The following is a 60,948-nucleotide window of genomic DNA, read 5'->3' as shown; positions in this document are numbered from 1 at the left end:
ACATGGAATGGAGCCCAAGTTGCAGCACAATCTTGATATTGATCTCTCAGAGAGAGAGTTAATTTGTCAATGACTGTAATTTGCCAAGCTTTATGAATCCATTCTTCTTCCTTTAGAGGAATATTTCTCTTCCAGATCTGTGCTATTACTTTTTTTTTTTTTTTTTTTTTAATGCAGTAAAGATAAAAAATGACATAAATCTCTGAAGTCTTTCATATACATATGAACAAGTACGGGACTAGTAAAAGAACATGGGACTGGAAGGCATACTGCAGTCCTCTGTCCATCTTGTTGCTTTTAAGGGCTCTGTGCAATGTAATATTAGCTGTTAACCTACCATACTCCCCTTGGAAACCAGTAAAAAGTTTTGCCCTTACTCCTTCTATAAGAAGGCAACTCCAAAAGCTCAAGACTCAGAAGGAGAGATCTTTCAACTTCCCTCCTGAATTAAGTCATGTACAGTTTACATCTGTGTTAGTCTTCCTCACCCTGTTCTTTTCCCTGGATGAATTCCTAAGGAGCAAAGTTGGCAGGTCTGGGGGTTCAAGTCCCCTGACAGGGGTGGGCAGTGCTACACAGTCAGGAACAGCATGTGGCTGAGCTGCTCCTGGCCCAAATGATGTGTGGATGTGCGATCACAGCTTTAGTCTCCTTTCTGCTCTCTTCTAATTCCCCTGACTATTTTGTTAGCCTTTCTCTAGATGTTTTTCCATCTGAATTCATCTTTCCTAAATAAACAGAGCTGCACATGGTATTCCAGGTGAAATGTGAATTGCGTGTAATGACATTAATATTTTCCTTGCTCTGCTGGATATATCTTCCCTGATAAGCTCTAGGAACTGGCTTTTTGCAGCTAAGCCACACGGGCACACATAAGTATTCCATGATTGACTGACACAGCCTGTTCTTTCTCCTCTGTCATTTCCAATTTATAAGCTCCCAGCTCATAATCCAAATTCTTGTTACTAGTTCTCAGTTGTGTGACCTTCCATTTTTTACAGTAATCCATTTCAGCCCATTTCTTATATTCCAGCACTGAATGTCACCCAGTGCCTCCTGTAAGTTCTTTTTCAGTTCTTCTCCGTCCTGATTTTATCTTATGGCAAGGGCAGAGACGTTAGGCCAGGTGGAAAATCTGAGCTCCAGTGGTGCCCAGACATCCTTGCTCAGAAACATGTGGCTGGGATGGGCTCTGCAGCTCAGAGGGGACAAGAGTGACTGCAACGCACCCATTTATCCAAGCCACCAAAACGTACTACTAGGTTCCTAAAGAATCTCATAAAGGTGCTATAGTCACTACAGTCTGGACAACTAGGTATGCTGAATTTACAGAAATATCTTCACCTTTTGTTTCGGCTAATAAATGAATAATTTTTCAGTTACTAAAATCAGTGAGTAGACACTTGCAGAGAAAATGTTCCCCTAAACCAACACCAAGAAAGACTTTGAAGTGTCATTTGAAGTTATATTGGGAATATAATTTCTGGTAACTGAATCATTAAAAAGAATAGATTTCTCCTGTATTGGGCTAAATCCAGATAGGGATTAATCCCTCTGGTTTTAAGACCAAATAGATTCCAGCCATGTAATCTGGTCACAAATTCATAACTGGTAGGTACCTGAGTGGCTTTTTTGTAGATGGCATTGTCAGGGAACACCCAGGCACGCAAGAAGTAGATATTAATTGACTTGTCTAAGCAAATGAATCTTTCCACACTAATTTTTTAGCTATATCTGAGTATGATCAGATAGGTAAGTATTACTGAATTTTTGTTGTTATATTTGCTGACCGGGTTGGTCCCTTTTGATATCGTTACAAGATCATAGATTTAATTTGATATCTCTAGCTCTGACAACTGCTTGTTACAGTTTTACTCCAAGCACTTACTTTTATTTTCAAAGGTCCTTGGAAATACTGATCTTTAAAAGCAGCTACAAATCACAAATCTATTGTCATGTCTGTAAAAATGGAGATAAACTTCAACCCCAATAAGATGGTCTACATTTCTTTGTTTTCAAAGGTAGATATTTGCAGAGAAAAGGTCCAGAAATCTACATTGCTAAAACCTGACACTAGCTATAATATTTTTCAGACCTTTGAATGAAGATGAAGGGTTTTGATAGCTGTACTTTTTTTATTTATGTTACGAGAAGCAACTACTCTAATCACATCTCACAGCTTCTGTAACAAAACAGGGTGATGAACTGTAGAGTGGTCAAAGGGCAAAAGTGACTGACTTTGACCACTGAGTCAGCTCTTGTCTTGATGTAAACTGTCAGTGTGGAAAGAACAGGGATACTTAGCCACCGCAATTATTAGACATAACCTTCAGAGTCACACAGCAACATTGGCTCTCATTTCCTGAAGCCCACATATTACTGGGTTTAGAATGAAGAAATTGTAGATGACTTGTGATCTCATAAAATACCAGTTTATTTTTGAGAGCTGTCTTGATACATTGTTCAAAGAAAGGTGTGGAACTTTTTTTACTAGTCTAATGCAGCACCACAATTAGAAATACTGTTTTGTGACATGGTATTGATGTTTAGCTGACAAGTAACTCTATCCCTTGCTTGAAAGTGTGCATTGGTAAGGACAATAAACAGTCATGAGACTAGGTGCCTTCCTCCAAGTAATGATTTAGCAGTTACACAGTGTTTGATACAACATACTTCCACAAAACAGAAATGAATGCAAAGGTGATCAGATGGTAGTACTTGAATCTGCCAGTTCGAACATTGTAAGATGAACTGGAGTAATGTAATTATGTACAGATACATAATTTGGTAACCATACTGTGACTGTAATGTTGCCAACACCCAGGAAATTGAGGGTCAATATGGAAAGAATGCCAGTTTTAGGGGCAGAGCTGGTTGTACTACTGTATCCAAATGCACATGCTTTGGTTTATACCTTTAAGGGCTTGGATGTGTGGTGCAGGTTTTCACTGAGGTAGACAATGCTTTGTCTGAACTACAGCAAAATTTGAGTTAGTCTGTCATCCAAATTAAATTTGCAGTGTTTTTTGCAGTTGCCACAGCTGAATTTGACGATATATTCCATGTGAATACCAGTTGCTGCCTACGATGCACACAAAAAATAAAGCACACATTTGAGGTTGAAGTTTTAAAATGGGTAGATGCACTTACAGTAATTTTCAACTTCACTGAAAGCACTGTGGTTAGTACCTTTTCACCTCCACATCTGAGAGGCAGAGATTTTCCTGAACTCCTATTACATAGCCTCCCTACCATATCATCAGTATTCAGGGTGATTCTTGTCTCTAAGATTCAGTTCCCTTACTCTAACCTTGCCTTTATTCTTGCAGGCATTTTAAAAAAAAAAGAAAGAAAGAAAAAAAAAACCCAGTTTTTTTTTAACAGTGTGCAGATATTTAGGACCAGCTTAGCTGCCCACAGACAGGTGTGCATTTACCTGAGATAACCCAGCATTTACCTGAGAATTTGGACTCTGGCAGCTATGCCAGAAGGATCTGAGTTTCCCGTATGTTCTGTCTCATTTCTATCAGCCCCATGTTGCTGTTCGTCATACATAGGACACCTCAGAACGGACTGGGTGTCTATGAGTGAGCGGCTGAGCCATGCCTATGGTGTCCACAGGGTGTAGTGTCTAGGCTACCACTGTACTCAGAGAAGGTTTATGGTGAGATTCATGCCTGAAAATAGGTTTATAGTGCCATTTTAGATACTATAAGTGATTTCATCTGATTCCAGTTGCCCAGGATAGTACAGGTCTCCCAATTCTGTGTCATATCTACCAGCCCTGGGAGGCTGTCTCAGATTCAAGACCTCTGAAATGGCCACAGGTGCCTTTCTTCAGGCAACTGAATTTCACCTAGCATGTCCATTTTAAAGTAAGCCAAATAACTTTCTAGTTTCTATAGACTACACCTGTACTGACTGTAAAAAGAGCTCAGACACCTAGGACAGGAGTCAATTGTCTGAAAAGATGTGTCTCCTGCCATGACACATTTGGCATGCACACAGGGCTGACAGAAGTGACATAGGACCCATGGGAGACCTGAGCACCTCTGGAACAGCAGCTGGTTCTTCTAGCCCAGAGACAGTTCAAATGGCACTGGTCATTGACATTTAGACTGAGCTGAATCAAGCTTTTAGCTTAGGTGGAGATACCTATACATAGACATTGACACATAGAAGATCTGATCTCAAATGGAATCCTACCCTACAAGCAAAATTTAGCTGCCTGAGTGCGAGAGTGCTGCCACTTGAGGTAACCTGGGGTTTCTGCTTAGTTTGCAGCTGCCAATCCAGCCCGGTTTGATTTTGTTCTTTTTTTTCCTCATAAATTGTGTGTCATACCTGTCAGCTCTGTAAGTTTTCCTAGATGCCTGGGGGCATCTCAAGTGACTTGGTGCCTAACTTGAGTGACTGAATGGTGTTGAACCCTTGGTGTTTAACATTTTTCCTTCAGTCTGTAAAAATCACTAGCTTTTTCCTTAATCTTACATTTGCCCTTTTCAAGTTCCCAACCCTTGCTATATGCCAGCAACAGGTTGAAATGAAATTTTACAGATAAATTTTACAGATATTTTCACCTTTTAGGTACTAGTCTTAGTGATCTGCAGCTGGACCACTATGATGCATCTAGGAAGGAAAAAATACAGAAAACATCCCCCAAACCCTTTACAATATCAGTGAATCTTCACAGAAACAAACAATTCCTTATTCCTCAAATTGCTAACCTGCTCAGCAAAGTGGAGAGATCTTTTCCTCCTGTGATTTTGGCGTGCAATCTTGATAAAGGAGAAAGCTTTTAAGGAAATGAGCCAGGGTATCCTTTTCCTCTTTTCACTGAAGATCTCAGGCAAAATATTCTGCTTCTCTGTGCAAAAATTTCTTTCATGCACCAAGATAAGATATAAGCATTTATTCCTACCAACTAACTCCATGCAAGTAACCAATCTGCAAAGCTATCTGAAAAATATCCCTTGATATCAAAAAGAAGTAAATGATAAAGATGGAAACATTTAAGGCAGTGTATTAAGGACATGTCTGCATTTTAGAGGTTCATAACTTAATCATAAAAATTTGCTCTAGGCTGAAACTTGGCGTGGAAGGCTGCCATATTTGTAAGTAGGTTATTTAATTTTAGGTTACATTACTAATACACTAATGCAATGTGAGCTGTTATATTTATTAACCTGCATTGATTTTTTTTTCTTAAAAAGGATAAAAATATTCTTGCCCTGACCATGTGGAACACGGACAGATAAGCTAGAACTTGTCTTCCTGTGTGTCAGCCTAGGAGGAGGAAACAGGAGGTAAAGATTTATTTCTTTCATACAGAAATAAAAGAAAAGCCAACAAGTATTTGTTTTCCAGTCTGGTTCTGGGACACTGTAAATGCATGATGGTCCTTTCTTATTTGTATAATTAATAAATTTAGAGTTCTGTAGGCAGAATTGTCTGAATAAAAAAGCTCAAACCTTGTTTTCAAATGATGTGGGATATCAGGATCTACTATTAATTTTTGCAAGACTTTTTATCTTGGGAAAAATAAAAAGTTTTTTTAGAAGATACCAAAACAAGCATGAGGGGATAGGGGCTTCTAATGATACCAAAGTGATCTTTAAATCCTTAGAAACCTCAGTTTTATATGACTTGCTGGGCAATATTGAAATACAACATCTACAGCAGATTTCCAAGGAAGAAAAAGAGAATACAGAAATAGATTTTTCTGGGACTTGTGTAGAGTTCTCTAAATATTCAATCCTCTTCCAAAACACAGGCCAACTGCCTCTCCTGAAGATTTGTCTGGTTCAGAAGCCCTGCCAGAGTGTAATTTTGGTGAAATTTCTGTCACCGCTCCCTGTCATGAATATTTATTTACTTCCCAGTGGAAATCATTGCTCATCTGAAAGGGAGTTAACAGTTCTTAATAGCCCTTTCTGATTTGATTGATGTTTTTGTCACTTCCTCCAGTAAATAGGTTTCTATTAGCATACCGAACATGCTATCTGTCCTTATGCTTCTTCAGGCTCTTAACTGACCACTTACTTAAGATTTAAATATCCTTCCTAGGGGTTTTGTCAGTTCAGGGTCCAGTTTTCCACAGTAGAGGGTGTAGCAGGTGGAGGAGCTTTTGAAGTGAGCTTGGCTATCTTACACAGCCATGGCTTCGGGATTGTTCAGACTGGCTGTTTGGAGGAATTTCTGTAAAAACACCAGAAATTTGTCCATGCCTTACACTACAGACTTGTGAGGAGGATAAAATTAGTAGGTGAACAATATTCAGGGAGGTGTGATCATATATTTGTATTTCAGTTTTCGAAGCATATAATGGGATGATCTTTCATAGGCAGAACAGAGTCTGGAATAGGTTTTTCATGGAAATACACCCCGAATATCATTTATATGCCACATGCTAACTTTGAAAAAGAAGTGTTCAGAGCTACCAGTGTAGCATTGCTGTTAATGAATAAACTCTTCCATTGTTACCCACTGTTTTCAGGGCTCCAGGTTCCTGGTTCCAAAACAAATGCCTCAGTGTTCCTCAAGTGTTTTTAATATTGCAATTAATGTAACTTTTGTGTGTCACAGTTGGCATGATGGAATTGACATTTGGGTCTTTTCCCTATAAAACACTCATTTGTGTGTGGCCCAAACGTGTAAGTTGTTGCTATGTGTTAAACAGAGGGATATTCTGAATGCTCTGGACAAACCAACCTGGAAGACTTTCTTTTTTTATTAGTGTGAGTAGTTTGAGAGGGAGGAAGAACTTACATCACCAAGTGGTTTAAAGTGCAGTTGCCTACTAGTTCATGTAAATATTACTATTAAGATAAAAGAACAGAGGAAAATGATTTATGGAAACATAAAATAGGATATAAGATTGTTGGAGACACTAATTTTTTTTATTGTCCTTATTACTTAGTAATTTTCTGCCTCAGATATGCATTTCTTGATTGTGAGCAGAGGCCTGGTTCTTCCCTGCAAGGTCCATACAGGGCAAGATGCGAAAAAATAAAAAAAATAAAATGCTTTTGAAGGGCTGTAGTGAAAAGTCTCTACATCCAAGAAAAAGAGGCATAATACCACTATATAGTGCTTGAAAGTCTGTATTTCCCTAGCACATCCGATAAAGTCATAAAGTCATCTAGGCACCCTTGCTTCATACGGGGCCAAAGGTACTACCACCTTGCCTGAACTGAGAGCCTGGTTCATAACTGGTGGGTTCACAGTTAACATTCCCAGGTTTGTCCTCACCAAATCCCTCACAGTGTAAAACACTTCTATAAGCCAGTCAATCTAAAGGAATAGCTAGGAAAATATAAAATTCTGCCTTTGCTTAAGACACATAAAAGCATTATATTTACTATTAATATGGTACTTATTCTGTTAGGATGGAGATAAATTGGATTAGCAAACTACCTGAGTTAATCTTGGGCAACTGGGTACTGCCAGTGTCAATGACTTCTGGCAATTTTCATAACTTCCTAAACTCACATTGGTCTGAAATACTAAATGCTAAATCAGGCCTTTAACTAGGTTATAGTCTTATACTTTTTTTTCAATTATGAAAGTTAAAAAATGTACACCTATCATACCCTTTTAGCACAAGGAGAAACAATCTTTGGTAGTTTACAGCCATATCACATTTCAGTATAGTATGATTTTATTTGACTATTATAAACCCAGGTAACACCAAATAGTCCTTCCCTGTGTCAGTGCTACAGCAGCACTGTAATATTTTCTGCATTTTAGCTGTTTTCCAGTGGAAAAACTAGCAAGCAGTACTTAGGCTAAAATATAATCCTATCGTTTTTGCATAAAATATTGATAAGGAATAAACACTTAGTATCCCTGGTGTGAATTCACGGGACTTCACGAAACCCTAATATATGGATTAAGAAAAGTTAACATAATCCTTTTATGGAAACTAAAATCAATTACATGTCAGCTTTGTAGTATTATAAATGTATTTAGTCAGCATAGAATTTTTCCAGCAGCGCTCGTTGCAGATTGAAATTGACTAACCAGATGTTAAATATTAAATAGAACTAATCAAAGTATGGTTCAAGAGATTTTAAAAACAATGATCAAAGAGAGCTATTTATTACCTGATTCATGTTTCTATTCAAACACTGCTCCTATGATGTTATATCTACCTAAATTTAGTTTGCTGCAAGCCCTTAATTTTTTTCAGTTTAACATGAATGAGAAATATAATTCAATAAAAGTATGTTAATGCAGTACTATAGACAGAAAGGCACAAAGCTCAGGGAATTACAAGCAAATTTTGCTGGAGCAAAGTGTGTTAGGAACAAAATGAACCTTAAGTCTGATCTAAAGGTGGCTAAGCATGGAGCTATTCTTTCCATCGACTACAGAGGGTTTATCTTAGGCCCATTGTGTAAAAAGTAGGTTTTATATTTCTTACATGTTAATTTTCATGCATAACAAGCAATATAGTAATAACAGTAAGAATAGCCTCTGACTGATGTGAAGAGGGGCCCAGTCATAGCAAAAGAAAATAATTGGTTATGCTTAATTGAAGAATTGTTTTAACATAAAATGTGTAAGCTTGGGCTTCTAAATCCACAAGAAGTCACAGAATTAGCCTTTTTTTTTTTTTTTTCAGAGGAGCTGAGCACTTCCCATTCTCACTGAAGCCAAGAGAAGTGCAGGTAAGGGGCTCGCTGCTACCCAGCCTTGCACCACGCAAGGATGAAGAAGCTCTTCGTGCAGTCAAAAAGCAACATTTAAAATGGATCAAAGGAAGTGTGCTTTTATACGATGCATAATTAATATGTGAAACATTATTGTAAGACATCATAGGGGCCAAGGGCCTGATATTCAGTGCAAGAATGTAAAAAATATATAAATATATATATATATATATAAAAGCACATTTTTATATATTAAAAAAAACCCCACAGTTGCACAAAACGACAGTGTGCACTTTTGTGTTTGAGAAAATAATTTTAGGGTGTCTGTCCCTATCCATTTTATAGTTTAAAGTACAAGTCATCAGAGATGGCATAAAAATCTTGCTTTCCAGAGGTAATTTTGTAACTGTCTATTAGTGAGTTTGTCTTGATTTAACCAGCAGTAGATGCTATCAAAGGCAGATGACTCAAACAGATGGAATATTGTGCTGATTGCATGTGGCTTCTCCTGCACTGTAATGGTGGGCTGCTCCCCAGTTTCCTTACACAGTCACAAACACCACATCAGGAAAAATCACAGTGAATATCAAGCAATTATCTATCATTTTTTCTTCCCAGTGCCTCTTTCTCTTTTGAAACACAGCAGTGAGTTAGGAATGTGTCAGAATATAGTCCTCCAGGTCCATAGCCAAAGGTGCTTCGTGTTGCTGAGAGAAGGAAAATTCCTCTCACATCCCTAAAGTCTCTCTCTCCCTTCTGGGCTAACTGGGCACCTAGCTTCAGGAGACTGCAACAGAGCCGATAGCTATGTCAGCAGCTTAGGGACAGATGCAAATCCCAGACCAGAGCAAGAGCTTAAGCCCTTGGATGTGGAGAACAGCAGGATCTGGGTTCAGCTGGATCCTTGTGGTGGGGCCGCAGTGTAGCGAGTATGCCAAGATGCACCTGTGGGCTTCCAGTTAGTAAAGCTCAGTTTGGTTAAAATATATAATAATAATCCCCACCCCACCCCCACCCCCAAACTGTCCTTAGAAAGTATATTCAGTGGCACTGCTTAAAGTAAAAGAACTGAAAATAAATATCTCTCTTCATATTGTGTCCTTCTGGGCTGATTCTTGGTTTTCCCCATCCTGGCTTTCCAGAGTGGCAAAATTCATTGTAAAGCTCTGCAAAGTCCACGCAACCCCTCTGGTCACAAGAAAAATCTCCCTCTTTCTGTCATCCCTAAGGCTCAGCTGCAGCTTCCCTCGCCCCCTCCGTTGCAACCAGGTCCCTTGCTCCTTCAGGAGCCTCCCAGCCCATGCTGCGTGTACCTTCATCTTCCCATCATCATCTCCTTCAAAAAATACTCCAGGAAAGAAATCTCATTCTCAGGAAAGGTGTGGGCCTCTTTCTAGAAAATTCACCTCTGCCAGAACAAAATTAACAGGTACCCCTCCCTTCTGTGGCTTAGGTACATCTTTTGTAACAGTGAAAAAGAAAAAAAAATACACACACATACATATATATTCTTTGTATATGTATGCACCTATATATATCTATACACACACATGTATGTAAATAATGTACAGAGATACATAAATATATATATATATATATATATATATATATATAACACACAAAAGTAAGCAGAGACAGAGCAAATCAAACACTACACCACTTCTCACAAGGATGCATTTGTCACCCGGTACTAGGGGCTATGAAGGTAACTAAAAAGCACAATTGATGGCCAACAGTCCCTACCCAAATGGGAAAATTTGTGGAAGATGTATTTCATGAATAAAGAAGATGGTTTCATGAATAAAAATTTTTCTCTGATCTTCCGAAAAACTTCCGTAGTCCTTTGCTGAATTGCTTCTTCTACGACAAACAAGCTATAACCAGGCAGAGGCATGGAAAACTGCAGCTTCATGATTCAGCTTTGCCAATGTTATGAGCAGCTGAAAACAGTATTGTATTTATGGAAAATGCTAAGAATCTTTAATTCTAAGTGGCACTACTTTTGCCACCAATGCAGCAATTATGTAGCTACCCTTGCGCTGCAAAACAATTACAATTTTCAGTCTTCATTATTAGCCAGAAAATAATTTATCTTCTGAGTAAAGTATCATTTTTACACCGAGTTTTACAGTTAAGCAGATTAAATGCAATTTTTTTTGTGTCATTCTCTCTTTTAGAGTTTGAAAATAATATTAAGTAATGGAATTTTTTCATATATTGTGGTAAACCTATTTAGTCAAACCTGAGTACTCCTTGGGAGGCCAAAAGCAAACCAGTCACTATTCCTAAAAGCTACAAAATCGTTTGCTTTTATTACCCTTGCACAAAAAGGCCCCAAGCCTCAGAGCTATGATTCTCCAAATCACTGCTTTCTAAGCTTGACTGATTGATTTAAAAGCTTGCTAGAGATTTATAATGACTCACTGTGTAAGCCACTGATTTTATATTTAAGTCAGAAGACTGCTTTTAAATGACATAAAACTTTAGACCTAACATTGGACTCAGCAGGTGATCCACTGTTTGCTCAGAATTAAAATGGCAGCATTTTGCTGGCACGCGTGTTTGAAGTGGAGTTTTGAAGCACACGCACAACGCATTTTATCTAAGATTATTGCAGAAAGCATTGAAATCTATGCCAGAATTTTCAAAGTTCCCCCTCTCTGTGTTTAATGTGGTAGGAATGCAAATAGCTGGATGATCAGTATTTTTCCACAGGTATTCTCAAAGATAATTTTAAGCACCTGTATTTGAGATTCTGTACAGATGGCCAGGATTTGAAATAAGATTAATTACTCCAGTAATTTTGTGTTGGTCTAGGAGCGGAATTAGTTTCACAGGCTGGTTGATTGTGGGGTAAAGAAACAAAAGGAGGCTCTGCAGTACAGTGAATGTAACAAACCACATACACCCTAGTACTCATGGGTTAGTGAAAACAGAAAAGAGAGTAAAGGAGGAAGGAATGAAGGAAGAGAGAAGCCCTAGGCAGGCTCAGGGAACATTTAAAAATAATTTTTAAAATACCACCCTGGAGTGCAAAGTCATGATAGCAGCTTTAAACTAGTTTGCAAAATGAATAGAAATAAGTAGAAAAGCCACATATTTATGTGATTAAAACCTGAATTTTCTACTTTACATCCATCTGACTATGGAAAATGACCTATGAAGACAGGGAGGTACAAAGCAAGCTACCCAGAACGTATCTCAGCACCTTCTCTGGTTTTTGCCTCCTGCATGGTGTATGTTTGGGAGATACCTGGATAAGCACGCTGCTTTGCAGGTTTGTGGACAAATACCCTCAGTAGGCTTAGGAGGGAGGTTATTGCTTCATCTCTTCTAAGGCTGAATCAAGGCCACAGTGTCTTACCTCAATTGTTCTATAAGGTGAGATTAATTAGACAAAACAGCAAATTTGGTGAGGTCATTAGAGTTTCTAGCCACAAGGAATGGCAACTTTCTAGAGATACCTGATCAAAAAGACTCATCCCATGTGGTAGGGCTTTACAGGGCAAGCTGATGTGCGAGGCAGCCTGCATCTGAGGAGATTCAGGTCTGCATCTCAGGTGTCCCCCAACTTGATCAGGTTGACAAGAAAATATGTGACATCGACACTCAGTTCAAATAGGAGTTACAAGCAGCAACCCCTGCTGACTGTCCACCTGCCCTTCTGTATTTGTGAAAGTGAATACTGGCGTCACTGCCAGCCTGCATGAAGAGACATCTTGAACCACATCAACATAATAAATCTGGCATCAAGCACCCAAAAGCTTTTCCATATTATTTCTACAGAATATTCTGCCTATTCTTCCCCCTCACTCTGCAGGCGGAGATCTTGGTCCCAGCGTCTGCAGTTCTGGGTCAAGTGAGTTGGTCCCAGAACCCCTCTGTTTAGGGACCTCATCACACAGGCATTTGCTTGATATTTCTTTATCCAAGATACCTATAAGCAAGATAGGGACTGCCTTCTAGATTTGGGTCTCTAAGTGCAGGATGGAAAGTTAAGCCATGCACTAATTTTGAAAGAAGATTTAAATGGTTTTGATAAACTTTTTGCCAGAAGTAATGTGATTTGTGAATAATTAGTGGATAAAGTCTTTTACAGACAATAAAAGCCTAGGAATGTGGGCATCTCAAGACACACATCTGTATGTGGTGTACCACTTCTTCCACTTAGATGACTGTCTCTGTACAGAGGAACATTTTTTAGACTTTTCTAAGAACAGCAAAAAAAGAGATTCCCTGCAATATCGATCCCATCACAACAGATCACACATGCTAGGAAACGATAATCCAGCCGTACAGAAGCATGCCCTTACCCAAAAGTATGTCCCTTGGTAATTGTGACAAATAGAGAAACACTGTTTTATTGCTTTACATATCAAAGTGCTACTTATTTTCTATCTTCCTGACACAAAGATTGAGGATCAAGGTTTTGGTTTTGGTTTCATTTATCATGTAAGCTTACTGCCAGACAGTAAGTCAGGTTGCATCTCTGTTAGTTAATAGCAGCAGGTCTCTGTAGTCTAAGAGGTACAGACTGACACACAATAAAGAGCCTTGGAAGGGAACAGCCTGGTTGTGAATCCCTGTGCATCCCTGAAAACGAGTCTTTAAATCAAAATGTGTGAACAAAGTGATGACAGCAAGAACTAGAGTTCTGGACCAAGCCATAGGTCAGAGGTCCTCAGCTGGATGAGGCCATGCGCAGGCAAGGCAGCAGTCCTGTGCTCCCTGTTTCTTATATGTAACTCCTCAGCAGAGGGCAAAATCCTACCCATACCCACCCATTTATTCTTGATTATTCTTTATTGCTGGTTTAACATTTATAGAATTTTTTCCCAAGTGTTCTGTTCTGTAACTCAGCCCTTAAAACATCATAGACAGATCTGAGTCTTATTATGGCCATTTTCTGACTTGGTGTCACTGGTGTCTCATTTTCACCTGTGGTACCTTCCAGCTTGCAGATATATGTTTAGTTCTCAGTTTCCCTTATTCTGAGAATCTGGTGTAACTGCAGAGACTATTAAACTCCCTACAAATTGGCTGTGATATCTTTTTCTTTAGAATGCAGTTTTTAGTCCTTTTATCCCTTTTTAACCCAGGGAGTAATGTTTTATATTTAAAACTTGAAAGCTGAAAAATGAAAGCCTAGATGAAAATACTTCAGAAAAGGTGAAGAGAACTGAATAATTTTTTTGTAAAATCAAGAGCTTTGTATTTTATGAAATGTTTATGAAATGTCTGCTGCCTGTGCCCCTGCACCCCAAAAGTGAGTTGATGTTAAGACTTGTTAGTTCTGCATTATATATACTTATTTAGAAAAAAGTCAACTACTATGAAACTTTCTTGTTGATGTTTTTTCCTTTTCCTTGTTTAATGTTGCATGTCTGATAGAAGACATGTCTGAAACAATAATTCAGGACCTGTCATCACTTCAATCAATTTTTAAATCTTTTTTTTTTATTTATTTGGGAAGTATTTGAGACATAAAGACACTTTTTCTATGTGACTGATGTAATTCTCCTACAGTCACATGCCAATCCTCATTGGTTTTTGAACACTATGGCAATACAAACAATACAAAGCATTTTTCTAATTACAGTTCAAGATTCAGGTCACAAATGATTTGCATTATGGTTCTTAGCATAGGCTAGATTTACAGCAAACACATTAAAATAATTAGCGTTATTCTTAAATATGAGTCAGTATAATTGAAAGTGGCAGATACTAAGTTGATGAAGGTAATAAAAAAGACCTTAATCTAGTTGAGAGTGGCTGAGCAATAAAAAATATACCTTTGCAAAGAGCAAATGTTTCATGCCAGTGAGTCTGCAGAGAAAGCATGTCCTGGGTGTATTCTGTTCAGGCAGACACTGCCAGTCTTGTGCCTTCCCAGGTTAAGACCAGGCTCCCTCTGAGCCGACCCAGCCTTTCTGTATTTCCAGATCCTCAGGAAAAATGATGGCACAGAGCTGCTCAAAAGGCTCTATCCTTGCAGCCTCTTGGATCAATACCTGTTTTCAGCGAGCTTTGAGGCACACTGTGAGCTACAGGCCAGGAGAGGGAATAAAGCTGAGTTGTCAGTTACTTGAGGACAGGGAGACCTGTGATAGATGGCATCTGGTTTATGCGTTTGCTTGCTGGTTTTTCATCGGTATGTGTCATCTTCCTTTTAAAGAGGTAGCTGAGAAAGGCAGCCAAAAAGAAGGCACCTCCTTCCTTTATTTTGGTGGCTGCATGTGGGTTGTGGGAAATTGTGTAAAGAATGGGGAGAGCTTGGCTCATCCCTGAGAATGAGTTGTGGGAAAACTTTCCTGGGTGCCGGTGCGAGCAGGCAGGGAGCAAGGGGCACTGCGGGGAGAGAGCCTGAGGGGTTCAGGGGATGGCGAGTGCCCATAGAGAGTGGGAAGCCAACACACAGCCAGAACTCCCCACAAGACTTCTCCCAAGGACCTGGGAAGACTCACAGAGCTTGCTGCAAAAGAAAGGCTGTTGGACAACGTACAAGCCTGAAGAAAATAACACATCCTGCCAGTGGGCAAGGAGAATAGTGGTTTATCAATCTTTTCATTTCTATTCTCTGACATTTTTGGTGCTTTTGTTTCGGAAAAGCCAATAGAACCTGCGTTTGGAATTTAGAAACCTTTGTGGTGTTAAGAGAAGGTCTTCTGAAGATTTACCTGAAAGGCTGTGGCTGAGTTGGGGTCCTGTTGCAGGGCTGCATTAGGTAGGAGGGGCAGACACCCTTTACCTGGCAAATTGTCAGCATCTTTTTTTTTAATGGCAGACTTTTGTTTATATGAATGTTTATCTGCAGTCTTGCTGCACAGTAGCTTCACACAGACTATGCAAGGACAGGACTTTGGGTCCATAAATAGCATTATGTGTAAAACTCTGTTAATGTCACTGTGCAGAAGCTGCGCTGTCCCATCCTACTGTCCCATCTACATTGTCCTTCCTGGCTGCATGGATCTCCTTTCCCATAGACAGCAGCATATTCACACTGCCACCTGGAGATGTGCAGTACAAACCAGTTTTTAAGATGGTTCATCCTGCATAAAGCATGAGTAGGGACAGGTGACAGCCATATCTTAATCTTAGCATGAAATAAGAGAATTGAGGCGGAGTTCAGACTGGCTTTTTGCCTTCTGGTTGTTTTGCTTTAACTCAAACAGCAACAAACATAAAGCGCGTGCCAGAGGTTTTGCTTCTGAACTGGACTGCATCAAGGATTTATCTCTTTGTTCTTTCTAGATTTCCGTGACTCAAAAAAATACCCAAATGCCTTGGTATCCAGCTGGTGCAAATACACTGTGGTTGATCTAACGCAACTGAACAGCTCAAGATCCAAACACCTGACAGCAAGGAGAATTGCTGTAGGAGTCTTTCATATCTATGTAGATGTTAGAGGCTGATACTGTGTGGCGTGAGCCAGGAACCAGTGCAGCTGTAAGGAAACGGGTCCACCGGAGACTGCCCCAGTTTATCTCACCTATGCAGAGGTATGAGCACTTGGAGCAGATGAGGACCGGGAGGTATGAGACCTGCTTACCCTGTATGTTGAAACACACAACAAAAATCACTTACACTTTTACTGTGTTTTACATGAACCTAAAAAGCCTGGAAGGAGCTCTGTTAACTGTAGCTAAGTTTCAGAGATAAGGAACAGTAACTGCAGTTTTAAGATCAACCAAAAATATGCATGAAAGAGTGTTGATACGACCAAGTCATTGTAATGAACAAGGATAGGTTATGGCTTCCTTTAGCAGTTTAAAAACCCGGACTGTGGGATTTGAACAGTTAATGAAAAACACAGACATGAGCTGTGGGTCTGTGAAAGACATCGCTGAGATCTATTTCAATGTATTTTCAGCAGCAGAGAAGATAAAAATTGGTGAATTTTGAAGGTGCAATTTAATCTTAGATTCTGGTTCTTTTTTGCTGCATGATGTCACCATAACCCCTAGGTGGTATTCAAACTTTATAAATCAAATTTGTCTGTTATTTATTCCATTTGCCACGCATTTGATATGTAGCGCAATTTTCAGAGATTAAAACGATATATCCCTAATTCTTGGATGCTCTTTGATCATGTTTATTCCTTTACTCCTTTAAACACTGCTGAATAATTGTATATGCATTCACTGGCTGACAAGTACATTCCCTCTTTGATGGGCTAATTATGGAAAGACACTAGTCTCTTCATAGTTAAGTTTGTAACTAGCTTTGAGTTGTAAGGCCAGTTTTGATCTCTCTTCTAACTATACTAGAATAAATACATGCAATAGAAACTTCAGATGTATGGTATAGTTGGAGAAAAATTTGTGAAGTTCTGTACTTAACTGTATGTTGCACCAGACATAATTTAATATATTACTGTTATAAAATTCTTTTCTACCTTGTTGACCTCTCAGAAATATTGCTTATGTCTGTGCTGAAAAAGTATGTCACGTTAATTTTGATACTACTGGATATGTCAAGCCCAATTCTGAATGAATTTGGGAGAGCCTGCTAAGTAAATCAATCATAGGAAGGGGATTTTCAGCATTTCACTAATAATCTTCTAAGGATTTTGTACGAGTTTCTGCTAGACTCCAAAGAACAGCAAGCACCCAGACTCCACAGGGTGGGTTGTTTTTCTGCATGACCTCCCTGTCTTTGTATGGAGTTGTACCTCACAGCTCTGTGGAACAGAAATGCTGAATAAACCTTCCAGAAATTAGTTCAGAATAGCAGTGTCACAGGGAAACCTTCAATATCCCCTGAAATGCCAAAAGAAAAGTGTTATTAAGGCGCAGCTGTGAGCAGAGCCAGCCCTGAGTGTGTACCTGGTAAGAGATGTGCCGCTTGGCTAAATGAGGATGCTGTAGCTGTATTTAACAGATGTTAATCTCCCTGGAGTAAAACCGGCTAATGTCGCTGGCAAAGTTGGATCTCACCCGGGAATAATAACTTCTAATGTGGTATACAGTCACAGCCATACTTCCTCTGATACGTCACAAGGGACGCTGCTGGGAAAGGAGACACAGCGAGACACCAACTATTTAAGGTGCAGAAATGTATTCTGTGTCCTGATCTATGTATGTGCTCAGGATTCACCTGCTGGTGTCCTACTGGGTTGCAGGGCCCTTGGGGCCCTTCCAATCTCCCCACATAGCAGAGGTGCCCGAGGTTGCAGGAACTGTCATTTAAATACCAACAAAACCAGACTTGCTGGACGCTGAGCAGAAGGCAGAACCCTCCTGCCCCCCCTCCCTCGAAACTACACAGAGCAGTTTGTTGGTATGGGAAAAATCTTTCCCGTCCCTCACACCTGGCAATCAGCCTTTCCATCTGCAACACAAGAAAGCCAGCAATTAGATGCAGGGAGAGGCTGAAACAGGCAATTGTAAGCAACAAACCTTTTGAGGATAGGGGCTCCCGTCAGGAAATTCACTGAAGGGGAACCAGTAACTGGCCCAATTACAGGGTAAAGCTGTTTCTCAGCTTTTCATCCCAGCCTAATATTGTAATTCTGGTATTGTACAAGGCTCTGCTTCCCTTTGAAATCTGTGTTACTCTGTTACCTGGAGGAGGGGCAGGGGTCATCTCTATTTTGTGCTAATACACTGATGCAATTTAACTGTGGGTACAGTTACATATACGCATATGGTGAATGTGTGTGTTTATATGTGTATGTGCACAGAACACATGTGTGTGTGTGTGTACACACACAAATTCTGTACCAGAGTAATCTCTTTTCATTCTGTAAGAAATGGAGCGGTGCTGGTATACGCACGCACATAGGTATGTATTCTGATTCCATTGACACTAGGATGGCAGCTATACTAGAAACTTTGACTTGTATTTTGAGCTGGCCAGGATGTGATTTTACTTTTTACAGTATTGCTGTTTTGACAGAAGGTGAAGTGTAGGGGCAGTGACAACACCAAAGGAAAAAAACCTGCTTTCAATTGTAGAGTTCCTGTTTGAAGAGCTGGCTTAAGAAGTTTTACTAAGTAAAGCACTTTTTTGTCAGCCTAAGCTCTGTTTATACTGGAAAGGCTTAGTGGAATAAAACAACAAACCATCCATGATCTGGAAACCTCACCAGGGGTTGCACCACTTCTATTAGTGTAACTTTTCTGGGCAGAGAAAACCCCAGTGTGGTATTCTTTCATGCCTCTGGACAGGAAGGTTTAATGAAAAGGAGGTATGTATGGGTCTGTTGGTTTGGCACTGAATAAACAACCACCTAATTATCCTTAATATAGTTTTCCTCATTCTTTTAACCATTTCTGTGTCAAACTATGTGGTTTATCCCACAGACCTTCTAGCTGCTTTCTACTGCCCTGTTTGCAAACCCCACTGTCCTTTTTCTAAGAAAGCAGATATGAAAAAAATTAAATTTCAGTTTTCCAAGTTGCAATGTCACTCTGGCGTAATGTTCATTAATACAGAGTGTGGTGGTGTGGTAAGAGCTATTAATTCAATTTCTTTCTCATGGTCTTTTTCTCTTTTCCCAGAGAAGCTCAGCCTGTTTCATCTTTTGAAAGTCTAATAAGTGTTTTGAACAGGTTAGAACTATAAATCTAGTATTGCTAAATCCTACAGAAAAAAATTGCTTATGAAATGTATTGATTACAACTGGTAATGATTTTTCCCCTCTCTTTTAAGTGGAGGCAAATAAATAACTATGGAAGTACAATGGAATTGGCATGGCTGGAGCTTTTGCTTTACTATGTTATGGAAGCCTGTGAATACCCTTAGCAATATGCCTTATTTTTCAGCATGATAAAGTTCATTGTCTGTGCTTCTAAGTTCTTACTGAATTTGATAGTGAATGCCAGTGATTAACAATTACATGTCCTCAGAATTCCTGATTTGTTTCCTGTATCAGGGCTGTGAGTCTATTAAGAAGCGATTAGGGAGGATCTCCTTCAAGTCTCCTTCACATCAGGATTCTCCCTTTTTTGGTTGAGTTAACTTGAGGTGGGAGTTGCCTGTGATATTTTCTACATTTCACCTTCTGAGGTTATAGGCACTATTCATATGCCAGATCTCCCTCTGAGATGAATAAGTACGACTTTTATGAATTTTTCTTCACTTGTAGAATTTAATTTACATGAATAATTAGAGAGGGATGAGTTAAAACTCCTGTTTAAAGAGGTAGCATCCTTTTGTTAGCCTATTGCCCAGCTTTGGAACCTAATTGTTTTAAAAAGGATCTGGGCTCTTCTCCATAGGGATTTCCTCTTTGTAGTTTCGCCTTGATCTAAATCAGCCTGTTGTAAAGCAGATTTTGGTATGAGGTTTGACAAAGAAGAACTGTTATCTAAAGAACTAAGGGGGCTTTCAATTTTCCCTCGGAAATGTTTGCTGGCTTTTTTTTCTGATGTAGCCAGGATTTGCTACCAGATTTATGACAATGTTGCTTAATTCATACATCAAAATAAATAAATGAAGCGCTTAACTTCATTTAGTTCTTTGCACCATTTCCTGTGCTGTTAGGGTTTTAATGAGCCCAGCTGCTCTGTAGAGTTGCTGAGGGTGGAAGTTGGCCTGGGAGGGGAAGGAACAGCTTCGCTTTGAAGTGCTGTTATGGCAGGATCACTAAAGCAAGGCTTCGAAGGGGAAATTCCTGTTTCCCTTCCTCTCCTACTTCAGTGGGCTTGACAGCAGCAGTTAAATTAGGGAGCTGCACTAAGGCTTTCAGGTTCAGATTCTTGGCCGTTTGATGCCAAGCTTCAAATGGGAGCTATGGGGAGTGCGAAAAAGAAAGTAAGGGAAAGAAAGGGAAAGAAAAGGAAAGAAAAGGGGGGTGGGGCGTGGAGGTGAGGGAGGAGGGAAGAACAAGATGCTTATAATGGCTCTTTACCTGCACACATCCTAGAACGCCTGTACTCTAAATACACATCCAACACTCAATGCTGGAGCTGAGAGTGCCAAGATTACCTGTGTTTGTCAAGATTTGGTTTTCTAGCAACACTGAAAGCAGTCACTGGTCTTGGGCCATGAGAGGAGAGGCAGCACAGCTTTATCTGTGTTAGGTAGGAGAAGAGGAAGGCGACTCTTCACAGTAAATGGTGTCTCAGTGACATTCAGAGGGCTGCAGCGTTTCATAGGTGTTGTAGAGTCAGGTGTTAATGCTAATTAAATTCAGTTGCATCAGTTCTCCGTATCTCCTCCCAGTAATGTATTTGCTGAAAAATGAAGGTCAAAGTACTTGGCAGTCTTGTACTTGCTGAGTGCAATGAGCTACCCTCTGTGTTTATATCTACATGCGTGTATGTGTGTGTGTGTGTGTGTGTGTGTGTGTGTGTGTGAATAAAACAATATGACAGAGGGAGACACTGGATCACTCCCCTCTCCCCTGTCACCCCTTCAAATTTGGAAATGACCTGCAAGACCCTGTCATCCAACACTACTCAGCAGATGGCCAAAAATTTGGTCCTCATAAAGACTGCTTTCAAAGACCCGCTTTCCCTACCTGTCCTATGCATTCATCTTAGGGTGACTTACCCTCTGAATGTGCTTTTCCTCCTTGTAGTTAATGAGGAGATGCTGGATAGCCACCTCAGGCAAGAAATTTAATTTTTTGGTAGCTGAAGTTAGCTGAGATAAATCCCTTTAACAGTACCAAGCCTGGAGAAGCAAAGCTGTAATGTTGAATCCACTGTTCTCTGCAAAGTACCTTCAGAAGGTTGCTTCTTACATGTCAGGACAGAATAACTATCCCACTGTTGTGGAGGAGAGGAAGGAAAGTAAAGAAGAGAATGAGTTAGTAGTAATAGTGTTACGCGTCTGCTCAGGAACCTCAGCAGGGTCTTCCTCCTTTCTCCTGAAGACATCTTCTTGGGTACCTGTGAAACATGTGTTAAGAAATAACAGTTTCTTACTACAGGGAGACTTTTTAAAGTTTTATACTTCAAAATTTAATTTTTTAATGCATTTTAAAATTCTACTGTAGCTATAAAGTGCACTTGTTCTTATAAGGTCTTCAAAATATCTTCTGTGCTTGCACTATGTGCCTTAGTTAAATATTTACAGCTAAACCAACCACTGGATTTAAGAACAACAATTAATTATTTTTTTTTTCTCTCAGGAACAATGTTTCAGGGAGAGATGGGTTACTTTATACCTTTCTGTAGCAAGTTTCATGGCCAGTTTTCTAGGAGCATGTTAGGCAGTTAAATTGGCAATGTCCCTGCTCTTTGGAGAGGCCTAGAACTCTGATGGATCTCATCCTCTTTCTTGTACACATTATAGCTTCCATTGCACTTTAGGTTTACAGTTTATGACATGGGGATAGGAACTGTTCTGTGGCCGGTTGGGTGTGGTGGTTTTGGAGCAGATGCTCAGCAGACCTCTTTGAACCAACATCTGCTGCCCACAACTGTAGGTCACTAGCCATAGTGACCTACCTGACCCCTTCTAGTCCTGTGCTGCTAAAACCAGGTGACTGCATTAATACTACTGAACTGATGCCTCTTTCCTGATACATGTATTGGTTATGCTTAAACACTTGGTAAGTGTGGACGCTTTGCAGTTGTTGCATGAGTCTTCTGAATGTGGAAGAGGACTTAAGTTTAAATAGTGGTATTCAATGGTGTCCTCAATATTTTTTGTCTGCTTGTATTTTGTAAAATTGTGAAGTAGCATTGGCAACTCTTCTATTCTTTCTTACCACTGTAATAGTCAGACAAGTCCTTGCAGTGCTTGCTTACATAGCCAAGATGGTTATATAATGTAAGGTAATTTCCATAATTTCAAATAAAACACTTCTGGTGTGCTTGATTTTGCAGAGGTAAGAGATTTTAAATACTCGTGTTATCTTAAGTATTTTTGCATCAGATTTGTTCATCAGTAAAGGTTTTTTAAGAAAAGGAGCAACTGTATTACAGTTATCAAATTGCTCCCAATGGAATATTGTTTTCTGATCCTTCTAAGGGACTTCTGTCCTCTAATGGAAAGACCTACAGGCATTCTGAAAGCTCAAAGGAGAGAATGAAAGCGCTTTTCCTTTGATTTTTACACATCTGTAGTATCAAAAACTACTCAGCTCATTCTTTATTCATTGAAGTTTGCCCAAGAATCATAGAAGATACCTTAAACATGTTCTTTGACCTGAATTACCACACAGATAATACTCTGAAATACAATATGTTTCACAACGCAGTAACTGGGTAGCATCAATTTACATCATTTTTTTGCTGTCCATGAGTGTACAAGTCTCTATCCTTTTTTTCCATCTAATTCTTTGCTTCTTCACGGACAGTGAATCTGTTATGTTCACATCCTCATGTAATGCATACAGGCTTTGAAAGTTTTAACTGAGAGTTTCTTCCTGACTCCTTTTGCTCATTGATTTTTTTAAGGCAAAGGGAAAAAATAATTTGTCATATATTTTTTTCCTTCCCCAGAACTTCAGACAACAGGTGAAGAAGTTGATCATTACCTCATAAGTCTTGGCATTATTTGGGGAGGGGTAATGAACCAAAGCAGTCAGTTTCTTTGATCATAGTCTTGATATTTCCTCCTTGGACTTTTGGTGCCATACCTATCTGTTTCTACAATAGCCTACAAAAAACCCCAAACAAACAAAAAACAAAACAAAACAAAACAACCCCAAAAAACAAAACCAAACAAAACCAACCAACCAAACAAAAAACCCACCAAAATTTCAACGGCACCTGCCAGAAACCCCCTTGATTTTAGTTTTTCTCTTTTTGTCCTAGCAATATTTCTTCTCTTGTCTCTGTCTTATTTTATGACCTGTTAACATTCCCAGTTTATAGGATCTTTGGTCTTGATCTCATGAACTTGGGTCTTGATCTCATGAACTTGTCATTATCCTTAGGTTCTCAGCATCTTCTTGAAATCTCCATGTGACATCTACTAGCCATTTCCACTATTTTCAGTTATCCTCACCCTACAGGAGAAAAGTAAGAGTTTCTGAAATCAGCTACCTGTACACTTCTCTCAGGAAACATCTATCTCCCATTCTCCTGTTGAATGCCACATTTGCAGCTGCTGTGTGACTCTTCATTCCTCCGCTGGCATTGTATATCTTTTATATCCAATCACATTGCTTACACCTACAACTGTAACTTTTGATCATCTCCACAGGTTTAGCTTCTAAGTTGGTTCCATACCTTGAGATGTCTTTGCTGCTTCCATCACTTTTGAACACATCCTCACTTGCAAGCTCAGTGTTCTGGCCTTTCTTGACCCTTTTAACTGTTAGTTCATTACCTGCTTATGCTGAGACACATCCTTGACTTTCATATCTAAAACACGTCAAAGACTAAAGCTCTTCTCTTTCCTCTCAAAATATAATGCCGACCTACCTCTTTCCCCCTAGAGATAAAATTCTTGCCTTACAATAAGAGCAAATTCTCTTTGGTAGCTCCACAGTTTCAATGCATGTCATTAGATAAGCATTGGCATAGTGTCCTGCACATGTGTCATGTTCTGAATTGGTTTTATCTGCAACATTAATGTCTATCAGTTCTAAAACACTTTTCTTCCATGATTTTATGTAATTGCTGTTAAAACTGTTTCATTTTAATTGGCTTTCTTTTGATGTGGCTTCTGCAACATCCAGTATGAGTTGCAAAATTTAGTTGTGTGCTGTGTCAAAGAATACTTCCTCTTTGGTTTGGTTGTTTTTTTGTTGTTGTTGTCCTGTTTAAAAGCTAAAATATGGCCCAACACTTCAACACTGTGAAACTTCAATGCGTAGAAATAAATGCAACACTTGCTATGAAATTATGAAGGGCACATTTTGTCAAAAAATCAGTAGTATTTTTGTGTTATTTTGGTTTTTAAAATTCTTTCACAGAATATTGTAAATAATAATTCCAGTTAAAAATCAGTTGAAGATGATAATTTACGGTCCAGTTACAAACTTCTAAAAATAGGTCTGACAGAGCATTAGCTGCTTCAGGAACTGGTATTATGTATCAGTTAACCACTGATTATCTTTAGACAAAAAGGAAAGAAAGAGATTAATCAGTCATCACACGATGACAATTACAGCTAGCAGAAACTGAAAGTCTTTTGAAATCTCTGTGGAGGTATGACAATGAGGGGTAGAAACGGCTGATTTTTTTTTCCAGGTTATTTATGAAAAATGTATTTAAAGAGGGGAAAAAAGGACCACAAACAAATGAATCAAGCAGGAAGACACTAATAACTTGTTTGGGTTAAAAAATCATCTGCCTTTATGCTTTGGTTGTTTTCATTCTTAAACAGATGTATGTGTTTGCATCCTTGTACTTCAGCAGCAAGTGGATTCATTATGATCATATTTCCTATGGTGGTATTACATCAGGTACATTTTCATTATTGCTGCTAGTATCAGCTAATGTGATATTAAGATAAACAGAAGATTATTTCCTTATATAGTCAACATGAGTCTTAATTTCAGGGAAGACGAAGAGTGGAATCCCAAGAGGGCCAAAGCACCCACACCTCCTATTGATTCATCTTTTTCAGCCCCACTCAGGATCTGGGTATAGTAATAACACTACTAAATTGCTTCTTATTTCTGAATGCATTGTATTAACAGTCTTAGTTCATCATCAAAGCTTATTTTTTTTCTTTTTCCTTTTCTTCTTTCTAAGCTAACCTTTTTAGTCATTTCAGTTTATTACTGAGTCAGGAACATCAATGTCTAGTGTATTTCCTCACTGTCTGCTATCTCTTCCTCTTCTTCCTCTTGCATTTAAAGAAATAGTTACTGATTCACTATAATCATTGACATTTCCTCTGCTTTCATTTGTTTCTGTGCTGCTAGCTGTTTCCTCAATTTCATTATTATCAAACAGCTCTTCAGTGATAGACTGCTGTTCCTCATCTTCATATTGATAATTTTATTTTCACATGCATCATCCTGATTTTCAACATCTTCAGTGCAGTCCTCAGAAGATGAGTCATTTGCAAAAGACATTTTCATTACTGGAGTCATCTTTAGAGTCAGAATGTGTTGGTCTATTCTCAGGGATATTGTTTGCTCCTCTGTGCCTTTCATTATCTCTTGGAAGGGATGTGCCTGATGTACTTGCTTGGTCATTATCCAGATAATTAAAATCAAATGTACTTATTTTGTAGATTAAACAAGAACATTTTTTATTATGATTGTTTGTCTTTGAAGCTTTAAAAACATCTTAGTATAAACGTTGAACTTAATTTCACCAGCTATTTAAACATCTAATGTAAGAAATATTTTCATTCAATAGGTAAAACAATGTTAATTTTTAATAAGTTTGCTTCATGGAAATATATATGTTGACATAGCACCATTTTGTAAAAAATGGAGGAAGATACATAAAAATGCAGGTCCTGGTAGCTTCTGTATAAAGATTGTCATTTGCATACATTACAGCGGTTACTGTTAAAGGCCAGAAATGATAGATAGTAAGAAAGTTAAGCATGTCTGCAAGCTGTATGTGGGTAACATTTCTAGCTGGTAGAAGGTGTAGAGGAAGGGGCACATATGTCATAAATTAGAGTTGGCAGACACTGAGACTGCCCCAGCTATCTTGCCCAGCCTAAGCTAGTCATGTTGACTCTCTCCACAGTCCATGGAGAAAACTGTCAGTCCACACGTTCTAGGTGTCTAAGCAGAAGATGAATTGTCTGGAGTTATTTCTCTCCATGTGCTGATTATGGATTGAGCCCACATGTCCAATTGCCAAAGCTAGGGGAGAAGTATCCTTCCTGAAGGCATGTTTGGTAAGTTGGTGGCTCTTGCTGATGTCTCACAAGTCCATTCCCACCCAGTTGCTTTTGAGGGGTGTGTTCAGGTACCCATTCCTGGAATGTGAGTTCTATCAACTAGCCACTGTTACATGTCCTTTATGTCATACCAAGCTTTTTCTATAAATGACATGAGGCACCTAATACTTGGACTTCCCTTGCAACTTTTTCTTTTTGTCAGTAACGGTGTTGTTGCTTTAATTGTCAGTAATAAAGCTTTTTCTTTTTCTTTTTCTTTTTTTGATCCTCACTTTCTTTAAAAATAATTTTAGTTAAAAGATCAGTTTCTTACTAGGTAAGTTTGGCACGTTCTTAGAAATACTCTTCTTAGATTTTTCACACAATGAACATCACAGAGAACTAGAACAAAGGGCAAGCTCTTCAACGATGGCTTCTTGCAAATGGCAGTATTTATGCTAAATCCTGTCAAGACCCCATGAGGTTTTACAACTTTACATTTACAGCATACCCATCACTTCAGCATCCAAGCACAAAGTACACCAATAAATAAGTAAATAAACAAAACCAACAATAGTAATAGTAATAGTAAAAATAAAGATAAAGAAAATCTGGGAAATTTCTATATTTTGCAGATTTTGTTAGGTTTTTTCACAGAACCATAGAACATCAGGTTGGAAGGGAACTCAAGTATCATCTGTGTTTCCATCAACCTGGATTTTTGTTCCCAAGTCCCAGGGCTCAACAGTGTTGATAAAGGCAGAGGTGAAGAAAGTGTTGAGAATCTCTGTCTTTTTGACTTTAGTGACTAATCCACCACTTCTGTTTTGTTGGTTTTGTAGGCATTTCCAAATCCAGGGAAGTAGATTTAACCTATGGAATTTTATTATGTTTGTCTGTAACACTGTTATGAAATTTGAATCAATATGCTCTGCAGTACTTAATTCCCATCAACGTCAGCCTCCCTAAAATCACCGCACTTCTATTTTATTGTACACATTGTGTCTTCCTGACTTAATATTTCTAATACTGTTTGTACAAGATGTTCTGTAGATGCAGCCTTATGGTGCTAATCATGTTTGGCTCATTCCCTTGAATTGGATCCAGAATAACCTCATTTTGCATTAGGGTTATCCTTTTTGAAGAGTCCTTACATGCGGTGGAAGGATTTAGAGTCTCAAAGAGTGTGATCTAGTTAAAGCCATTCCTTTACATTTTTTTAGGTAAAGTAGGGAGGGGATTAAAGCACTTTAAAGTTTCAGTTAATAGAAGGGAATTAGTAGATGTCAATAAGTTTTGCCAATATTGCTGTATTATTTTGCTTTTTGATATCTTATTCATTTTTCATTGTTTTCTTTTTTTGTTCACCAAATTCCTTTTGTGCATTTTCTTGGACTTTCATTAAAAAAAAAAAAAAAGCAAAGCAAAGCAACAGCTTTAGATCTTTATAGTTTGAGCTAAAACAGAACAACAGATTATCTTGTACCCTTTATTGTACATTACCATCCTATTTTGGTTGCTAGCAAAAACATACTATGGACTGTGAAAATGAGTTCTTTGGACTTGAGGTTCCAATATATATTTTGGAGAAGAGTGGTCATTTATGTGTTCAGAAAACAAGTTTTGAGGCAGATTTCTGCCAACCTCTCTTGAGTTTTGCACACAGGTTTACTCTTCTGAAAAAGATACTTATATTTTCCTTCTCTATTTTACTGTCTAAAAGATCTGTATTGTCTGATTATATAAGTATATATGAAAGTAAAGATGGTGTAACTGAGACTAGTAATGCAAAGAAAACAAATTCATGGCATTGACAGTGCCTGACAATTACCAGCAGACCTTTTGTTTTCACTGTCATCTTCAGTAATATAACAAATGTCCTCTTCTGAAAAAAATGTAGAATTCAGAGAAAGGAGGGAACATTATCTTTGGAAATATGCAAAAGTAAAAAAAAAATAATTATTGGCAATAACAAATTGTCTAAGAAAAGCCAAAACCTGTTTCTGAATTTGTTGAATAAAATAGGAAAAAAAAAAAAAGTAATTTTTTTTTCTATTTTTATTATCTCTATTACTTTACATTTCAGGTCTTTGGAATAAAAAATTATTTCTATTTTAAAAAATAAAGAAAAAAAAAAGAAGTTAAAAGAAAGAGAGCTAAGAGAATAAAAAATTGGGGCCTGCACCAATGAAGCCAAAGTAATTTGCACAGCTCTAGTTACAAGTCAAAACTGAGTCCAAACTCAGAGTAACTAGGAATTGTTTTTACATTATAAAGTTTATCAAAGGCATCTGAAAGTCACTTTTTTCCAATCAGGATAGTATACATGACTCCAAAATGCTCTGTTGGCACTGTCACGCCAATCTGGCCATCCAGTCTGGTCAAGGACTAAGCAAATACAAAGGCTTAGCTTTCAGTTTGGCTTGAGAGGTTGTTCTAGAACAAGCCAGAAACATTTTGGCAGCTTAACATGATGAAGACATGCAAGATTCAACACCTACTTCAAACTTCTAGTGCTAGTATCATTTAAAACATCCTAAGAGGCTAAAGTCATTTGTCATCTTTCTTCTTTGCCTAAAGAAAGTGTGACTACATGCAAAATAACACTGGAAATGCTTCCTTGTAAATGCTATTCCTGTGTGTTACCCCTGAGAACAATCCTTGTGAGAGGATATATGGTAACAAACAGTCTGGAAAATCATGGGAAAAAGTTTGACGTTTTGTGGTGACCACATTTTATTCACTTCAGCAGAGATATCCACTGTCTCTAGGGCAAAGACAAATCTTGATGGTGAACAGTGCTGCTTTCTTCAGCCTTTTTGCTGGTTGGATATGCAAGGAAATCTTGCCTGTTCTCAGGGAAGGAGTTTGGGCTCCAAACAGCAAACACTCACAGACCTGAGATATTTGTCTAAGCTCTTGGAAAAAGCAGAACTTTAGTCTTACCCTCGTCCTTACTATTTATTACTGTTTAGGGGACTAGAGACCTAGTTCTAGGTAGGATTCTGTATGTTCAGAGAAAGAAGGTAAAGATCAGGAATTTTGTCCTACACAGTACTGCAAAAACTTTATCAGGTGGCTATTTGTTATTTTAGTGCAAAGTCCCCAGTTACCTGATTAAGAAGGAGATCCTGTATTCAGAAAATTACATCGGAGTTGAGGGGAGCTGGAGCATGAAAGGGATTGCTTGTTTTAATGAATATTCCTTTCTTACTGTTCTGCTGCTGGCTTTGCTAAAGTAATGTGGTTCAATGACTGCTCCAGCACTTGGGAATGCCTGGATAAGACCAGTACAAGTTCAGGATATTCTGAGCCGATGACATTGTGCATCTCCTTCATTATCCTGCAAATCCACACCTCACTTGGGAAGGGAGCTGCTTTTCGTATGATTGGTGAGATGATTGATTTTCACCTGTGTTTGAAAATTTCATACATTTTTGGGAAATGAAAAATAAAATACTTTCATGATGGTCTGCTGTAAAACATTGCAGCTATTTGCCATGATGTTGACTTTCAATAACTGAAAATTAAAGGTCTACTGAAATAATTTTGCTCCCCAGTGATTTAGAGACCCAGTCTCACCATAATTTAGAGTCAACTTTTCGTCCCCGCATAGTTCCATGATTTGCAAGCTGTTTCTGGCAGCCATCGTTGTCAAACCAATGATATTTCTTCTTCTCCTCCTCACTTTTTGGCCCTTTTCCCTCATAATTAACTTCTTCTCAGATTTACAGCTATTTAGGTCTACCTTTCTAAGGGATATAAAGTTCTGAATGAAAATACTGTGATAAAGAGTACTTTTTTTAACCATTTCCTAACCGGATATGATTGTACTTTTTTATATAGAAAATTAAAATGGAAAATGCCTTCCCTCACAAATATATCATTTTATTTTATATGCACCGTATTAGATGCAGGAAAATGAAGAGTTTACATCCTTAAATTTCAGAGTAAACTGCACGTTAATAAGACTTCAGAATGCAGTTAGTTTTGCTCATATACATCCTTTAAAATCAAATTGCTTTTAGTTTTTGGGCAAAAATGAGGAAAACATTAAGTTAATGCTGCAGTTTGGACCAAATTGTTTGGGAAACTGCAGTTAACTTTAATCGTGTTGATCTCTTCATGGCAAGTAAGTAGCCTGATGCACTTATTATGAATAAGTGTACTCTATTTGGTGCTTTCTCCTCTCATGTGTAATACCTAGGGCTGCCCATATATTCATAGGATTTTGTGTTTCAAAATGGTAAAAAGACAACAAATCAATCTAGGTTAAAATAAACATTAAACTTCATGGGGAAGGGATAAGTAAGTCCTTTGGAATTGTTTTTTCTGGACCTATAGAAAGGCCTTACCTTTACCTACAGTCATACCCTGCTTTTTCCCTTTGAGACCTTCAGCAAATTTCTGGACCCAAACCTATTGCTCTTCCCTCAAAAGAGTCAATTTTTAGTATGACAACTGGGTTCATGTTTCCAGCATTTATATTGCCAACTGTGTGAGGCCAGTTGCTTCCTGAGGTCCTCAAGGGCCTACATATGCTCTGTTATGCATCCTGATTGAGAAGGAATGCTCCTATCATTATCTCTGAGATTTAAAAACTTGTATTTTCATTATGATCTGCAGATGCTCATTTCCATTGAGCAAATGTGATCTAATCAGCTGTGAAATAAATCTGATAATTCCACTTCGGGTGGCACTCTTGAATGCAGCTTATTTCAGAGGAATCTACTTCTGTAGAGTCTGTTTTGGAACCAAACTCAGTGGAAACTTCTCAACACTATGTATCACATAACACAGTGCTGCTTAATGATTCTGCTGAGACAGAGAGCTTTGAGCCCATTCCTCAGTGACTGATATACTTGTTAATTTCAATCAGCACCATTTGGTACCTTAAAACTTTCATTAACAGTCCTACAAATTTAACAAGTAGATGGCTTACCAAGATACAAAGTTGGATTGAGAGACCAGAGTCTTAATCTGTTTTCCATCCCTGGAGATGTTAGCATCTGTGTTCTGTAATCTGAAAATAGGATGCTTATAATTTCATAGACAATGTGTGAAATAAAACTTAAACTTGTTCTCATAGGCATGAAAAAGTTGTGTTCTGTCCCCATTATTTGAATTATTATAAACCACTGCCATAGACCATGTCTCAGTTGTGCTAGGTGCTGGGCAGAAAGTTAGTGATGTGTCTAGCGTGTTCTGAATCAAAACTAAAAACCCACAACAGGCTGATACAGACAGATGAAGGAGTAGAAGGAAACAGTAAGTCAGTGTCATGAGAAGTGTCGCCTGCACCACCAACCTAACTGTGGTTGGGTCTTTCATAGGCCTTGCAGTAAATGGATCTGAAGGTGGATGTTTATGGAGAGCTCCCAAGCATGAAGGGTAGCATAAAAGAAAGTGTTTGAGGATGCGACGAATGACGGGCATGGACATCGTTCACTGTCTGGTGCTGGGAGCTGACACTCTGAAACACAGAGGGAAAAAATAGCATGAGGGATAGACCATGAAGAGCCTGGGTAGTAAAAGGTGTAGTTAGGGGAGGGATTTATAAAAAGAGGTGATATGGTCAAAACAACAGCCTAGAAAAATGGAAGGCTTGCATTTGTCATGAAATGTTGCCATAAGCAAAGACTGAAACCCTGGGCAAAAATTCCTAGTTGTGTGAACGTGTAAGAAAGGCTGTGTCTCTCTATGATATACATAGGAAATCTGCAAAATTTAAGTATAACTCACCTGAGTGATAAGCACAATATTCGGCGTATAGATTAAAGAACTGTCCAGAGAAGCTGAAAAGGAATAGCAAAGAAAGAATATTTCAGCCCTGTTGAACAGAGGTGACAGAAAGGCATTTGGAATGTAGTGTTGGAAAGAGGAGAATCAGTTTTGCTGGCAAGACATGGTGGCTATGACTTAACTGCATACACCTCATCGCTGAATTTACATTTGTTGGTAAGATTTTTTTCAAGCTAGGGTAACGGGGGGTGGGGGGAGGTGCAGGTACCTTTATAACCCTTCTCTATCCCCAAAGTTAAAGGCTGATGGAGAGACTGAAAAAAAAACCCCACTGACTGGAAAGAAATCTAGAGAAGTAAGAGGACTAGGATGACAGAGTGTCTAGGTGATCAAGAGAAGACATGATCTGAAGACTTTTGAGGAGTGAACAGATATTGAATCTGAACTTTGCTGGTGAGGAAGCAGAGGCCGTGGGGAAAGATGTTTTGACAGAGGGCAGTTTTAGAGGTCTAAGATGGATTTGGAAGGAAATTCTCAATGGTGACTGTAAACACTATGTTTGGTGAGGTTAGAGACGAAGGGGAAGAGCAATGCCAGGCAGAGATGGTGAGAAGCACAAGATGTAAGAAATTTCAGCACTGGTGACTGCACATTACTGGAGTTCAAAGGGAGTGTTAGATGCGGTCATGTTCAGGTAGCAACACGTGGTAATTCTTGTCACAGTAGGTTGCAACTGTCTTTGCTCTGTTCAGGTCCTGATCCCACAGCAATCCCAGGTGAAATTCATTGGTCTAAGATGTATATATTTTTAATTAAAATAGATTTTCTAAACCAAATACTGAAATATTAGAATGTGCTATCAATCCAATAATAGTACATTAACCTTTTTCTTTAGTTCTACTATAGTTTTTTTCAGAGCTTTATTGAGAAAATTAGGCTTAGTGGGATCATCTGTTCTAGTCTTATTTATATTTCACAATAGATACACTTGAAATTCCTATTTCCCTTAGAAACACTTAAAAATAAAATCTGAAACCTGCTCAAAACGAAGAAATACTTTTTCTCTTGCATAACAATTCAAAAAGCCAATTAAAAGAACCCACGATACCGAAGTTAGACAATTAGCAGCTTTCAGTTTGACATATTTTATACTTGGAAATGTTTCCTTGATTTTTTTTGTAATTTTATATAACAAGTTAAAAATAAACCTTCATGGTGATTTAGTAGCATGAACTGAGATTAAAATTTCAAAGACAATTGTAAATGTGATGCAGTTACTGAACATGTGACTCTTTGAAAACATCATTCTGCATTATCAGAGTTAAATGTCAGAGCTCTGCATTTACCCCTGAATGGCATAGCTGGCCCATGTTCAATGACACTAAGGGAACAATGCTTCATTGTATCATTTTAAATATATTTTCCTTGGTGTGTGTCTGTCTCCCCACCCCACTCCCCCCCACCCACCCCCCTCCCCCCACCCCCACCCCGGTTAAACAGTTTAACATTCAGCACTAAACAGACCTATTACTGCATAGTAAAAACCTGCTAATGTGAAATGTACAATGAACTAAAACTCCCACTCTCTTTCTGGGAACAAAATTAAGAACTTAGAAGCTGAGGCAGTGTTCAAGGTAAGGAATTTGCTTGTTGAATACTTGACTTGCTAAACTACTGCCAAATACACATTGCCAAAGAAAACCTAATGATATTAAATATAAATTAAAACAAAAGCTACATACTTTTTTCTTCCAATTTGCTTTTGAATTTTCAGAATGGTACACATGCACGTATGCTTCATCTATATGTTTTTCTTTTCTTTTTGCTTTATTATGGGCCTGGATCGCTACTTTTTATCTGGGAACACTGAGTGCAGTTTCTACAATGGTCACAGGTGACAAATAGACACGGCAACATTTCCTCAAAGTCATTTCTTGGGATATTCAATTCATGTACTTTGCTGCTTGTCATGCTAAGGATTTCTGTCTCCTTTGTAACACCCAAGTTTAGCATGCAAATATTGGGGGTCGCAGGGTAAAGATAAAAGCTGGGGAGCCTTCCTTCCCTTCCTCCCTTTGAAGGAATTCCCTGATACTCTTTTGGTACCCAAATATTGTTCATTTTCTTTCCATTTGCCATTCCACCCCGCAGATTCCTTCACAGAGTTATGTTTTAGCAGAGGGTGATTTAAGATCATGACATTTCTGTTTTATTCAGGCAAAGGAACCCAACAGCAGGTGTCCCCTAGTAGGCCACCTCACTGCTTTAAAATTGTTACAGGACTCTCTTCTGCATCATGCCACCAGAAAGACCTGGATACAGGGCTGGGCAGAGACACAATCTGTGCAGCACGATTGCACTGCTGAACACAAGGCAGGCTGCAGGTGTTGGGCACTGGGCACAGGGTGATAGCCATGGGTACCTGTCTGTCCCACCCCAGTAAATTAACACCTGCAGATTCTGGACTCATGTATACACTGTATTAAACCCAGTCTGTCTTTCTGCTTAATTGTACTAGCACAAAAAGGAAGATGGCCAAACATGTAGATTCTTGGCTTATTTTACATTTTATAAACTATACTCACAGATTTTTCTCCTTTTTTGGATCTTCATAATAACGCCTTCTCAAAACACTACCCAGCCTCTTAGGTCCAAGCAGGTTTTCCCAGAGGCCATCAGTCAGGTTTACGCATTGACCGCACACCTCATACTGCAGCACATATTCCTAAATTACAACAGACAGCATCATGCCAGCAAAGTTCACAACATGTTTTCTCATCTGCTTCGTCCCTTTATTATAGATGCTACAGCCACTTTACTTGCTTCTCTGTATGCATTAAGTAGAGGAAATCAAGGAAGATCATTCAATAGAAATTGCCAAGTAAAACCCAAATGATTGAAATCGAGTCCAAAGTATTAGCTATGAAGATCTGGCTGTTGAAAGGACCAAACATTTCTGTTTCCCATTGATATCCGTGACACACATCACGAAGGCCTATTTTCTCAGTATCCATGACTTATGAAAGTCCACTTTTTATTGTAATTTAGGACATAGACTCTTTTGCTTATATATAATTCTGATCTTTTATAAGTGCCTTAAAAAGTGGCCCTACATTGATAAAAATAATAGGTAATGAGAACGGGACATAATACTCACTGTTAAAAATCTAATTTCTTCCTACTTCAACTGCACCTCACCTCCCTCCTCATCACTGGCCTAACTACATATACTACTGGCCACCACAGGAGAGGAAGAGGTGACACTCAGCTCCTTTCCTTCCTGTGTAAACATGCAGCAAGAGTCAGGTACTCATCCATAATCTGCTCCTTGTTACAAAGTATTATCATTATTTTTATTATTATTCTATTTAATGAAGCTGGTATTTGTGCATTAAACACTAATGAACTTGCTTGCTGGAGATGCAAAAGTTGCTGTTGTGTTACTATATTTGCAGTTTTTCCTCAGAAGTGGAAATTCTGGGACTGAAATTCTCTTAAGTGCATTGGCCACAGGCAGTAAAGCATTTTGTCCTGCTGGTACAGCCTATGTTTTTGGTCAGTGTCTCTTCTTTTTCCCCAAAGAATGATTACATTGCACTATTGCCATCTCTGCACAGATTGACTTCTGTGTAAGATTTCTGAAACTGATGTAGAGTCTGTGATACTTCTGTGACTGTGACAATAAAAGAGGTGGGGTTTCCACAATAGCTGCACTGATTTCCATAATTTACTTTGAATTCAAAGATACAGGCGAGGGCACACAGAATGGTAAGGAAAACAGACCTTCCCTGAGTTTATTGTCTTTACTGTGTTGTTCCTATGGTCTGCCTGCCAGAATCCTAACCCGTATCACCTAGTGAAAATCTCTGCCTAGCTGCTGGATTTACCGGGAAATAATCCTACATGCCATTCAAGACGCTATTTTAATGGGCTTCTGTGTCACTGATTAGCAAATCTGTCTTGTGTAGGTTCTTAGTTCAGATTCACCATGAGTGCAGCCAGGCACAGTAGGCGGTATTGACTAACAATTGCCATGCATAGTTTTTTAAAAAAATGTTTTTAAATATTTGTACATACTATTCATGAATTCATAAGTATATTGGTTCATGCTTATGTCAGAACAAGAACATCAGTGGAGATAAACTCACATTTGTCTGAAGAAGGTGAAATCTGTGGTGGTTCTTCTTTCTGTTGATACTGTTTTACAATTCTGGAACTGCCTGAAGACTTCTGAAAAGTGAAGTTTTACTTATGTTGAAGGAAGTTTGATGATGCCAAAGAGGAAAACTGTCTTCATTCTTTTGTTTTATATAATATTCCAGTGTGACTGAGTCTAAACAATAAAGTAGAGAACAGCAGAAGTACAAAATGTGTTTGCAGTGACCAGTACGCTGTATGTGATATGCAGTATGTGTTCTTACACAACTTTTGGACTTAGGTGCTGAGGTCTTTATGCCCAAGTATCACATTGCTGTAGTGTAGGCAAAATGTGACAAATTGAGGCCAAGCCACAATTTTCTAGGAGGAAATGGAGCCACTGAGCCAGCTGGAAAGGGAAGAAAGCATTTTTCATGAGCTTTGCCAGACAAGCTCTAAGGAAGTTTCCCTGAAGCTGCACCAGGAGCCACAAATGCCTTTGCTGAAAGACAAGATTCAGAGTATCTTACACCAACCCTTTGCAATTGTCATCCACATTGCCAACCATGGGCATTAAAAAAATTGTGCATCAGACCCCCAAACAACTTGGAACTGACTTAAAAATTATAATATATGGGAAAAAAATAAGGTTTATGTATCTTAATGAGCTTCTAGGTTGTTTCATGATTCCCCTTCCTTTAGCTTTGTTTAAGGGGCTTGGGTCTCATTAAAAGAAAAAGAACAATAGGATTATTTTATGATACTCTGGGTTCATGAGAAAACCCTGGTGTTCTGGAGGCTGGAGTGAAAAATGTGGGGTTCACTGGCATCATGAAGGGCCTGCACAGGTCTGACTCCTCTGCTTTCTAATTAGCTAGTCCTTGAGTGGACAGCCCAGGGAAAGAGAAGGAAGAAAGTTGTGAAAATAACAGATAGAGAATAGCTGCTCATTTGGAGGACATAAAAATTTCTATCGCTTTTCTTTCACAAATTTTATCACTGGGTGAACAAGGGTTGAAGAGCTGGATGATCGCACTACAGCATCTCCAGCGCATTACAGACTTCTGCCGCATAGTTTGAAGCAATCTAGCAGACGGTGAGTTATGTGAAAACTTATTGTCATGACAAAGACCATAAAAAATGGAAAATGAGACAATTAAAGACCCCGTGACAAATTTTATAACGAGTATAGAAAATAACACAAAGGTAATCCATAGTATTATCTTTTCAAGGTTCTTCTTAGATGTTGTAAATAGGGTTTATAGTACTAGCTATTTTTTTGCTACTTTGCCATCAATCACCCTGAGCCATTACTAAACTGTTACTTATCTGCTGACAGGTAAAACGAAACTTTAGTGCTGATATTACTGAAGTTTTATTAGTGAGCATCAAGAGCTCAATAGTAACCAAGAGAGAAAAAAAAGCAAACTTTGTTAAAATATTATGCTGAGATTTTTACATTGCCCAGTTTTCTTTTGTTCTCATGGATTTTTTTTTTTGCTTGAATCATTTGAACTAACTTGAAAGGGAAGAGAATAGGCCTGTTGGTTACTAGTTATGGCTGACAACTTTTGTTGTTGTGCATTGCTTATTTGAGTAAGCATTTTGTTGTACTATTACCTGATACCTAGACAAACTTCAGGCTTTGGACAACTTTTCCTTGGTAATGGGTATATAATATTTGTGTTTTTCTTTTAGGTTGCAATGTGTCCAAATTCCAGGTACAGGCAAACGTTACAGTAGCTGACAATTAATAATCTGAAATTAAAGTATATTTGTGTCACTAATTCTTATTACTGAATCAACAGATTTCTGCAAAAATTCCTATGTTTCTCTTTTCACATTAACTTTGATAACAAAGACAAAGAAGACAGCATTATCTCAAAAGTAGGTATTGCAGAGAACAAAAGCAGTTTTAATAGTGCCACCAAGTTAGGAAGAACCCTGAGACTGTGAATAGTACTAAATACAGCTGAAATGAGGGCAAATTGTTAATTATAACCGTCTAGGTTATCTGTTGGTGAAGGTCCCCTCAAAATATATCTTGCTCAATCTTCTCATCTAGTTCAGCACAAAATGAAGCTGGCTGAATTTCACCATAGCTTGTCTCTGCAAGCATAAATTTTAAATATATTGAAGCTTTATTTTTGCTTCATATTTTTCTTTGAATAAAGAAGACCAAAAATCAATCATATATCTGGGATTTAGCTGCTTCAAATAGAGGTCAACTGAATAAGAGCTGGCTTGGTATTAAAGATAATCTACAATGTCAAGGTAAATGTTTAAAGCAAGCAGTTTTTAAAATACTGCTTTTAATAAGATGCGTGACCCTGATGCCTGTTATTTAGTCTTGCACATCTTGCTAACATTAGCTTTTCTAGACTTGGCCTGCAGAGAAGCTACTGTCATTTGCTTCAGCAGCAGATGTACGTATTAGGTTTCTTCATATAGCAGTTTCTCAGCATACCAGTCTTGTTCTCCTACTTGATCCAGTGACAAGCTCAGCTTGCTATTTTATCTAACTGAAAACTAAAATTATTAACTCCTTCATTCTAGCAGTCCAGTTTTCAGCAAGTATAGCTGTTCCTTTGTAATTTACTAGTGATATGCACATATGATATATTGTAGCTCTTACAGTAATGTCTTTTATCTTTGACTTCTGGTGCTTCTGAAGGCATGAAAATACATAGATTTCATAGATGATACTAAATTGAGATGGCATATGAAAATCAGCATGTACAGAAGACAAAGGCAAAGAACGGGCAGGAAATAAAATTAAATTCATCTTGTAAAAATTAGTTTGAAAGATAAAAAGAAATTGTCTAAAATGCATGGATAAGAAGACAATTTGGATAAAATCCTGAGAATGCTGAAATCCGTGGAAGCTTTGCCATTTAATCAACTCAGCCAATACTTAGCCCCTGGCAAGTAATACTCAAGGAGATCAAGGGATGGTAGATGGCAATAAACTAAGTATAAAGTTGTTGTTTGAAGAAGTTTGCTTATGTAGGCATGTTGACATGTTGGATGCGTAAATGTCTCTGTTAAAGAATCCAATCCAAACCAAGATATTCTGTAATTGGTACCTCTGCACTTTAGCTACTGTTTCAGCCACGTCATTAATTTTGAACAATACACTTACTTATCTGTGTGCTATTTTTTGTGATTCATAGTCAAGGGTGACACTGCAGTTAGTTTGGACATGCTGAGAATAGCAGTGTGAAGAGGACTATGTAAAACTTTATGTGATCAGTACTTCCTATCACAACATTTACAGTGCCTTTTGAAGTAGACATCAGTCTGCTATGCAGCTCACCCTGTATGCTTTTCCTGATGGAGGACTTGTGGCTTCTATTCACAGAACCCTGTGATTTCCGTCACATGCTGTTCTGCTGCTCTCTGTTTGCACCTGAATGTTCAAAAAGTTGGTAAATCATGCTTAGTACATCATGTCTTCAAGATGACCTTGAAGCCCTTTCATAGAATCATAGAATTGTTTAGGTTGGAAAAGGCCTTTAAGATCATCAAGTCCAGACGTTAACCTAGCACTGCCAAGTCCACCACTAAACCATATCCCTAAGCACCACATCTACACATCTTTTAAAGACCCTCATGGATGGTGACTCAGTCACTTCCCTGGGCAGCCTGTTCCAATGCTTGACCACGCTTAACTGTGAATAAATTTTTCCCAATATCTAAGCTAAACCTGCCCTGGCACAACTTGAGACCATTTCCTCTTTTCCTATCACTTTTTACACGGGAGAAGAGACCAACACCCACCTGCCTACGACCTCCTTTCAGGTGGCTGTAGAGACCGATAAGGCCTCCCCTGAGCCTCCTCTTCTCCAGGTAAACAACTCTGGTTCCCTCAACCGCTCCTCATAAGACTTGTTCACTAGTTATGTTGTCCTTTGGATGCGCAGCAGCACGTCAATGTCTTTCTTGTAGTGAGGGGCCGGTCACATTAAGAAGGGGGGTTTTCTTGAACCCATTATATTTGAACAGCCTGTCAGTTTCCCAAGAAAGACAAGACCCTTGTGTCCGGCCAGCCTGTCCACTACCTGCGTTTTACAGCCCACTGTATCAGAGGGTGATTCGACCAACCGATTCAGGGACCCCCACTGACAGCATCACTGAGTGAAATCCCTTATAACAACTACTCAAATCTCCGGACACTGATACAAAATTAACTTCAGCTGAAGATTTTTATTATACAAAATACAAGTTTGTGACAGGATAAGGTTCAAAGATTGCCCATGATAATATACTGACTGCAAAGCAAGCTTAAAACAACACACTTAATAGCATGAGTCAGTCATAGAATAAAGTTCTTACCCAACAGGCATCCCTGTGGGGAAGACAGGTTCGGCCCATCGACTGATCCCAGAAGTTACAGTGGAGTCTTCCTTAACTTCTCCCTTCCTTTGCTCATTTTTTATACTTCATAGGACATTGCATCTTCATTATCATACACAGGATTGGTTACAAGTTTCTTGCTTCTAATGCAAATTAGTGCATATCCTCAGATGGCACCGCTGAAGATTTTTACTAACTAAGCATGCTCCCCATGTGGGGTTTTGCCCTCTGTCAGGGGGGTTATTTAAGTTGGAGGTCGTGATCTCCCACTATCACAATTACCTTTGTCCTAATTTCAACTAATTTTCTGCTGTTGTATGTGGGTTGCAACACCTTATCAGATTGTCTTCTCTTGCAACCAGAACTTCCTCACTTGAAGGCTTCTTTCTTGTATAACTGTGTTCTTTTTACCATCTGCTCTTTGTCTCCTGTCCTTCCTAAGGCCGAATCCCTTAATTAGAAGTTCTTTAATTTTGATGACATTAGAGGGAGGGTCAGCTTGACCTAAACTTTGTGCACAGAAATGTTTAACATATAGTTAGTCACTAAATCAGAGTGTGGTAATTCGGAAGTGCATACAGCAATCCCCCCTTTTTGGACTTATTTTTTTATATTCAGACCAAGACCAGTTCATTTTCTTTACATTTAGTTGTAGCTTGAGTGACTCTAGTCACACACGTTGTTACTGATTGGTACCATGTGCCCAGTGAGGTGTGGTAGCACCTTGCAGGCAGGTAACTTGGGATGGAGGTGTGCGTTGGTATTACAATGAGATTACTTCATCTGAAGAAAGTATTTTCACCACAGTGTTTGACTCAGCAGTGGACATCTCATAGATTCTTCATGTGACAATTGCTATGCAGCTTACCAGCTGTGTGGTACCGTCAAGTTCCCGTTCCTGCAGGGAGCACAACAGAGCCTGGCCATGGGGCCTCCACTCGGCTCCACCCTCTGTCACTCCTATCAGCATGTGCTGAGCTGGCAGGGTGTGCTGCTTAGGGAGATGTGGTAAAGTAGATTTTGTACATGCCAACTATCCTGAAAGTGATAGCTGTATTTTACCCTAAAAAGCTTTCTGTAATACTATACTTCTATTAGGTCCCAGTTTTCTCTAATCCCCCCTCCAAAGTAATTTCCCCACAGGGGCCTAAAACTGAACACATTTTTCAAGGTGCGACCTCACCAGTGGTGAGTACAGTGGGACAATCACTTCCCCAGTCCTGCTGGCCATGCTATTTCTGACACAAGCCAGGATGCTATTGGCCTTTTTGGCCACCTGGACACACTGCTGGTTCATATTCAGCTGGCTGTCAGCCAGCACCCCCAGGTCCTTTTCTGCCAGCCAGTTTCCCAGCTGCTCTTCCCCAAGCCTCTAGCATTGTGTGGGATTGTTGTGACCCAAGTGCAGGACCCAACACTTAGCTTTGTTGAAGGCTGCATACAATTGCCCTCAACCCATTCATCTAGCCTGTCCAGATTCCCCTGTAGAGCCTTCCTACCCTCAAGCAGACCAACATTCCTGTCCGACTAGTTGTGGTCTACAAATTTACTGAGGTGCACTTGATCCCCTTGTCCAGATGACCTGTTTGTGCTGCATGTGCCATGTGATGGCATTCAAGATGATCTGTCCCACAACCTTCCCCAGCACTGAGGTCAGACTGACAGGCCTTCCCCAGATCCTCCTTCTGGCCATTCTTCTAGATGGGCATCACATTTGCTAATTCCAGTCAACTGGAAGATTTTTCTTGAAGTCCATCTCTTCACAGCTCTGCCTGGTCTCCCAGATAGACTAACAGCATACTGCAGGATGTCTTGCCATAGCATTCTGCATTTTAGCAAATATATCTAAACATATTGGTGATGGAATTACTCTGCATGATCAGTGTACCTTTTGTACAACATCCAGCTCTCCCACAGACAGTGCCATGAAAGAAGCACAACAGCAAATGTGCATTTAGGATTCTCAAAGCAGAAATTGCATCCATGAATACGGAGAACTGGAAATTTTCCTGAACACATTTTTTTTTTTTTCTTTTTGTGAAAAGGCTATAGCTTCTCATGGGCAGGAGTCTTTATGGTGATCAATTGTTTTTTATTGGGAAAAATTTCCTAAGAATAAAATTTGTGGTGAAAACAAGAGAATGAAAAGACTTTTTTTGAGAACTAGTGGACAAATATTGTTTTCTCCTCAGCTAGGCAAGGCCTTTCAAACTGTAAGCCAAATTGCTTCAAGTCAGAGAGTGGAAAAGCTTGAGAATGGTTTTCCCTGAAAATTAACAGGGGTGGAGGCCTGGTACAATGGTAAGATGAGAAATGTGCTGTCATCTTTTGCTGGGCAGAGATACAACTAGAAAGGTGAAATGGGGAGATCTAAATAAGCTTTATTTCCACATAAGCTTTAAAACATTTTGAGATGCATTCTATTAAAAACAACTAGACTAGAAACATAGAAACACAGTGAGATTTACAGCCATGTTGGAGAAAACATGAGCAAACCAGGTTTGCCTGTCATGCCCAGAGCGTAATAATAACTGATATTGCTTTATTGCTTACATCATTGGGCTGAGGAAGAATTGAGCAGACTTTTTTTTTTTTTTTTCAATAGTTTTCTGTAAAAGAAGTTAACAGTCCATTAGTACTTGTTTGTGGTAAAGGTACCTTTATGTCATAGCCCCCATACAAAAAGTACTGAGTCCTGAAGGTGGTCCAGCAGCCAGTAACAGAAGTAGTCCAGAGCAATTGTGTTGCCCTCCTCAGCAGGCAGCAGCAGCTAGTAGTGATCACACATCCTGGAAATAACTATTTAAAATTACATAGATATTTAACGAATTTTCAGAACCCACTGAAACATATTTTCTAACTACTTATTTTTTCTAAAAGGGCCTGAGCCAGTGCTGCTTGTTTTTTTAAATGTTTTACTCTGCCCACTGAAACTGAACCTGCAGAACTGACTGCAGAGGATTCACAAAACTTTTGTGAAAGAGACTCCTAGGTCATGACAGTAGGCAGAGTAGGTAGGATGTTCCTTTGAAATAAAAGTCACTGGATTAAGGTGTAGGTTTGAATTTCAGAAACTGCTACAATTTCTAGGAAATTCCTTAGCCACCAGGCTGCTGGGTTATGTTCTGTACTTAGTATTTTTCTTTGAGAAAAAGGAGCTATCCTAAAATGGTATGGATATGTTGAATGTTTAGCAGCTAAACCCCGCCCCCCCCCATTTTATTTCTTCTTTCACCTAAGGAGAGGCAGGCTTTAATCCCTTAGATCAAAAAAAGTGAGTGTTTTGACAATTTGCATCATGAATCACCTGATTCAGCAGAATAATCAATAAGAAATACTCTCACACAGTAGTCCAAATAATCTATTTCATATTGGAAGTCTACATAAGAAATATACAGAAGAATTAAAGAGCATAGTTTATAAAAAGAAATTAATTTTGGAAACTGAAAATGCAATGTGTTGCTTAGGACATAACATCCTGAAATAACTCCTGGATTCACAAGCAGCTCAAACTTAATGTCTCATGCTAGGACCATGAAGAGATTTAAGTGTGTCTTGTGCCTTTTTTTGACAAGTCAGAAGTATATCAACTGTGTGCCTCAGCAGGACCAGATTAGAGATACGAAGTGCCTAACCCATGGAATGATTTGAGATCCCCACCTGTAGAAATGAAAATGCATAAATGTCGTAACTCTTCCTGCGCTCTGTAGCGGAGGCAGTTCCACTGCAGTACCTCACCCTGCCATTTGCTGTCTGATATATCTAATCTGCCTCAACTGTCCAGTTTCTTGCTATGATTCATTTTCTTAATATGTGTTTGTCCTCACGCACAATTTTGCTACTTTACATAGAGAAGCAGCTCTTTCACTTGCTGAGATACTAATACTGAAAAATCTGAAGTATAAAAATTATATTCTGAAATAGTGAAATGAATGAGAATATTCTGTACTTTGCTTGTGAGAACCATTCAGGTCTTACACATTGTAAGTGCATAGAGAGCTTTTGTTTCTTGCATTCTGCTTAGATAGCTCTGTGATTTTCATTTTTCCCTCCACCTTTACATCAAGGCTCAACATTAGCTTCAGTCATGGATTAACTTTTCTTGCCTTCAGGTTTACCTTGTATCTACTTGTTTTCCTTCTGTTTCCCTCATTACCCACCTTAGCTCTTTCAAGTATTACTTCCTTTATAGGTCTGACAAATGTTAATTTTGGTTTTATCACAAATCTTGTGTCAGGTTCTTACATTCAAACTCTTCTGAGCAGATCTCAATTTTCATACCTATTATGTAACAAGAAAAATGAAGGAAATAACTGTGTTTGCAGCACTTACGAATGCAAAGTAAAATTAAAAATTGCAACTTAAAAAAGGTATAAACCTGAAGTCTATAAAGAAAGTCAAGAAGTATATTTGGACTAAAGTGTCCTTGTTCCTGACCATCTAGAATGGGGAGCTACTCAGGGCATTCTTCTTCTGCAATTCCCTTCAACAAAGGTGTCTGGGACTTCTTCCAGCAGAAATGAAGGTCCACTGGGAAAGAAAGAAGGAAAACATATGCACTCATGGCTTACCTTCATAAACATATGGAATATGGCTAGGACCTGGAGTTATTCCTGGATTCCGCTTTATACTTATGCGAAAACTACCACACAAAAATTACCCTCACATAGATTTCTTGCTTTTGTCCTCACCACCACCACCAGCAGCCCCTGTCTGTCATCTCTTCCAACCTTCCCATTACCCCCATACCCAGCACTTGTCCTAAACATCTTTACCAGCATCTCCTGACATTGAAATCTCCTTTACTTGAAATGAGTTTAAAATTCAAATGGCCTCTTAATAGATGCTAGTGAAATGCAATATTGCCACCATTTGTCTTTAATAAAACACCATTTGTCACTATTGCTAAGGCCTCTGTTCCTCCTCCCCAAAGCCTGCTGACAGGAAGGAGGTGTTATTGCTGCCTTTGCTTCTGTCACGTGTCTTGTTGTTTTGATTTTGTTTTGTTTTATTTTGTTTTTTAATTTTCCTGTCTTTAAGGTCTGCTCAGATGATGTCTGAGGGTGGTACCTCTTCAGGGGTGGAAGTTTTGCTCCTCTACTTCATCCACCCCCAAAGGAGTTGAGAGAAGTAGAACCCATTCCTTCTTTGCTGATGCTTTGCCCTTCACAAAATACAGAACAGGAGCAGCAGAATACTTGTAATATTCTTGAGCATTTTAATGCTGCCCTCAGAGGTAAGAAATTCAGTTCCTCTATAACCTTTTCTCCCAGGGACTGCACACTGCAAGAAGGACAAGGGAGAACTCTGACTTGCTTTGTCTCCCCTTTGACTAAAGGGTTCTTTATGATTTTTGTTAGTCTATAAGTTAGGAAAGCATATGATCACCAGCAATCTGTAGTAGGCACCTTAGACCGGCATTTACTTTAGGATCGTCTTCATAATTCAGCATTAGCAAAAGGGTTTTCTAAGACTGTTGCTGCAGCTCTGTCTTTTCTTCTGCTATTTCTTGTCTTTTTCTTCTGTCTGCTTCTGAGGGAAACAATCCATAGAACCATTTTGTGAATTTATCTTGAGATTCCTGTCTAAGGGAATTTCAGGAAACATTTAGTGTTTTATAGACACAAAGGACTCAGGCTGAAGTAGTTTGAGTAGAAAAATGAAGCATTCTGAACATGTATAAGGAAAACACAAGGGACTGAGGTTTTGAAAGTAATTTTTCAGTTTTCCCAGATAATGTTTTCAGTGTAAAACCACTTTTGAAAGAAAAGAATCCAGGCAATGTTTGGGACAGCTCAGAAAAGCTGGATCAGGAACTATATAGGTATTTCTATACACAGGCATATCTGTGTCTACAACCAGAACATGGCTGGAGAGCTTGGGATTTCTTCTTTTATTCAAGTATGTCTGTTACAGTGATCTGCCAACTGAAGTTAACAAAATACTCCCAATGGTTTCACTGTGTGATGGATTGAGCCCCAAGGGCTCTGCGTGGTTGCACAGGCAGGTACTGACTAGTTGTATGTGTCTGCTAGTTTATTTGTTTTTTACCCGTCTAACCTTGCCACCCAGAGAGTGTTGGTAAGCCACATAATGGAAAGCATGTAAAACTAGTTTTCAGTAGAATATAGCCCTTGTGGGTAAATAATTTAACTCTCCTCCCCCGAGTACTGTGTTAGAAACAATATTCAGCATAAACTGATTGTATAGATAGCCTGATTGTAAAGCAAGATTAATATGAAAAGGCAAGAAGTCTGCAATAAAACCTACTAACTTAAATCATCCGCATTTGTGTACAAGCATTCATATTTAGCAACAGTCCCAAGGCTGAGATTAAAGCTGTTTGGTAGGTTACTTCAAGGCCTTTTTATTGCTAAATCTTATTATGTCTCTAAAATGTAGAAATTAATCACCTGTCATCAAAGCTACAGTGGATTATTGACTTCTAAATGTCTCTACAAAGTGATTCATGACAGAATGAAACAGGAGACTGAACTAGCACTGAAATTCTTTTTGCATGTGATAAAAAGGGTCTATTAAAAATGTTTGAACAAATGCTGGCTATTAGGTAATCATCACAAAGGATTTTGTTATCAAAACGTGGTGCTTCTTGAATAACCTTATTCAGTTACATAGATTTGCAACACCAATCCCCTAATAGGGAGGTTATCTGGAGAATTTAGACTGTTCATCTGAGAAGGCTGACATTAGGTAAATTGCAGCAGGGTTTTCTGAACTACCTGCAAGCCAGTGATGGCGAACTGTTGTTTGCACTTGCTCCCAGGTATTTTAACTGAAAATCACGTGGGTATTCCAATTCAGAACCATTGGGTTGTGACAGGAAAATTTCTTATCATTCGGATATTTTGCTGTATATTCAGTGTCAGTTTTTCTTTGAAATATGTCATAAAATACCATGAGGATATACTGCTGAGGGGAAGAACAATCTGATTTCGATTAAGTCAAAGTGTGTTTCCTAAAGGATTGATAAGGGTCCCCATTCAGTTATAGCTATCGTGCAGCTGGATAGCTGTGACTGTGTAGTGTGATCTGGGCACGCAAGCCACATTGGCTGGTATTTCTGGGAGAAGTCTACATATCCCAGACCGCTACTAATAAGCATGTTTTTGTCCTACTCAGAGCTCCTTATGGAAATCAGAAGGGAAATCCTCAGTAAGGGTGTGCTGACACACATTTTTTCTCCAGAAAGCCAACCACTAAAATTATTTTCTAATAAAATTACTATGGAGAACATGGAGATTCTGGACAAATACCCTAGGTGTTTTGCTATAAATATTAGAAGGCCAGGTTTACAACAAATGTATTTGGAAAGGCAAATTTTAATGGACTTTCAGAGTTTCTGTCAGTCACATTATGGGTCTGCAGAGTGTGCCTCAGTTTTCTGCTTTCAACAGGCAGTGAGCTAGGCTGAAGGGTACTTCCTCCCAAAATTTCACAGCTTGTGCTCTCACATTAACTCTTTGCCATCTGGCAACAAGTGTACCTTAGTCTGTCTGTTCCTTACATATGATATAAGACAGGGACTGACTGAATTTTCACTTAGTCACTTTGATGTCTAATACAAGTTAGAGGAAAATGAAGGAAAGGCGTATTCAGCAAGATTGATCATTATGCTTTTAGGTAAGAGATTGGCAAAAGAAAGGTTATAATTGCAAAAAATAATGAGGCAGCTGTTTGGTTTTTTTAATTTACATGCAAAACTAGAATTTCTCTAGCTGTTTTTAGTACCCCTCATTTGCAATTCGTTGGGCATATCTTAGCTGCCAAAGTCAACATCTTGAGTTCCTACAGTGACCCTGCCTTGTGATGCCTTCCACAGGGCTTAGTAACTGCATCTTCCTCTACCTTTGCTTCTATTTTCCACATTGATTTTTACAGAAAAATGGTGACATTGATTTGTATAAAAATGAAAATGCTTTTGATGGCACCATGTGGAGTCAGGCAATTTAGGCACTTAAAATGATTACCTTTGTTCAATCTGACCTGCTCAGACAGGGATTTGTGTGTGCATGTGTCTGTTTGCCTGCTTCCTATGTGCTATGAATGGCTCTTTTAGTAAGCCTTGTTGTGTGTAAAGGGTTTTTTCCCCTTGCTCCTTGTCAGCTTGCTGCCTCTGTCTTCACTGTCCTAGCTGGGTTGTTCATTTTGAACTCCTTTGGTTTTGAGACCTCCTTAGATGTGCATACATGCTGTGCATGCGTGCTACATGCTCACGGTCCCTGCAGAGACCCCAGATTATTGATACAGAGAATATAAAAAAGTTGGTCCATCTGGACATGCCAGTGTGAGCAAATGTTTTCTGTTCTTATTCCTGTCCCTCACAATTTTAACTGACATTCCTATGTTTAACAGTTAAACACAGATTAGAATATTATTGTCACTGAGTTCTTACGAAGGTGTTTGCCGTCTTCCCAGGTGGTGCACACTTTCAGCTGTCACAGAAATAACTGTGAGAGTCACAGACATTGGTTGGAAGGGAGATCTGGTAGTTATCTAATGCAAACTCCTATTCCAAGCGTGACTATCACCAAATGCTGGAGCATATCGGCCAGGACTGTGTGTCACTGAGTGTGAAAGACCTCTGGGGATGGAGATGCCACAACCACTCTGGGCAACCTGTTCTCTCTAAACAGAGCTTTCTCCTTGCAAGCCACGACCTGTGGCCCTTGGCCTTTGTTATTGTCTGCCACTGACGGAAGAGTTTGACTTCCTTACCTCATAACTACCCTTCAGATGATTGTGGGTCGCTGTTTGATCACCCCTTAGTCTCCTTTTCACCAGACCAAACAAACCCATCCTCTCAGTCTCTATAAACTGTGAGCTGTAGGTCCCTGACCATCTTTATAGCCCTCTGCTTCCACCTTGGGATCCTTCTTTGGTTTCTGCATGTCCCTCCTAAGCTGAGTGGCACACGCTGGATACTGTGTTCTGGGTGCAGCCTCCCCCGCACTGCACAGAGGGGCACACCGCAGGGCACACTCCTCCTCATGCACCTTGCTCATGGCGAACCACACTATTGGCTCGTATTAATGGTGACTACTGTAAGCCAGCTCAGCATTAGATATCTGCAGGACTGTCTGCTGGGCGGTTGCATCCTGGCTTGCACTGAGGCCTGGGGTTATTTACCTGAGTGCAGAACTTTGCAGGTTTCCTGAATGAGTTTCATGAGCCTTTTGCTGGCCCAGTTCTCAAGTTTCTCAAAGTGCCTCTGGACCAAAGCTCAGCCATTCATTGTGCCAGCCACCCTCTCTAAATTCAGCGTTGCCTGCAGAATTGCTGAAGGTGCAATCTGTGTCATTGTCCATGTTGTTAATGAAGATGTTGAAAAACATGGGCCCTGGTATTGACCCCTGGGGTACTTTGCTTGATACTGGATACCAGCCATACGTTGAACCATTGATCTCTACCCTTCAGGCATGGCAGTACAGCTGAGTTTCAATCCACCTGGCAGTCCAGCCCCCACAGTATTTCAATTAACATAATATACCCTTTGGAGTGTTTTGGGTTTTTTTAAATTTTATAATAGATAGTAATGCAGAAGTATCAACCACCTAAAACATGGGAGATGGGGCCAATAATGAAATCAGAGTCCACATGGGCACTGTATTCAGTGCAGTTTTGGTCAATTTTTGAGCCAAGTAACAGTGCCACATTGAAATGACTATGAATAACCTCTTTTTAGTTTTCAGTTTTTAAAAACACATTCATTAGCTGTCAAAATGATACCCTTATTTTTTCCTAGAACTTGGGGTCCAGTTAAGGTGAATAGAAGCTGGCCTGAACTCTTAGGGATATAGCTAGGTCATCCTAAAATCTGTACCATCAGTATTTGTAAACACCTTGCTGCAATGCTCTAGAAATGTAGGTGAAAGTAAAAGTTATTAAGATTCAGAGGTGACTGACATGGTCCTTATAGCTATCAGTTTACTAATATCTATGGTAAAACTGGGAAATCAATTTTCTAGAAATACAGCCCTCTAACATTTGAAATAAAACACTATGATGCTGTCTGAAAAGACTCATAATGATATTCCAACTCCTTTTGCACTTTTAGACAGGGAAATGGAGGGTTTCTTTGCTGTTTTGAATCATCTTAGAAATATGTTACTGCTCATCTATGCAGCTATGATTTTTATTTTAACTTGACCTTAACTTTTATTCAAAATATTGTTGAAGAATTTTTTCGGCATAAAAGCTGAGGTGGTAATTCAATACTGGCCTATGACTATACAGGTGCAATAACATGACGCGTTGATTGAAGAACACTGGCTGTGTCTCTGCCACAGACTGGCTAGAGAGCTTGGCCTAAGATGAGCATGCAGCTTAGGAAATTCAGAGACGCAGGTAACTGCAGAGACCCTTAGGTTCTTAGGTTAAGAGACCCAGAAAACCCTTAGGTTCTTTTAGGCTCTTCAGTACGTTTTCCTTTTTGATAGGCACCCTCTTTCCTGGCTTTTGATTCCTCTTTCTTGTAGATACCAACAAAACTGAGGGAAGAAGTAGGAACGAAAGAAACACAAACTCCTCATAAGTGTCCTCTCAGCTCATCTGCAATAGCACACCTATGAGACAGAGCAAAAAAACAGTTATTAGAGGAAGGACTTAAGAGAGGACGAGGATGTTAACAATAGTGTGGATGACTGCTGACTAATGTTTTCATCACTGAATGGATGTGTTTATATGTGTATGTATCTGCCAGGGGAACAGGATATGCTTGTCGTCCTATACCACTCGTATACCAGGAGTATGATTGTATTTAAAATTGCCTGTACTGAGAATGACAGGAAAATGCATTTCAGTATTGCACGTGAAAATAAGGACAGTGAAAGCTCCTGCTGTATTCTCTAATACAAAGATTATTGTTAATGAGTGTATGAAAAATGGGACAGGTAGTGACATTTGTTGAAATTACGTGCTTTGAACCAATTGGTTTTAACAGAATTCTTGTAAAATACTTTGTGTATGGAATATTTAGTCACACTGTGATCTTTAATGAATTAGTTGCTGTACAGCATGAGAATTTCTTGGAAAGACAATTATGAGTTCAGATTCAGAGCCACACTGCGCAAACAAGGGTTGCTCTTTGGAGCGAAAGTCACTTACAAAGTTGCACTAAATTCCAAACCTTGTTCAGAGACCAGATTCCCTATCAAGGAATGAAAGAAGATAGGAACTCCAGAGAGCTTTTCAGGCCCTCCTCTCTGTGTCGTTATGCTCTTTGGCTAAACCTAGGCTCCTTTATAACATAAGAAATCCTCTCAGACCTTGCCTGTTTGAAAGAAGCATCATCTTTGTAGCATGGGGGACATTCAAGGCACACCTTTTCCCTTAAATCCTAAAATGACAGCTAGAAAAAAAGTTTAGAAGAAAGCCTTTAAATCATATTGATTCCCCTCTAATTATGGTATACCTATCTCAATCTGTATACAGCACTCTTGCTAAGAGAATCTACTGGCAGTGCAGCACAAAGGTGCAGTTCATGAATGGCTTTGCTGAATGGAATGATATTATGCTGGTGTAAAATATGTATAAGTGAGATCATAATTAGGCTCACTAAATTAAATAATAGCTACCCTAACATTTCATATTCCCATGGCATCTGGCACTTACATATATGTTTTATTAGGTAAGTCAAGGGTGGGCATGCGTTTGTCTGTTTACTCACAGTTCAGTAGTTCAAAGGAGAATTTCTTTGAGTATGTTGTATATATTTGTGCCCCCTGAGGCACATTTTCCTTTTTGCCCAACACTAACCCATTGCAACATCTCTGATCTCAGATGAGTTTCTTGTCCAGAGAGCAGTGTTCTCTTCTGAATACTGGATTTATAGAGAGCAAAATGTGGACCCTCATCCTTACATTTTTTCCTCTATTTTTTGTCGAATTAACTTCTTGCTTCACTTTTGGTGGCACAGTTGGCGATTCCCGAATACTTTTGCAGAGCTACAATTTCACTAGTAGCATATGGCTATCTAACAGGTGGAACAGACACTGCACAAATGAGAATTTGCCTTTGGGTCTTTTCATAGTTTAGCTTCTGTGAATTTGGCTGTTGCATTTACTATTCTAAACTTGGTTATTTTTTTACTCATCTTCATCCAGCATATTTCCGATGTGTCTGAACAAGTTTAAAAGACTGTAACAAAGTGAAAAACCCCCATGCACAACTTTATGTTTCTCACTTGTCTTGCTACTCCTCCCCCTCTGCTATCATGTTTTAGTTCATGATACCCTTCCAGGTGTGGAAGTACCTCTTTCTTGCCTCCTGCCAAGCTATCTAGGCTCCTTCCTCAATGTTTTTCATCACTGATCTGGATAAGCTACTTGCCTTGCCTCACCTCAAGGTTAGATCACCGTTTGGATGCAGTATACTTGCTTTGTCTCCTGCTCCTGTAGAGCACGAAAGGTGAGCAAGATGCTGAGTGTCTCACCAATAGCTCAGAGGACCCATTGACCTCACTGGACAGTATAAATAGGGTGGGTTAAGAACTACTTTGCGTTGCTTAGAGTCATGCCAAATAACCGGTGAATCTGGCCCACTATCTTTATACATGTGTACAGCATCAAGCACACCATTGGGACTTAACAGACAATAAGATAATGGATGTGTTAAAAATACCTATGACAAATTCAATACAAGAATTGAAATACAGGGTAAGTGGAAAGGTGAAGTGTTGGTGAAAGTCTTAAATCTCAAGCTGACCTTTTTTTTTACCCACAGATTTGCCATTGCAACTTCTGTGCTGCTCCATGGTTGCCTTAATTTATATGACTAATGACATGAAAGATGTAAAATCTGTAAAAATACAGTGTTTGGCTGCTTAAATTAAGTTTATGAGTTTTTCTTAAGCCTGCCAAACAACTTAAATATTTCATGGCTTTCACAGGCTACAGTTCTAATATTTATAACTCTTGTGTGCAGATTTCAAAAATTATAATTACAACTCCCAGGATCCCAGATATAGCAGATGTTCAATATTTTGTACGATGTTGGCAGAAATGCTTTTCATGCTCTTTTTGATCTCAGTACCCCATGTATTGTATTTGCTACAACAAGCTGTTGATAAGAGAGTTTATTGTTATTTCCCTGTAAAAGACTCTGTAGGGCAGATTCAGGATGGCATATAAAGGAGAATGAATGGGGATTCAGCCCTAATGAATAATGAGGAACCCTGTGCGGTGTATTCTTTCAAATGTCGCCCTAGTAAATGGCATATAGTATATCTCTCATTGCATATATCCACACAGGACTTTTCGAGTTACTGTGACCCTTTCATTTTAGGCTATACATCCTTACCCCATTCCCCTGTATTGATGGATCATGTTATTTCCCATTCTTTCTTGTATATTCACCCCCATGGTGCACATGTTCCTTCTATGTGAGTGCAAGAATAGCCTTATTTGAGTCAGATGCCAAAGCCCATATATATGTTTTAATCAGAGAGCTGATGTGCGAGATAAAATTATGGCACCGACTCTGATTTTTCTAATGATGTGCTTGCATGAGGAGAAGAGAAATGAGCTTTAAGCAGCTGGGCTTGTCTCAGCTCTTGCCATGTTTTACTCATATTATATTCCTTATTATTGTAATTGGGCTTTTTTTCTTACAACCATATTGGGTACTCAGTTAAACAGTTAAACATCAGTGTCACTTAAACAGTTGCCCCAAATTTACAACACTATAACTGTAATCACCCTCTACCCTTTACAGGCAGATTTTAATGCAGTCCACAAAGGTCAAAAGAAAAAAAGAAAAAAAAAGACTATCATATTAGTAGGTTAATACAATATCCTACAGTATTACTGTTAATGCATAACAGTAGCAAATAGTAGAAGTCATTATATAAATGAAATAAAGTAAATTTAATTATGCAATAATTATTTAAGTCACAACTATAAATGTACAGAAGACACCAACATTCACACTGCTTTTTAAGGATAGCTTATAAAAAATTCAAATTAGGTACCTGGCATTTGATTTTCAGTATTACCTTAAAAATATCCATGTGAATATAAAAATTAGATTAAAAACATAATGAAACTTGAAAAAAAATTATTTAATGATAGATGGACACTTTCTGTTATCCATGTCTATAGTAATACTGTAAGATAACTAATATACCATGTTTTTTGGAAGTTACTTAGTTATTTTTGTTGTAGGGTTGGTTTTGTTGTTGTTGTTTTTAGTTTTGGTGGGTTTTTTTCAGTTCTTCAAACCACAAAAACTGAAACAATGAGAAATGTTGCAGACGAGGAATCTACCAAAATGGCTTTTGTTCTGTAGATAAAATCCAAATATAACATGAAGCCAGTATGAAAGATCCTTGAAGCTTGATGAGATTGTCTGGAGCAGAAGATGAAAACTACATAAAATGACATTTCCAAATTGGTGGCTTCAGAGCTGATAAAACTACTCTGGATGACAACCAGCTATAGGTGATTGTATGATAGTTAACAAACAGATCTTTCTGTAATTTTGAACACCACTACTCAGGCAGTAGTAATAGATTTAAAGCTGTATTACTTAGGGAATGTTTAAGGGCAATGTTTTATATACTAAATGTAAGTTGAGTTTAAAAGAGTGGTTCCAGTGACTGTGCAGATAACGAGGATGTGTATTCAGATATATATTTTGTACTTGCCTGTTAAGAAGGCAATGCAGAAACCAACATTGTGTTACAGAACTGGATATCTGGAACCACAGAAAAGCTTTTAAAGCATGCTGGTCAAACGCCCTTTCACTGGTTTCCCTTTCTCATTGCCATCTCTTTTAGCCTCTTGGAAGTTCAGTGCATTTGCCACCTTTCACATGTTTGGGATAGGTGTTCCTTTTGCTTCTCTGAGCTACAAAAGTCTATTCAACACAGATCTAAACCTCATTGTTCACTTTGGCACAATTGCAGTACTTTTAGTTCTGTGATTTAGTGTCCAGTACTTGTAAAAGGAAAAGATAACTTGTCTTCTGAGTTGGGAGCACTGGGTTCTCCTGCAAACTCTGAGTTACAAAAGAGTTTTTAACTCTGTGTCTTTCCAGAAGATACATTACCATCCACCACTGATGCAGAGGAGTTACTCAAGAGCCTGTAAAATTAACAGCATAGCCATGGGCAGTGGACTGAAAATGCTAATTAATGTAGCATCATGGACTGTGGGATGAGGCAAGATTCATTATGTCCTGGCTTTGCCTTTTAGTTCAGTTCTGGAGACTCTGTATTTTAATGTAACTGGACCTATGTATCTGGATGAACTTTGTTAAATAGTCTGTTCAGAGAACATTTTCACATACTTCTGTGCAGACTAAATGCCTTACAGAAGCCCCTAATTTCCCTGGAAAAAAGTTGCCATTTATGGGCTTCATTAAACCCATGCTTCACTCCTAACAAATCCTATTGTTTCCACATTTCTTCTTTGTCCAATTCTAAGTTAGAATTTTCAGTTGACTGTTATACCAGACCTGGATCTCCTGGGCTGGCCTTTGCCCAGAAGCAAGTTTGTCTGGGATGTCAGAGAAGAAAAAGTTCAGATGCCTTTAAAAACCGAGACAGTGATTTTTTATTTATACTTTGGTATAATACAATCTTTGTAAAGATACAATCTTACACTTTCTGTAGACTGATGTCTTATGTCAGTAAGTGATTAAAAGGAGTTGACATTTGGAAAGGAATAAGTCACGTTTTGTGGCTTTTTAGGATCTTCAAAATGTATTTCTTGTTTATGCACTGAATTTTTAACAGCAGATCTTTCATTTACTACAAATGCTGTTTTAATAACAGTAACCGCATGCAGTATCTAGGGATGTCTGTAAATTCTGCTGTATCTTTGACTACTGAAAAATGAGCAGATGTGAAGAATGCAGCCACAACATTGTGAAGGAAGGCTCTTCCTTGTATTTTCCATCTAAATGACCATCTGAAATAAAGCAGACACTGTGTTTCTATGAAGCAAACAATTGAAAATACAGATTGCATTCCTGTCCCCCGAAGTACTGTAAGCATGCATGCATCCATTGATATTTGTGAGTTTTTCTGACACTTTTAAAATGCATCATCAAAACAAATCCTATCAAGGAAAAAAACCCACTTATTTTTGAGGTGGGGCTTGGGTGTTGTTCAGTACACAAGGCATGGTTCAATATTCTGAAATGTGAGGCTAGCAAGAAACACAGAACAGCTGTCTCATTTGTGGAGCATTGTCCATCTTGTAGACCAAATGTGGCATTTTTTCCTGTGGAAATATATTGTCTAATTGAATAATAAAAGACTCATTAAAATAAAGATGCCAAAAGAAACAATGGCTTTTTTTAAGACTTGTTTCCTGAATTTTGATTATTTCTCTTTACAACTCTGAATTAAAATTTATCATAAGAAAAATAACCCTCTAAACACTGCCTCCCAAATGGGTGAAGCTGGTGTAACGAGTTACACTGGTTTCTTGGACAGGTATTCAGCCCTTCACCAAACATACTCAATTGTTGTGGAGTTTTCACATTCCTTTGCTCTAGATAGTAATTAATCATGATTTTGCAGATCCTTTTTAATTATGTCATTGATGATATCTGATATGTCAAGAGAAAATGAAACAAATGGAAATCAATTGGAAAATGAAACTGAAAAAAGACCCCAACACTGTGAGCACCCAGGGTGCTACATAGAAGCAGAAGGGGTGGAGGAGGAGATAGGTTATATCGGATAGATAGAATCCTTCTATTATTATAAGGGCAATAGCTGAAAGTTAGAACTGCAACTAATTAAAGTCCTAGCCTTCTCATGGCTGTAATCCCAGTTTGTGTAGACAAGCTTGTTCCTCACACCTATGATTACAACATAATGAGTGACAAAGCATTATATGGCACAAGAGACTTGTCTGGAACCTTTAATTATTAATATCCAGGGTTTTTTTAAACACTTTTTCTCCCTACCCTCCTTTTCCATCTCCACTCTAAGACTGTAATGAGATTGCTGTTGAGTGTTAGTTGACTCTGCTGTAACATATATTCATTGTTAGCTTTAAAATAAATGTTGGGAATATTTATCTATTGTGCCCTGGAGAGGGGCTACATTATATGGTAATGGGTGAACTCTCTTACTCTGGGAAGCAAGATTAATATCCCCCAGAGCGAGAATAGGAAGAGTTTTGTGTATGATGAACTTTGGAGAGCAAGTAATACAAAGCTCATGAATGCAAGAAATTCAGATGGGGCTGTATCCCAGGGAGCAAAGGAGAGCCCAACAGAGCCATTGTTGGCTTGACAATGTGGTCCTTAAAGGCAGAAGAGCAGAGGCAGTTCAGGATGTCGGACACATGTTGTGCTCTCTGTTTCTCATAATGTCTTTGAGAGGGAGGTGAAGGAAAACAAAAAAAGAGTAGGGGTCACGAAGACCACTGCACACACCACAGTTAGAAGGTAAGTAAAAGCAGAAGTGCAAAAGGCCACTGGCAGGGCACGTTTTTCTATTTCTAAATAGGAGGGTAGAAATTATGAGCAGCAGGAGTCTCATAGTTGTTGGGCAGTGATCAGCAGGAGGAAGGGAACCAGCTCTGGATTTCCATCAGCTGGCCAGCCAAACTGTTTTACAGTCTGCTGGGAGGTCTGGCCTCCCTTTTTATCTTCAGGATCTTGTAAGAATAGTTCTGAAAAAAAGATAAGTGGACAGAGGGGTTACAAATTCCTTCCTCAGTTCTGCTGGGACTGCTTTAGCTTGGGGGTTTTGGGGGGATTTTGTTTGTTTGGGTTTTTATATGTGTGTGTGTGCGTCAGGGGGTGGTGTGTTGGTGTTATTTTTCCATCTCCCTCCTCCAAGGTAACCCGAAACCTTGACAGGGGATTTGAATCATGCTTTGGAAAAAGACAGGTTTAATATGCCTATATCTATCTTTATTTCTGTAAGCCAGCATGTTCTGAAAGTTCCTGCTGATGCACAAAACTTGTGCCTAGCTTGGAGGAAATTTGATTCAAACCATTCACTTTACTATTGAGATGATATTATCAGTAGTTTCACAAGAAAAATTTCTTTAAATGGCTGTATAAATCTCATAAATGGGAAAACAGTTGTTCTGATTTGTACTTGGTGTAGTAGTAGATATTCTGTGAATAAAGAGATTGCTTTTCTACAGGGTAGATATCACATCATTGACATTTAACCCAGTGACTCTTGAGCCTAATAGGAGGTCACTGATGAAAACACATTTGGTAATTTCAGCTTATCTTCTTTCTGATGGAAGCTTATATCATCCAAAACAATTACACATATACTGGGTGTACATGCATAGCTGGCATAAAGTTACACACAAAGATGACTCTGAGAATACTCTAAATTGGAAAAGTCTACAATAGCAATAAAACTTTATCACTCTGTGTCATTAGCCTATTGTTAATCTTGAAAACTATTTGATAGACTGGAAAACTCAGGGGATCTGTAATAGCAAGGTCTCTCATCCATAACTCATAGTTTCAATCAGCTCAGGTCAGCTGCAGGCAAAAGTTGTCACAATGCATGTGTTATGATAGTGTACAATGATCTGACATTGTTCTTTTGATCATGCAAAACAAAACCCTTCAACAGTAAACCAAACTCTGCTGGCCTAACTCATCTGAAGATGTGAACAATCTCACCACAGTCAGAGGGACCACACAAATAAGGCAGCTGAGGTGTGGCATTAGAAGTTTCTGCAGCTGGAGTCAGGGCAAACTCTGTGAAGCCAGGCTTCTACAGACCTATGGCTCCTGGCTGGACACTCTGGGATCCAGCACCTTGGGAGGTGCTTTTCTTGTGGTTGGAGCAGTCCTTGCAGCTGTCTCCAGTGTGGAGTCTTTAGCATTTAATGGAGATAAGTTCCCCTCATAAACTTATCCTGAATGCAGACATTAACACTGATTGTTTCTCACCTGAATGTCAACTCCAGGAGCTTATCAGATTGTATTCGATGGAAACTGCCAGTGGGTCTAAACATCAAAGGGTCCAGGTAGTGAGGACTCATGCTGATGCGCAGAGTAGATAGACCATTCTTTCAGATATTGAAATGAAACCTGCCCATTTTACAGGACTGGAAGTATACTGGTAAAGCACAGTAGGAGACATTGAACTTCTCTTGCTTTTGGCAGACCTTTCTGTTGTCTGTAAATATGTTTCCTTCTGTCATTTAAATCAAGCGGGATTTGCATGGAGGTACTCTGGGTTCCTCTCAGTGGGAAGTAAAGGTGAGCTGCAGTGGCTTCAACTAACTCGTGGCACTTTGTATGGGAGTAAGAAAGTGTACGTCTCAGCTGATTAATGGCGTCTGCAAGTTGATGAGGCTGTAGTTTCTTTAAACCCTTCAAAGTAGACTGCTGGTATTTACCCTACAGGTTTAATTCTGGGGAAATAGGTTTATGCCAGAGGAGCAGGGAGGAAAGATCAGTGTATTGGGCTACTTAGTCGTGAGCGAATCAGTTACATTTCTTATAGGTCACTTTGACTTTTCACAGTGGCAGATTTTCTGATTAATAAAATGAAATAACCAGAGCTGAATAGTATCTGCTGAAATTCTCCTGACTGCCTAACAGTTGTAGAAACCAAAAATAACTAATAGCTGCCTTGATGACAGAAGCCAGAGGTAGCACTGTAGCTAAAGATGGTGAGAAACAACAAAGCAGAATTAGCAGTAACTTGTAAGAGGTTTGTACCCAGCAGTTCCAAAGGTATAAAACAGAAAAGTTGAGCTAGATGGTAGCAGCATTATGTGACTTGCTTATATTATGCTAACCTGTCATTTTGATTAGAGAAGGTGGCATAGAAAGTGAGCTTGGAGGAAAAAAGTTTTTGAAGAAAGTTGCCAGTTTGGAGCTGGCAAAGAACGGGTTGGATTCAGCTCACAGCTTGATAGCTAAGAGGTGTCGGAGCTGCTATTATAGCCAGCCAAACTGTCACTACAGTCCGTGGCCTTCACAGTAGTATCTAATGCCTCTTGGGACACCTCGGGATATTTTTGCAGTCTTTGGTCATCTCTCCAAAAGTGTATGGGTCTCCCATAGGTCCTATACCAGGGTTCTCAAACTTTTTAACCAGGGGGCCGGCGCGCGGATGAAGTGGCAGGCAGTCATCTGCGGCTGCTTGGTTTCCCCCCCAAACCCCCGGTGGGGGTGGGGGGGTGGGGGTGGGGGTTCTGTAAATACCGGGGGCGGGATTGAGGAACCTGGGGGGCCGTATCCAGCCCACAGGCTGTAGTTTGAGGACCCCTGTCCTATGCCTATCTGCCAATCCCAAGCAGTTGTCTTGCGGTTTGCATGGTGTTCCCAAGCACCTCTGTTTAAGGGAATAAATAAATCCTTGTCCTCCACTGAATATATTGGGTGTTTTGACACC

The 60,948-nt window shown here is 39.0% G+C and overlaps 1 long non-coding RNA gene across 1 annotated transcript; it reads left to right on the top strand.

The window, feature by feature from the left end:
* The first annotated feature begins 5,167 nt into the window (after positions 1-5,167).
* On the top strand, positions 5,168-16,625 carry LOC129735459 (uncharacterized). The gene is made up of 3 exons (XR_008731114.1): positions 5,168-5,306; positions 8,627-8,672; positions 15,906-16,625. It is a non-coding gene; the product is annotated as an uncharacterized LOC129735459 (long non-coding RNA).
* Positions 16,626-60,948: the final 44,323 nt, after the last annotated feature.

This window comes from Falco cherrug, chromosome 2 (assembly GCF_023634085.1).
Source record: "Falco cherrug isolate bFalChe1 chromosome 2, bFalChe1.pri, whole genome shotgun sequence".
NCBI classification, from domain to species: domain Eukaryota; kingdom Metazoa; phylum Chordata; class Aves; order Falconiformes; family Falconidae; genus Falco; species Falco cherrug.
The sequence above is the reverse complement of the archived record's forward strand: the minus strand, read 5'-3'. Positions and strand labels throughout refer to the sequence as shown.